At 45.3% G+C, this 71037-nt stretch overlaps 4 protein-coding genes and 1 pseudogene across 5 annotated transcripts; 2 read left to right on the top strand and 3 right to left on the bottom strand.

The window, feature by feature from the left end:
- Positions 1 to 309: 309 nt before the first annotated feature.
- Positions 310 to 905, bottom strand: LOC311011578 (mitochondrial import receptor subunit TOM20 homolog pseudogene; annotated as a pseudogene). The gene is made up of 3 exons (XR_014599439.1): positions 812 to 905; positions 550 to 692; positions 310 to 425 (listed from the first exon to the last, which is right to left on the bottom strand). The product of XR_014599439.1 is annotated as a mitochondrial import receptor subunit TOM20 homolog pseudogene (transcript).
- Positions 906 to 5833: 4928 nt separating this feature from the next.
- Positions 5834 to 9108, top strand: LOC311011348 (E3 ubiquitin-protein ligase TRIM21-like). The gene is made up of 2 exons (XM_084006254.1): positions 5834 to 5868; positions 6769 to 9108. The coding sequence occupies exon 2, from the start codon at positions 6779 to 6781 to the stop codon at positions 8453 to 8455; it is 1677 nt and encodes a 558-aa protein (XP_083862380.1). The 5' UTR covers positions 5834 to 5868; positions 6769 to 6778; the 3' UTR covers positions 8456 to 9108.
- A 659-nt stretch (positions 9109 to 9767) lies between these two features.
- Positions 9768 to 14595, bottom strand: LOC311011377 (mitochondrial import receptor subunit TOM20 homolog). The gene is made up of 4 exons (XM_084006284.1): positions 13936 to 14595; positions 11118 to 11199; positions 10856 to 10998; positions 9768 to 10731 (listed from the first exon to the last, which is right to left on the bottom strand). The coding sequence occupies exons 1-4, from the start codon at positions 13963 to 13965 to the stop codon at positions 10687 to 10689; spliced, it is 300 nt and encodes a 99-aa protein (XP_083862410.1). The 5' UTR covers positions 13966 to 14595; the 3' UTR covers positions 9768 to 10686.
- A 21645-nt stretch (positions 14596 to 36240) lies between these two features.
- LOC311011364 (E3 ubiquitin-protein ligase TRIM21-like) lies at positions 36241 to 38569 on the top strand. The gene has a single exon (XM_084006270.1). The coding sequence runs from the start codon at positions 36246 to 36248 to the stop codon at positions 37884 to 37886; it is 1641 nt and encodes a 546-aa protein (XP_083862396.1). The 5' UTR covers positions 36241 to 36245; the 3' UTR covers positions 37887 to 38569.
- Positions 38570 to 39493: 924 nt separating this feature from the next.
- Positions 39494 to 43941, bottom strand: LOC311010575 (mitochondrial import receptor subunit TOM20 homolog). Its single transcript, XM_084005121.1, has 5 exons — positions 43688 to 43941; positions 42068 to 42114; positions 40424 to 40505; positions 40162 to 40304; positions 39494 to 40037 (listed from the first exon to the last, which is right to left on the bottom strand). Exons 1-5 carry the CDS (start codon positions 43809 to 43811, stop codon positions 39993 to 39995), a joined length of 441 nt encoding a protein of 146 aa, XP_083861247.1. The 5' UTR covers positions 43812 to 43941; the 3' UTR covers positions 39494 to 39992.
- Between the last annotated feature and the right edge of the window lie 27096 nt (positions 43942 to 71037).

Raw genomic sequence — 71037 nt, forward strand, 5'->3', positions numbered from 1 at the left:
TCCTGGTTCCTATTAACTTACTGTCTCGTCTTGATACATATTTCTATTGCACTATTTTGATATGTGGATATGAGCACTAATGTTCTAAAGACTGATACTATCCATGTTATTGTTTGGTATTGTGTTATACTAAAGGAAGGGAGATGTTGTAGGGTAGCCGACAGCTCCCTCTAGTGGGCTTGTGTGTGTATGGACTCGGGCAGTCGTCACGCGTCAGTCCTGTTCCCGCTAACTCGTTCAATACATATTACTATGAGACACAGCCCGACTCCGTGTATTCTTCTATGCACCTTCACTTGCAACAGTTGTCGTGGAAGGAGGGGTCCGCGTGAGGAAGAGGAGGGCGAGGAAGAGGACGGGGTTGCTTCCTCCCGGTCCTCTCATTCTATATCGTCCTCGCTCAGACTCTGTGCGCTCACGATACGCTGCAGGACAGAAGCAGAGAACAAACGTTCCACTCATGAACTTTTAAACCGTGGCTTGTTTGTTTGTTTTCTATGAGGAGCAACAGGAGGAGATCCATAGTAAAGGAGGAGGTGTTGGGCCTACCTGGCTGATGCTGGGCAGTTTGGTGAGCAGCATCTGGAAGACGGGCGGAGGCAGAGTCTGCTGCAGCACCTGCAGCAGCTGCTGAGGCTGACCACACACCGCGATGGCGTTGGTCAGGTGGTCCACGCCTTTCTCGTAGTCTCCTGTGGAGCGAAGGGCAAGGCGTGAGGACACGCCCACGGACTACACAAACTACAGGGAGGATCGGACGGGAGAAACAAAGAGTGAATGTGAAGGAGGTGCTGGTGTGAGGAGGTGTTACCCTGAGCCAGCAGCTCCTCCCCCAGCTGGATCTCCTCCAGGAAGAACTTCTGCACCGCCTCGGCGTCCTTCAGGTCTGGGAGCTGCAGGACAAACAAGCGTCAGACGCAGGAAGGAACCGGTGTCTTTGTTTGACCGGGTTCCCACATGAAGGGGAATAAAAACAGGCCGCCTCGGCGTTGAGCGGACAGAAAAACAGACACAGTATTTTAAACCCGTTCATGTGTGAGCTGAAAAACTAAGTAACCATAGCAACCACTCACCAAATAGGGAGACACTCTTAAAAAAAAAAAAAACGATTAAGAAAAATACAGCGTGGGAAATATTATTGCAACTAAAATGTATAACATGATCAAAACAAAACTCCCTCATATTTAATGACGCGGCCCTAAAAAATGATCAAATCCTCCGACTTTCTACGTCTTGAAAATACTTTTTAAATTCCCCCGATATTCCAGAAACGCCCCCGAACCCTGTTTAGAGGTCAGATGTCACAGGAAGTCGTCGTCCCGTGAAAGGTAATAAGCTCTGATCTGTGAGTCAGTCAAACTGTCAGAATAAAACAGGAAGTGAAGCTGTTCTGCCTCTAAAATAAAAGCCTACATATAAAGTGGTTATTGCTTCCACTAGTGCAGTTTATTAATGCTTAAACATGATGACATATGTATCAACGATAATCAGTGTTACTTCAAAAGCGTAATGCATTATTTATTACTTGTTACTGTCATTTCAAAGTAATTAGTTACATTACAATATTACTGTCTTTGAATTGTAAGGCATTACACTACTTTTACATTACTTTTGCATTACTTTTCGCCAAAATAAAAGGAAATATGGATTCTGTGTTCTCAATAGATCTTCTTGTGTTAAATGAAGCTCATTACACAGCAGGATGTGATGTGGTTTGGCATAATGACTGAGCTAGGCTTAAGGCTGACAAAAGTACAATATAATGTATAATATAAGACATTATAGAAATACTGTAACTTTAGGTATTCATATTGAAATCAATAGAGCTAGAGCCTACTGTAGATTGTAAAAAAAAAAAAAAGTCATGACAAGATACACAACCCTTTTTACATTTCTATCCATGGACGTCGGAACTATTTTCTGAGAGGGGGGGCGGGATTTCTGTTGGGAGGGTCGGGGGAGAGACCACAATGATTAACGAACTAGACTGGATAAACGGTCCGCGTACGTTGCGGCCATCCGACTTTCGTTTTGTAGTCGACAGTAAAACGGACAACGAGTCGTTTCCCGTTTTTCGCTTCAAAATAAAAGAACGAAACACGGAAAATGACTCGCATCCCGTTATTCGTTTTAAAAACGGAAAAGTTAAAGTTAACTGATATTAGATATTTTGTTCATGAATGGGATTCGGGGATGAAATAACAGGGCCGTTTTTCATTCCAGATTTGCCGTACGTCTTTTTTAATGACCCGGAAGGCGCTGTGTTATGCTGCGAAATGACCTGAAAGCCTACCCGAGACATTTAGAGGGACATTTAGAGGGAGCTCTAAAACACTGTTCACTGTCAGCGGTTGACTTAATGACAGCTGACACGTCTCTGTCTCTGTATTCAGCGTGCAGAGAGGTGAAAACCAGGTTTACACCAAACAGCTGTTTCCTGTGACCTCTTACGTCCTCGGCAGGCTTTGGGATGTTTACGGTGGAAACAACTGGAACAACTGGGAGGAGGAAACAACCTCACCAGCAGAGCTGCAGGAAGAGGCGGAGCGACGTCACACTCCAGAAACGAAAGGAAAGCTGGTCAGAGCGGCAGCAACGCAGCAGTCGAGACTAACCTCCGTTTGTTTCTCAGAAAACAAGATTCAAAGTGACGTCATCACGTCTTTCTTAAACACGGGTGAGTACAGCTGCTAATATTGACTCTTCCAACAACCAGCATGAACACAAACTAAAGCTTGACTCGGCAGGAAGTTCTGGTCGAGTCAGCCGACACACACAAATCGGGAGCGATACAGATACAGCACATCCTAAACTCAACCTGTCTGATGATGGGAAGCAAGTTATTCATTGGGATGTGAAAAAGAATCTCCCCGACAACCCAGAGAGATTATCTCTTTACATTTTTGTCTTGGCAAAGCAGAGTTTCTCTTCAGGCAGATTCTACTTTGAGGTTCAAGTTGAGGGAAAGACTAAATTGAATTTAGGAGTGGCCAGAGAGTCGATCAACAGGAAGGGGGAAATCCTGCTGAGACCTCAGGAAGGTTACTGGACTATATGTTTGAGAAATGGAAATGAGTACAACGCTCTTGCTGGCCCTCCGGTCCGTCTCTCTCTGAAGTCTCAGCCTCAGAAGGTGGGGGTGTTTGTGGATTATGAGGAGGGTCTGGTCTCCTTCTATGACGTAGATGCTGCAGCTCTTATCTACTCCTTTACTGGCTGCTCCTTCACTGACAAACTCCTCCCACTCTTCAGTCCTGGTAGGAATGACGATGAAAACTCTGCACCTCTGATCATCTGCCCTGTCAGAATAAACTAATCATTTATCTTATTTCATTTATAGAAATGAATCATTTAAAGGAACAAATATACAGTCTCATTTGATAGTGTGGTATTAGTACTTTTTCTTGAGTAAAGCGTCTGAATACTTCCTCCACGTCTGTGGGAGCGTATGTGACGCAATTCATCCAATAATTTTGCTGTTATTTTATTGTAATAAATGGTTAAAAAAGATGCCGAAATAACTACATGATGATGACAATATGTAAAAACCCCAAAGTCATGTTTTTTTAGGTCTGACTGCAAGACGACAAGCAAATAACTTAAAATGCTTGTTTTCTGAATGTAGTCTGGTTGATGGGAGCTAGGCTACGCTAACATTGTAGCTGCTCCATCAACAGTTAAAATAAGATCATCTACACATAAATACAGCAGAGACCTCGTTGTTTGTACCAAAACTTTGATGAATGTCGACTGTCATTCATCAATTTTTCTGGCTCTATGTCCAAACCCTGTTCTCTGGACACGGGTATCCCTCAAGGCTGAGTACTAGGACCGCTTCTGTTCTCATTATACACATTATACACCGGATCATTAGGCCCTGTAATCACATCGCATGGATTCTCCTACCATTGTTACGCAGATGACACCCAGCTGTTCCTCTCTTTTCCCCCGTCCTCTGACACTCACATTGCAACTAGCATCTCGGACTGTCTGGCTGACATCTCTGTCTGGACAACTGCACATCACCTCAAGCTTAACCTGAATAAAACCGAACTCCTCTTCATACCAGGGAAAGACTGCCCTTGCATGGACCTGTCGGTCACTGTCGAGGGCATCACAGTTTTGCCTTCGTCAACTGTGAGCAACCTGGGTGTAATCCTCGATGACCAACTATCCTGCACCCCCAACATCACTGCTGTGGCCCGATCCTGCAGATTTGCCGTCTACAATATCCGCAGGATTCGGACCTTCCTCACAAAGGATGCAACGCAACTCCTGGTCCAAGCACTGGTCATCTCCCGCCTTGACTACTGCAACTCTCTCCTGGCCGGACTCCCGGCCTCTGCGACTAAACCATTGCAGCGTATCCAGAACGCTGCAGCATGCCTTATCTTCAATCTACCCAAATTCTCCCATGTGACCCCCCTCCTCCGTGACCTCCACTGGCTCCCTGTTGCAGCACGCATCCAATTCAAGACGATGGCACTGGCCTTCAGGGCCATCAATGGAACAGCACCCATCTACCTTCAAACACTGGTCAAACCTCATGCCCCGAAGCGAGCACTCCGCTCCTCTACTTCAGCTGGCCGGCTGGTACCACCATCGCTGAAATCAAACAAATGTCGCTCAGCAAAGTCCAGACTCTTCTCTGTTCTGGTCCTCAGTGGTGGAACGAACTCCCGACCAATGTCAGGACAGCAGAGTCACTGCCATCTTCCGAAAAAGGCTCAAGACTCACCTGTTCAGACTTCCTGAACACCTCGACTCTACATAGCATGACCCACTAACCCCCCCCCCCCCCCCCCCCCTGCTGAACAGCTACTACTTTACTCAGACTAGGATCTAACACTTGTTTCTATTTTTTAGCTCTTACTTTATCGGCAATGATATGTTGTGGTTTCCTTCTTTTGACAAATGTACTTATTGTAAGTCGCTTTGGACAAAAGCGTCTGCTAAATGCCCTAAATGTAAATGACTGTCATTATTAATGAATGTAAATAAAGTAAGAATGTTTTCAAAGTGGCCTTTGTTTGTTGGCTTTTGTTTGTACACCAGATTCATGTGAGACTTCATGCTCATGTACTTGCTTGTCTTCGTGTCGCAGAGCGCCGACTCGGTCCAGCTGGCGTTGGAACTGGACGGCACCAAACTGGAGGGCAGGTCCATCCGGGTGAAGAGGGCAGTGAATCAGAAGCACAAAACCAACAGCAAGGGCCCCACAGGGAGGACCGGCAAGGGCCCCGCGAAGGGCTGGGGGCCGGAGAGAGGAGGCTTCAAGTCTCAGAAGAAGTTCTCTGGAAAGCAGCAGGAGTCGACCAATAGCTCCGCCTTCTTCAAGGGAGAGATGGTGGATCCCAAGAGAAAGAGTAAAAAGAAAGGACTGAAGAAGAAACCGAAACCAAAGAAGACGGTTCATATCTGACATCACGGCGGCATCTTACAGAAATAAAAGTGTGAGGACTCTTTGTGAATCCGAGGTCGTGGCATTTTTTGTAGTAGAACCTGGATAAAATACTGAATAAAAAGCCGTAAAGTAGCCGGAGAATAAGATGAACCGAAGGTCTGTCCAGCACAGAGATACTACAAGAGGTAGTGCAATACCAGCACAGAGATACTACAAGAGGTAGTGCAATACCAGCACAGAGATACTACAAGAGGTATACAATACCAGCACAGAGATACTACAAGAGGTACTACTATAGTGAAAACAACCAGGACAACTATGAGGAGGAGCAGAGCTGTGACATCACACTCCAGAAACAAAAGTAAAGTTGGTCAGAGTGGCAGCAACGCAGCAGTCAAGACAAACCTGTTTCTTCTAAGAAAACAAGATTCAACACGACTTCATCACGTCTTTCTCAAACACGGGTGAGTTCAGCTGCTAATATCTTTTTGATTTGTTTCAATCATTAATTTAGTTTCTTTTTTGTCAAATTTGTAACATGATAAAAAAAAATTGAATTCAATTATTTTTACTGTCCACACACATTTATCAACACAATTCCAATGACTATATGTCTGTATTAAAGTAATTGTTAAACATGTAAATGCACATATCGTTTATTTTCATGAACGGCCGAGGTGTGCTGCACTTTAAACGTTGCTCTCGCAAAGCATTGTTGGGTGCGGTCGAATAGTCTATTTTGCTTCGGAAGGTTCCTAACTGAAGAAGTGGCCCGGAAGTAAACAAGTGGCCGCCATGATAAGAGCCGTTTAATTCTCTAAATGCAAAGGAAAGGAGCTCCAATGCTTCCTTTCAGAGCTCCTTTAGGATGCAACGGACCTTCCTATACGAAAGGAAAGGAGATTACGCCGACCCACTATTCTTTGCGAGAGCAACATTTAAAGTGACGCACACCTCGGCCGTTCATGAAAACAAACGATATGCTTATTTGCATATTTAAGTTAGTTTCATGCAGCAACCGGTCAAACAGGAGCTGCTGGAAGTGAAGCCGATCACTGAACAAGCTACTGATAGAACAAACAACATGGTTTCACATTAAAGGTTTTTACACCAGAGGACCAGTGGGAGGCTTTTATTGTGAAACAGCTAGAGGAAATGTTTGTCAGTAAGCAGAGCTTTGATAGCAGGGCTATTCTCCAATTAAACTTCTACACAAAATGATGTGTCATTGCTTTGTTTCTCAGCAAGTCAAGACACAGTATCACAGGACAGAAGAACAGTCATCACACGTGTTTCTTAATAATATATGATAAACAACTAAAGTGGTATTTTAAATGAACCGTTTTTCTTTTCTTTCACACTAGGTGTGTAGATATGGCTGCTGCAAACTATCCACATTCTGAAGATCAGTTTCTGTGCTCCATCTGTCTGGATGTGTTCACTGATCCAGTCACCACATCATGTGGACACAACTTCTGCAAAACCTGCATCGATACACACTGGAATACTAACGACCTGTACCGATGTCCCATGTGTAAGAAGGGTTTTAACCCGAGACCTGAGCTGCACGTCAACACGTTCATCTCTGAGATGGTTGCTCAGTTCAGACAGTCAGCTCCACAGAAAGCCAGCAGCAGCAGATCAGAGCAGCAGGAGGCCAAACCAGGAGAAGTTCCCTGTGACGTCTGCACTGGATCCAGACTGAAGGCCCTGAAGTCCTGCCTGGTGTGTCTGGTCTCCTACTGTGAGACTCACCTGGAGCCTCATCTGACCACGTCAGGCCTGAAAAGACACCAGCTGATCGACCCTGTGGAGAACCTGGAAGGCAGGATGTGTAGGAAGCACGATAAACCTCTGGAGCTGTTCTGTAAGACCGACCAGACATGTGTCTGCATGCTCTGCAGCGTTTTAGACCACAAGACACACAAGTTTGTTCCTCTGAAAGAAGAATATGAAGACAAGAAGGCAGAGCTGGGGAAGACAGAGGCTGAAGCTCAGCAGATGATCCAGAAGAGAGGACTGAAGATTCAGGAGATCAAACGCTCAGTCGACCTCAGTGAGCAAGATGCAGACAGAGTGATAGCAGAAGGTGTTCAGGTCTTCACTGGTCTGATGGAGTCTGTTCAGAGAGTCCAGAATGAGTTCATCAAAACTATAGAAGAGAAGCAGAGAACGACACAGAAACAGGCTGAAGGCTTCATCAAAGAGCTGGAACAGGAAATCTCTGAGCTGAAGAAGAGAAGCACTGAGGTGGAGAAGCTCTCACTCTCTGAAGACCACGTCCTCCTCCTCCAAAGCTTCCCGTCCCTGAAAGCTGCTCCACCCACCAAGGACAGGACAGAGGTCAGAGTTCATCCACCATCATATGAGAGGACTGTGGTGAAAGCTGTGGCCCAGCTGGAGGAGACGCTCAGTACAGAGATGAAGAAGCTGGTTGAGTCTGAGCTGAAGAGGGTCCAGGTCTATGCAGTAGATGTGACTATTGATCCTGATACAGCACATCCTAAACTCAACCTGTCTGATGATGGGAAGCAAGTAATTCATTGGGATGTGAAGAAGAATCTCCCCGACAACCCAGAGAGATTCTCTCTTTACATTTGTGTCTTAGCAAAGCAGAGTTTCTCTTCAGGCAGATTCTACTTTGAGGTTCAAGTTAAAGGAAAGAATAATTGGGATCTTGGAGTGGCCAGAGAGTCCATCAACAGGAAGGAGGGAATCCTGCCGAGCCCTCAGGAAGGTTACTGGACTATATGTTTGAGAAATGGAAATGAGTACAACGCTCTTGCTGACCCTCCGGTCCGTCTCTCTCTGAAGTCTCAGCCTCAGAAGGTGGGGGTGTTTGTGGATTATGAGGAGGGTCTGGTCTCCTTCTATGACGTAGATGCTGCAGCTCTTATCTACTCCTTTACTGGCTGCTCCTTCACTGACAAACTCCTCCCACTCTTCAGTCCTGGTCTTAATGAAGGTGGTAAAAACTCTGCACCTCTGATCATCTGCCCTGTCAGAATAAACTACCGTAATCATTTATCTTATTTAATTTATAGAAATTAATCATTGAAAGGAACAAATATACAGTCTCATTTGATAGTGTGGTATTAGTACTTTTACCTGAGTAAAGGATCTGAATACTTCCTCCACGTCTGTGGGAGCGTATGTGACGCAATTCATCCAACAATTTTGCTGTTATTTTATTGTAATAAACAGATAAAAAGATGCAGAAATAACGACATGATGATGACAATATGTAAAAAACCCAAAGTCATGTTTTTTTTTTAGGTCTGACTGCAAGACGACAAGCAAATAACTTAAAATGCTTGTTTTCTGAATGGAGTCTGGTTGATGGGAGCTAGGCTATGCTAACATTGTAGCTGCTCCGTCAACACTTAAAATAACATCAATTAGACATAAATACGGCAGAGACCTCGTTGTTTGTACCGTTGACAGTCTCTGGTTTCATCATAGTCTGGTCTCTGGACTCATGTGGACTACTATCTAGACCTCTGGGAGACCACAGACCGCTACGATATGTTTAAGTCTCCATTTCTGATTCAGTGATGACAGGAGGAGAATCTCAATGAAACCATTGAGGAGAATCCACTCTGGGGGATGAAGCAATAAGACATGGAAGAAATGTCCAACAGAAACTTTGATGAATGTCGACTGTCGTTATTAATGAATGTAAATAAAGGAAGAATGATTTCAAACTGGCCTTTGTTTGTTGGCTTTTGTTTGTACACCAGATTCATGTGAGACTTCATGCTGTTGTACTTTGTGTCGCAGAGCGCCGTCTCGGTCCGGCTGGTGTTGGAACTGGACGGCACTAATGTGGAGGGCAGGTCCATCCGGGTGAAGAAGAATTATAATAACAACAATAATAATAAACTTAATTTGTATAGCACCTTTAAAAATAAGAGTTTACAAAGTGTAAACGCATAGTGACCTGTCAATCAGCAGGTAAGCCCTGCCCCCTAAAGCATCCCCTGCTTCCTGGTCTGGTGGACTCTAAATGGACCATAATGTACTAAATGAACATCATGCTGGATTGAAGAAGACTTGAAACTAGAGATTGAGACCATAAACTCATGTTTACAATGTTTACTGAGATAATACATCAAGAGAGAAGTAGGACCATTTTCTCATAGACTTCTATACGACCAGAGAGGAGTCGCCCCCTGGTGGCCAGCAGAGAGAAGTAGGACCATTTTCTCATAGACTTCTATACAACCAGAGAGGAGTCGCCCCCTGGTGGCCAGCAGAGAGAAGTAGGACCATTTTCTCATAGACTTCTATACAACCAGAGAGGAGTCGCCCCCTGGTGGCCAGCAGAGAGAAGTAGGACCATTTTCTCATAGACTTCTATACAAGCAGAGAGGAGTCGCCCCCTGGTGGCCAGCAGAGAGAATGCAGGTTTAAGGCATATTCCAGTCCAACAGTTATTTAAGATGAGAAATGAGAAAGAAGAAGTGATGTTTTGGTGTTTACCCGCGGTGGATGAATCTCTCTGGAGGAGAAGATCTTTGGGACGTCTCTTTTGTTTGTCCCCTTTCCTCAGAGATTATAGCAACAAAAAAAATAAAAGAAATTAAGACGTCTAGATTAAGATGAGACGTCTAAGAAACTGTTCAACCCTGAATAACCTGAATGTAAACTCATCTTTTAAACTTCAGCCGGCTCTTTCAACATAAAAGCATCTCCACAACTTCAGTTTGTTCATGTTTTATTATTTTTTTCCTGAAGAGGGGTCGTCCTCTTTAAAATGAACAGAACATTCCATCACTTAAAAAAAAAAAAAAAAAAAAAAACTGTTTCCAAATCGAGACCAGAAACCGAGAGACGACTGATGACAGAAAGAGAAACAATAAATACTCTGAAGCGTCCGAGCAGAGAGAAGATTCCCGCTCGTGTAACTTTCCACGCCGTGAATCTGGTGCATGACGCTGCCAGGATGTGTGCTACACCAGCCTGGAGGAAGGAGCGGATTCATGTTAACACCCAGTCCACTTAATGAGCACACACACGGTGTAATGATGGGGGGATACGATCCGGAGACTCTTAATACCCCAAAGAACGGCTCATTTAAGTTCAAAAACAGACAAACACTAGTATCGGGGACAAACCAGGGATGGAAAACTAATTCCCTTTAGGACGCCTTGATGGGGGAAGTGTTGGACGTCGGCCGGAGTGATGGAGGCCGAGGCGTTGGCAGGTTGTTGTGGAAGGAGGGGTCCGCGTGAGGAAGAGGAGGGCGAGGAAGAGGACGGGGTTGCTTCCTCCCGGTCCTCTCATTCTATATCGTCCTCGCTCAGACTCTGTGCGCTCACGATACGCTGCAGGACAGAAGCAGAGAACAAACGTTCCACTCATGAACTTTTAAACCGTGGCTTGTTTGTTTGTTTTCTATGAGGAGCAACAGGAGGAGATCCATAGTAAAGGAGGAGGTGTTGGGCCTACCTGGCTGATGCTGGGCAGTTTGGTGAGCAGCATCTGGAAGACGGGCGGAGGCAGAGTCTGCTGCAGCACCTGCAGCAGCTGCTGAGGCTGACCACACACCGCAATGGCGTTGGTCAGGTGGTCCACGCCTTTCTCGTAGTCTCCTGTGGAGCGAAGGGCAAGGCGTGAGGACACGCCCACGGACTACACAAACTACAGGGAGGATCGGACGGGAGAAACAAAGAGTGAATGTGAAGGAGGTGTTGGTGTGAGGAGGTGTTACCCTGAGCCAGCAGCTCCTCCCCCAGCTGGATCTCCTCCAGGAAGAACTTCTGCACCGCCTCGGCGTCCTTCAGGTCTGGGAGCTGCAGGACAAACAAGCGTCAGACGCAGGAAGGAACTGGTGTCTTTGTTTGACCGGGTTCCCACATGAAGGGGAATAAAAACAGGCCGCCTCGGCGTTGAGCGGACAGAAAAACAGACACAGTATTTTAAACCCGTTCATGTGTGAGCTGAAAAACCAAGTAACCATAGTAGAGTTCTCAACGGGTCGGCCCAGCCCGACAAACCCGACGGGACCCGAAGTTTCGGGCCGGGTCCGGGCCGAAAAATACGCAAATGAGCCGGGTCGGGTCGGGCCTCGGGCTTCTTTTTTTTATAAAACACATTTCATTAAAAAAAAAAAAAAAAAAAAAATTGTAGGTTGTAAATTATATATTGTTTGCTGTGAATCATCGCTGTTCACGTTTGGTCAATCTGGCTGCCTGCTTCATGGGGCAGACGCACACCTGACGACGCTGCGTGACGCACTCACGCCTATAGCTATTGTGTGAAGACTTAATTTAATATTTATTTACGGCATATTTATTTATATAGGCTATTTAAAGTTTCGGTTGTTTGTGTTAAATCTTTTAATTTTAAATAAAGTTTCATTTGAATTCACTTCTGCTGTCTGTCTGATCGTGATAACAAGTGTATGAGGAAAACAATGCAGGCGCGCGGGGGGTCGGGTTCGGGTCGGGTTCGGGCCGACAATTCATGCTGGTGTGTCGGGCTGCGTCGGGTTCGGGTTTAAAAACCCGCGGGCACTTGTAAAAAAAAAAAAAAGATAAAGAAAAATACAGCGTGGGAAATATTATTGCAACTAAAATGTATAACATGATCAAAACAAAACTCCCTCATATTTAATGACGCGGCCCCAAAAAATGATCAAATCCTCCGACTTTCTACGTCTTCAAAATACTTTTTAAATTCCCCCGATATTCCAGAAACTCCCCGACCCCTGGGAAACCCTGTTTAGAGGTCAGACGTCACAGGAAGTCATCGTCCTGTAAAAGGTAATAAGCTCTGATCTGTGAGTCAGTCAAACTGTCAGAATAAAACAGGAAGTGAAGCTGTTCTGCCTCTAAAATAAAAGCCTACATATAAAGTGGTTACTGCTTCCAGTAGTGCAGTTTATTAATGCTTATACATGATGACATATGTATCAACGATAATTACATATTAATAAGATACAGAGAGGGTTGTATGGTACGTGTTATTTATATGAAAGTTCATTACATGTTTTGTAATAGGAGGAGTCGCCCCCTGATGGCCGACAGAGAGAATGCAAGTTGTAAGACACAATAACCAGTGATGTTACGAGATGTGCCGAGGCTTCAAAGCGTGTGTCGAGTAATGAAGGGGGCGTTTCCGCGAAGCGCCTATCGAGGCTTGCTTCATTTAGGGGAGGAGCCAAAAATGATGACGTCCGAAGCCTCGCTGCCCGGCTGTACCACGTGATTGCTTCTGGAAGTGGTTCAGATTTTGCTGCGAGGTTTTACAGCTATATAGAACCCTCAGGCTCCATTCAAAATGTGGGTTTTTGAAGGCGAGTTGCGGTCAGTTGAGAGTTTGGATAGTTTGGATACTAGAGTTTGGATACTAGAGTTTGGATAGTTTGGATACTAGAGTTTGGATAGTTTGGATACTAGAGTTTGGATAGTTTGGATACTAGAGTTTGGATAGTTTGGATACTAGAGTTTGGATAGTTTGGATAGTTTGGATACTAGAGTTTGGATACTAGAGTTTGGATAGTTTGGATACTAGAGTTTGGATAGTTTGGATACTAGAGTTTGGATAGTTTGGATAGTTTGGATACTAGAGTTTGGATACTAGAGTTTGGATAGTTTGGATACTAGAGTTTGGATAGTTTGGATACTAGAGTTTGGATAGTTTGGATACTAGAGTTTGGATAGTTTGGATACTAGAGTTTGGATACTAGAGTTTGGATACTAGAGTTTGGATAGTTTGGATACTAGAGTTTGGATAGTTTGGATACTAGAGTTTGGATACTAGAGTTTGGATACTAGAGTTTGGATAGTTTGGATACTAGAGTTTGGATACTAGAGTTTGGATACTAGAGTTTGGATAGTTTGGATACTAGAGTTTGGATACTAGAGTTTGGATAGTTTGGATACTAGAGTTTGGATACTACAGTTTGGATACTAGAGTTTGGATAGAGTTTGGATAGCGTTTATATAGTTTGGAGAGTTTAGGGAGAGAGAGAGATTTAGGAGAGTGATGATATTACCATTTGGGGAAAATTTACACACACAGAATACATACATAAAAATGTATTATACACATGTAGCACCCGTCTCATGTACCTATGGGGCGGGCCTGGGTTAAACTTATGATATTCCCCTTTTTGTTATGCTTAATAAATAAAATATGAATTGAGTAAATGAAAACCACACACAATAGCACTTTAAATGTAAATACTTTTTTAGTTCAAAATGGAAAAATAAAAAATGTGAAATAACCACTTGGGTTCAGTGACAATAAAATTAATATTCAACAGAAATGATACCTGTTTCAAATCACTTTAAATGCTGGCAATCACTGGTTCTTCACACCAAATATCATGAAACATAAAGCGAGCGAATAATGCAATGAACCCACACACACACACCACTGTCCACAACAGTCTGGGAAAAGCTACCCCAAAACCCCGTTGCAGGCCTGTTTCGTTGCTCGTGTGCGTTGAGGCCCAAAACACACTGGCCGGTTCGCTCTCGGAAAGCAAAATAAAAGGCACGTGCAAATCAACAGTTACTCACGGCTCCCGACAACAGCCGACAACAGTCCATGCGCTCCCGACAGTCCGTGGGGAAACGGGGGATGAGGGGGAAATGGCGGCTCGCCGGCAGGCGCAGCCGAAACTCACAGTCCGCTCGTAACGATTCCGTCCGACAGTTCTCGTCCACACCGGAGGGCGCAGATCCTCTTGACAGGGCACAAAAGTCTGTGTTATCCGGTAACAGTCCGTTCACCTTAAAACAAGAACTTTCAGCCTCTAAAAAAAAAGTCTCAAAACTTTGACGCGGTTGGGCTAACTCGTGTCTCTCCCTGCTTTCTTCCCGGAATCACAACACAGTCTCAGTCCCTCCCCCTCACGTCAGACTGCTCCCGCCATTGGCCGGAGTCTCCGAGCTCTGCACAAGCCAATCACAGCAAAGACTTTTGTGATCGACACCTCTTAAAACAAATAATATTGTGTAAATAACGTACTTACACTTAAACACTGTCTCAGATGAACTTACTCTTTTTTCTTTTAGGACACGACATGAGATGACATGAACTTATACTTTTAACACATACTTCTTGTAGATTTTTAACTTTTTTAACCTTTGTATTTTAACCATATTTATGCATTTTTAAACACATCAATAAACAATGAACTTCACATGAATTATGAATCTTTACATTATATTGTTATCAAAATGCAAATACACCCATTACTTTAGCAAGGGCTACATCCTCCCCCATCTAAGTGTCTGGATGTCCTCATCAGACCCCAAATCAATAGTTCAATACTCTGCCTAATGTATCTGTATGGCGTCTGGGTCATAGCTAATCTGGATTATCATACCTCGAAAACTAATAGTCACAGGTCTGTCAGTCGGTTGTCCAGGTTCATCATAACTGAGGCGTAGGACAGGTTTCACTTTCCTTTTTGCAGTAGGTTCACGGCGAGAGTCAGCATCCACAACCGAGGTGCTAGGGATAGGGACGTCTCCCTCGTCTAGCTCTGTGTCCACCACAGAGTCTCGGCGTGTCTGTGGACTTTCTTCCATTTGCTCCTCTGCTGCTGGAAGTTCATCCGCTGGTTCCTCCGCGTCAGGTAAGTCATTGACAACAAGATGATCTCTCACGGGTCTGTCGTGCAGGACCGGAGCATCCCTTTTTCCAGCCTCATTGCTCTGAGAGTCTACACGGGCATGAAGTGTCAGTGGAGGTAAGAAGTAGACATGTTCCTCTTCAGACTCTGAGTCATAATCATCTTGGCTTACATGTCTTGTGTTTTGTGTCTGATCTTCGTTTTCACACCTAGCTTGCTGTGCCCTGGTCACCGGTCTCTTGGGCTGTACTGTCCGATCTGATGGAGCAGACATTCTCACCAGGTAACCAATGGGTAGCAGGTGGTCTCTGTGTAATGTTTTCACTACACCAGTTCCTCTCTCCGGTTTTACACGATACACAGGAAGATTGGGTAACTTGGCGACCACTACATAGGGTAGGGAGTTCCAGCGATCTTGTAGTTTGTGTTTTCCTGTGATGCCAAGATTGCGAACCAATACCCGGTCTCCTTCCTCCAAGGTCTGATTCCGAACTCTTGTATCATACCGTTTTTTGTTCCGCTCATGGTTCTTGGAAGCTGCATCAGCGGCTAGCTGGTAAGCGTTCCGTAGCTCCTTTCTCATGTTGGCCACATACTGATGATGTTTCAAATCATTCTCTTCCTCGGATCCAATGCCAAAACACAAATCAACTGGTAGCCGCGCCTCTCTTCCAAACATAAGGAAGTAGGGCGAGTACCCAGTGGCATCATTTCTTGTGCTGTTGTAAGCATGCACTAGCTGACTGATATGTTGGCTCCATTTTGGCTTCTGAGCTGGATCAAGCGTGCCAAGCATTGCCAGAAGAGTGCGGTTAAACCGCTCAGGCTGAGGATCACCCTGAGGATGGTAAGGTGATGTTCTGGACTTGCGTACGCCAAGTAGGGTCAAAAGCTCTTTTATGAGTCTGCTCTCAAAATCTCGGCCCTGGTCACTGTGGATGCGGGCAGGCAACCCATAATGCACGAAGAACTTTTCAAAGAGGACTTTGGCTACAGTAAGTGCTTTCTGATCTTTTGTGGGAAATGCTTGAGCATATCTGGTGTAATGATCAGTGACAACTAGCACGTTAGCTATGCCTTTTGAGTCTGGCTCAATGGAAAGAAAATCTATGCAGACCAGATCTAGAGGGCCACTACTTGTGATCTGCTGTAAAGGGGCAGCTTTCTGTGGGATAGTTTTCCTAGCTACGCACCTTCCACAGTTCTGGATGTATGTCGCAATTTCAGAGGCCATTTTGGGCCAGTAAAACCGGTCCTTAATGAGCTCTGTGGTTCGGTCTGTACCGAGATGACCAGCATCATCGTGCACTGATTTCAACACCATCAGCCGATATTTATCAGGTAAGACAAGCTGACTCACTTCTCTCCCAGAGGGTCGTTTGGTGACTCTGAACAGAAGGCCACGCTTTACTTTAAGTTTGGAACTTTCTCTCTGCAGCAAGGTCACGTCTGGGTTAGGATGCTTAGGAGCTAGAGCACCTTGTCCCCGCTCAACTTGAAGCTTCACTACACCTATGACCGGATCAGAGTCTTGAGCTTCTGAGAGCTCCTTTAAGCTCAACTGCTCCAGTGGGCTCATTTCAATCTGAGTAAGACCAGCATACACAGCAGGAATGGCGTCAGGCGAAACACCTAGCTGGTCAACCAATCTGGTGGTGTCTTGGTAGGAACCAGCTGTAGTGATCCTACGACACAGGGCTTTGATGCCAGAGGGAGGTATATCCACCCACCCATCTCCTATCTCCTGCAGACTCCTGGACAATAAGTCAGCATCAATATTTTCCCGGCCGGGCTTGTAGCGGATGCTGAAGTCGTAGGTGGAGAGCGCCGCTAACCACCGGTGGCCTGTCGCATTCAACCTGGCCGTCGTCAAGACGTAGGTAAGGGGATTATTGTCTGTTCTTACCGTAAACTTCGCACCATACAAATAGTCATGGAACTTATCAACGACTGCCCATTTTAGAGCTAGAAATTCTAGCTGATGGACTGGATAGTTCCGTTCGGCTTGACTCAACTTGCGACTGGCAAAAGCGACTGGGCGGATCCCCTCTGGATACTCTTGATTAAGCACAGCTCCCAGCCCGTTTAGACTTGCGTCCACATGCAAGATGTAATGTTTAGCCGGGTCGGCAAAGGCCAAGACCGGTGCATGTGTGAGTTTGTAGACAGTGTTCTGAAAGGCTTCATCGCAAGCTGGAGTCCAACGACTACCAAAAGGCTCAGAGACTTGGAAGTAAGTCTCTTTCTTTCCTTTGACGACATCCTTCCTGCTCCTCTGTGCAGGAGGATAACCTTTAGTCAGTTCGGTGAGTGGGCGGACGATGGAGGAATAGCTCTCAATGAACCGCCGATAGTACCCACAAAATCCTAGAAAGGATCTCAGGGACTTCAAGTCGGTGGGTTTCTTCCAGTGGGTCACAGCCCTCACTTTCTCGGGGTCAGTGGCGACTCCAGAGGCCGATACAATGTGCCCTAGAAACTTCACCTGGGGCTGGCAAAATTGACACTTGTCAATGGAAAGTTTGAGGCCACATTCCTCTAGCCTATCCAGAACCTTTAATAGTCGCTCCTCATGCTCCTCTAGGGTCCTACCAAAAACAATGAGATCATCAAGGTACACGAGAACTTGTAGCAGGTTCATGTCTCCGACGGCTTTCTCCATTAACCTTTGGAAGGTTGCAGGAGCGCCAGTGATACCTTGAGGCATTCTCTCAAACTGAAAGAAGCCAAGAGGACAGATAAACGCTGTTCTTTCTTTATCTGCCTCTGACATCTCCACTTGGTAATATCCACTTCTCAAATCCAATACAGAGAACCATTTGCTCCCTGTCAAACAATCCAGTACATCATCTATGCGCGGCATAGTATACTGATCGGGAACAGTTCTGGAGTTCAGCAGCCGATAATCAATGCACATTCGCACTTTGCCACTCTTTTTTCTTACTATGACAATCGGAGATGCATACGGACTCCGCGACTCTTTGATTATTCCCGCCGCCAAAAGTTCCTGAAGATGGCGGCGAACATCTTCAATGTCAGCTGGGGCGATCCTGCGGGATCTCTCCCTGAACGGCCTAGTGTCTCGCAGCCTTATGTGGTGAGTCACACCTTTTGCTAGACCGACGTCCCACTCCTCCAATGAGAAGACATTGGCTCTCTCGGCTAGCTTTGTGGCTAACCTGGCTTTCCACGCCTCAGGTATGGGAGAATCCCCAAAGTCAAACAGCTCAGGGTCAATAGACTTCTCTTGGACTGAGGTCTTCTTTAACTCAGTGACCGTGTCTACCAGGTACACTTGGGCCAGCACTGTGCCAGTAGGGACAGCGGTCTCCTTTTGGGACTCATTTCTTAGCAGAAGTTTGAAACCATTGGTATCCATCGCAGACGCTGGCAGTACAACAGGTGGAACCAGTACACCAGCTGGGAGGTTTGCTGTTTCATCTACCTCGACCATCAGGATACTTTTACCCAAGGGCTGCTGCTGCTCCACTTTACAGACAGCATAACGCTCTCCCCCTGGGGGAATGGTGAGAGACCCGGGGCCTTGCCACTTCACCTGACCAACCACGCCCAGTGGTAAGACGCTAGGTGATGAGAGGGGTTCTGGTGTGAGAGTATCTATCCTCAGTGAATGAACCTCACCGTTACCTTCAAACTCTCCACAGTGGGTGAGCAAAGAATGCAGTTTCTTTGAGTTGGTGCCAATAATGGCGGGAACTGGGTCTGGACTCTTTGGGTCGGGGCATACTAGAGCCAAGATAGAGACTGCTCCCTCGGAGTTAGGGGGAAACCCCAACTCAACGGCCACATACCCCTTGTATGGGTAAGTAGAGTCACTCAGGCCCCATATGGCGAGGTCTGTAAGCGGAAGGATGGGCACATCGGGGAGGTGACGGGAGTACCAGCTCTCAAAAATGATGGTGACTCGAGAACCACTGTCTAAAAGAGCTCTACATGGCTGCCCTTCAATGGTCACATTGGCCATCATGGATGGACCGACCAGCCCTTCTGGCAAACCACTGAGTGAAGGTGTGTGCACTGAGCTTTTCCTGACTGAACCAACCCCTTTAGACTCAGCAGAGCCTTTGGAAGCCCCCTTCTCCTCCTTACTCTTGCGCAGCGCTCCGAGCAGTTTCTGGATTACTTTGGCTGTGTTCTCTGGGGCTATGCAGTGCGTGGCGATATGGCCGTTCTCGCCACACCGGTAACAGAAAAAACTTTCAGGATCTTTTACAGTGTATGGTTTCGAAGCTTTGCCGTATCTAGCTCCCCCATCTTTCCTTTTTGTATCTGCTGAGGTTGCACCATGTGATACAGACATGACAGTTAACTGGTGTTGTAACTGTTGCACTTGCTGCGTTAACTGCTGGACTTCACTTTCTGTTGCAGTATCTGTTCTTTTCTTGGGTGGTTTTTGTGTTAGCTCAGCTTGTGCGTCTTGTCGCTGGTGTGTTAGCTCTTTAAGCTGAGAGCGTAGCTCTTTAATCTCTGTCTTTAACTCTTGAACTTCTGTTGATTTGGTGTTTGTCTCCTCACCAACTTTAACTTGTCTCACTGTTGTGTTTAACTTACGTCGTGCAGTCTCATATTCTTCCTCCTCCCGGATCTCATTCAGGAGCTTCAGAAAGGTAGGGGGTTTCTCCTTCCTTTCTCTTAGTCTCAGCTGTAAAAGCATGATGTCAGACTCAGCAGCGCCCCTTATGAGTTGGTCGATGCGTGCACGATCAGCTCTGTGACTCGGGAGACCTCCTCTTTGCACCACTTTGGTCAGTGAGCGTTCCAACCTTCTCAGGAAGTCTGACAGCTTTTCTCCTCGCTGTTGGTGGAGACTCCTGAACGCAAAATACAAATCTTCACCAGACTCAGGAGTTCCGAATGCACTTTCCATAGCTTCTACATAACACTCAGGGCTAGCATCAGGATTATTTAGCCGCACAGCCTGGATAATTTCCAGAGCAGGCCCCTTTAAACTCTCTACTATTCTCTTTCGCTTCTCTCTGGCAGAACAGTCACACTCTTCAATCATCAGGCGAGCCTGCTCGAGCCAGTGTTCAACACTCTCCTCACCTGCTGGTGTGGGGAGATGACCAGAGAACGTCCGAAGACGTCTAAATGCATTGTTCTCACTGGTAGGTCGCATAGTTTTTTCTAACAGATCTCCAACTGCACGTATGATCGATTCAGGTGAGTTACCCTGTGGAACATCTGTAGACAGCATGGCATGAACATCATTAACTGATTTTCCCTCCTCTTTCATTAGCTTGTTAAGCTTGGCTAAGAAGTCATCAGCCGGACTCTCAGATTCAACAAAGAGGGATATTTTCCAGGCAGGACCCCCATCCAATGTCTGAAGTTGAGATGGTATGCGGTCTGGGTGAACATCTTGACGACATTCACAAAGTACTAGGTTTTTACTCGTCTGAGAGTTAAGTCTTGCGTCCAGGGCCGTAGCCAGCTATGAGGTCACCGAGGTCCGGACCTCGGTAAAAAATTGGGCCCGAACAGCATATTAACACACCGCCACCGGACAGCTTTTATTTTGAAACCACAGGAAGTTATCTATCGGCGGAAGTCACGGGAAATTTACAGAAGAGATGACCACAGACAACACTGCGAGTTGACAGGTGAGTGACAGCTTTTAAATATTATGCTACAAGCAGAACAAGTTAAACCAATGATCGACGCGATCCAACAGTGTAAACTTGCAGTATTGATCCACTATTTTCGGTCTTAAGGCGGGTCCACACCGCACCGACTGCCCGACTCGCGTCGGTAAATGAAGTCGGGCTACTTAATATGGCGTATAAGACGCGTCGTGGCTTATACGACGTGGGCCGATTCGAGCGACCACACCAAGGAGACTCATGTCACGGACGCCGACTCTCTCAAAGACGCCGATTTTCGGTCCGGTGTGGACTCGCCTTTAGTCGACACAGTAGGCTAAGTAGCCGAACGTATGAGGAGCGTTCGGATGGAGTCCGGCAGACAGCAGTCAGACCGGGTGACATTCAAGTAGACGAGAGAGCGACGGTAAAACTTGGGGGAGGTCGCCAAAATATATTGTGGACGGTCCCGGGAACGCTAAACGTCCGACTCCCGAGATAAAACATTTTGCCGGCTGCCCTGGCGGTATCTCACCGCGAGTTGGTAACCTTTAAGGCTCATAGCGTAGCAAGTGTGTGTATGTGTGTGTGTGTATAAACAATAAGATAATAAGTGATCATGATGAGAACAGTCTCTCTCTCATAGGCCATAGGCTTATAATGTTAGGGCTATGTATATAATCAATAAGGTCTAATCAACCTCTTTTGATTTCCCCCTACAGAGGAAAAAAAAACAAATCAGTGACTGTCTGAAGAGTGAAAAATGTCAAAAAGAAAAAAAATTCAACAGAGTACGTTGGATTCATTTGTTTAAAAGAAAAACAGGTTGTGTGAAAATGAGGACAGAGAAGGGGAGAATGAGCAGAGGAAACAGGAGGATAGAAAGAAGTGTGGAGCTTCTGCAAAGAGTGGAGAAGAGACAGGACAGAGCAAAGAACTATGTGGAAAGACAGGAGAGACGAGAGAAGAGAGGAGAAGAGATAGGGCAGAGTGGAAAACCAAGTGGAATGGATGAACAGAGAGAATGGAGTGGAGAATCAGGAGGACCAGTTCAGTCAGAACAACAGAGGGGACCAGAAACACAGACAGGAGAACACAAACAACCAGCAGCACAGACAGGAGAGAGAGCTCAGACAGAAAAACAGAGAGAGGGTGGGAAAATCCAGAGAGGACCAGGTCATAGAGAAAATAGTCAGAATGAAACAGTTGTCTTCGATGCTCTGGATCCTGTGAACTACAAAAATAAAATGTAATCGGGGTGATCATTTTAACTTATGTTTGTGTATTTTATGTCATTTCAGAGGGCCAATGCAGAGAGAGGAGCATGTGGAGGATGACTGACTGAAACACACACACACACACACACACACACACACACACACACACACACACACACACACACACACACTGCTAGCACAATAAAAACATTTTCTTTTTACCAACAAGTGTATCAGTGTACTTATTTTTGTAAGTGACATTTTGGTATGGTTTGTGCAAAAACTGGTAAAAGGGGTGTCTTTCCTGGGACGGACCTCACTAATTTTGAAATCCTGGCTACGGCCCTGCTTGCGTCTCTTACTTTTACTCTTCCAAAAGCTTTTACTGTCTCAGCAGTCGCTTCAATGGCTGTATGGTCAGTGTCAGCAGAAACGTCATGCAGTACAAAGGCCCGGTTTGGGTCTATGCCTGCCTCACTGCACCAGCTACTAAGCTCAGGAGCTGTCTGACTAGTTGTCCGAGTAGTCGTCTGAGTAGTCATTACTCTAACCTACTATGTGTAACTGTGAAAGACTGAAACGAAATGCACCTTTAACGGGCAAAAACTAAAAAGATTAAGCATGGGAATATCCCAGCGGTGCCTCCATTTTGTGTAGCACCCGTCTCATGTACCTATGGGGCGGGCCTGGGTTAAACTTATGATATTCCCCTTTTTGTTATGCTTAATAAATAAAATATGAATTGAGTAAATGAAAACCACACACAATAGCACTTTAAATGTAAATACTTTTTTAGTTCAAAATGGAAAAATAAAAAATGTGAAATAACCACTTGGGTTCAGTGACAATAAAATTAATATTCAACAGAAATGATACCTGTTTCAAATCACTTTAAATGCTGGCAATCACAAGTTCTTCACACCAAATATCATGAAACATAAAGCGAGCGAATAATGCAATGAACCCACACACACACACCACTGTCCACAACAGTCTGGGAAAAGCTACCCCAAAACCCCGTTGCAGGCCTGTTTCGTTGCTCGTGTGCGTTGAGGCCCAAAACACACTGGCCGGTTCGCTCTCGGAAAGCAAAATAAAAGGCACGTGCAAATCAACAGTTACTCACGGCTCCCGACAACAGCCGACAACAGTCCATGCGCTCCCGACAGTCCGTGGGGAAACGGGGGATGAGGGGGAAATGGCGGCTCGCCGGCAGGCGCAGCCGAAACTCACAGTCCGCTCGTAACGATTCCGTCCGACAGTTCTCGTCCACACCGGAGGGCGCAGATCCTCTTGACAGGGCACAAAAGTCTGTGTTATCCGGTAACAGTCCGTTCACCTTAAAACAAGAACTTTCAGCCTCTAAAAAAAAAGTCTCAAAACTTTGACGCGGTTGGGCTAACTCGTGTCTCTCCCTGCTTTCTTCCCGGAATCACAACACAGTCTCAGTCCCTCCCCCTCACGTCAGACTGCTCCCGCCATTGGCCGGAGTCTCCGAGCTCTGCACAAGCCAATCACAGCAAAGACTTTTGTGATCGACACCTCTTAAAACAAATAATATTGTGTAAATAACGTACTTACACTTAAACACTGTCTCAGATGAACTTACTCTTTTTTCTTTTAGGACACGACATGAGATGACATGAACTTATACTTTTAACACATACTTCTTGTAGATTTTTAACTTTTTTAACCTTTGTATTTTAACCATATTTATGCATTTTTAAACACATCAATAAACAATGAACTTCACATGAATTATGAATCTTTACATTATATTGTTATCAAAATGCAAATACACCCATTACTTTAGCAAGGGCTACACACATATGCAGTGTTTCCCCTACCATTGTACCGGGGCCGCCAGTCCAAGGAGACCTACCGCCAGGCCAAAAAAAAAAAATCAATACGCCAAAAATAAGCCACCTATCAATTCATTCATAAATCAATAATCATTTACACTAGGAGCGCCTCCGCGCAACACAGTAGACTTGCTCCGCAAGACGCGCGGCCGCAACAATCCACGCTGCGCGCTCCAGCTACGTTCTTCTTTGTGTACTTTATGCGCTTGATGTTGTTCTGATGCCGCTCTGCCTCGTTAAACCACCACGATGTCGCTTTCTACTTTGAAAACACGGAAAGTTGACACTGTATTTTGATAAGCTGTTGCACTCTTCAGACTCGTGGTGTGAGCGGAACCGGACCGGTGCCGGAACCGGACCGGTGCCGGTCCAAAATCCGCTTTCCTCGCGCTGCCTGCTCTCACAGATCCGCTCGTGCGCACATTCGAGCGTTGTCGAGAAATATATGCAGAGACGGCGCTCCTTAAAAACAACATCAAGCCATGCGTGTGTAGTATGAGGACGTGGTGACGTATGTACAACCGGCTAACGGGCCAAAGCCCGTTTGGGCTGGAGCAGTGTGAATGCAAAGCTGCGGGGGACCCCCCGGGGGCAACCGTGCCGAGGCACGCTACTGATCGTGTGGCGCAACAAGAGTTGCTGACAATTTAAGAAAAAGTGTTTTTGAACATATGCGATGTTTCTATATGTTACTGGGGGAAAAAATTGTTATTTTTGGGTGTTTAATTCATTAGTATTAGTATAGTGTAAAAAGGGAAACAGTACTAGTATACCACCAGTAGATGGCAGAGTACCACCAAGGACAGTGCTGTCTGTGCCGAAATCTCACGTGATCGTGCGGGATTCTGTGAGATTTGCTCACTCCTGAACCACAGACGGCCATTGTCAAGTGTGTTGTTACTGAGCCGATCTTTTCTATTTTGCAGGTGAGTTGGGTATATGGGGAGTGTACACACTGTAAGAATGTTGTTATGGGCAGATATGTTTCGGATTACGTTTTGACGATGTTTAACTGTGTTTATGACATTTGTTGAGTGTGTTTGTAGTAAGAGTGGGTGGGTTAGCAGCTATTAGCATTAGCAACAAAACGCATGAAGTCCGAGAGTAGCTGCAGCGGAGTAGGAGTCATGTTAGGGCCTTAATGAGGTACGCTATGCTCAGCTAAGCTGCGTCAGATAGTCTGCTGAATGTTCTGTGGTGAAGAAATAAGTGATGTTGTAATATTATGACGGTTATGTGAATGTTGGGTTTATACTATGCTGGGAAGTGGGTTATTTTGGAAGAAGAAAACAGATTTGAATGTGAATATACTAATACTGTTATTATTGAATATTATTGAGTATTGGTTTATGGATATTATATTTTGGGTTTTTGACATTATTGCAGATTTTGGGGATTCGGTGAGATTTGCTCACTCCTGAACCACAGACGGCCATTGTCAAGTGTGTTGTTACTGAGCCGATCTTTTCTATTTTGCAGAAAACGCAACTCCAATAAAACAAATATGTGACACCAGTTGGAAATTGCATCATATCCTCTTTGGTCCTGTTACATATTTTGGCGAGCTAGCCAGGAGGAGTGATTCAGCCTGTGATTCACCCGAAAGGGAGACGAACCTGGGTCGGTATCATCGTCAGAGAAAGAAGAATGGAGCAACTACGGGATGAAGTAAGCGGAGAACTGCTGGAGTTGGACAAGGCAGAGCTCATCTCCACATGTCGACAGCTAAAGTGCTCAGAGCCAACAAGAGGGTTCGAGAAGGAAGCTCGTCGTGCCCTCATCAGACTGGCTGAGCAGGTGCTGGATGAAGTGGAGGATGGAGAGGAGAGTTCAGTGTTTCAGCAGTACTTACAGAATATCCTGTCATGGATGAAGAACCTGAAAAAGAAAGAGCCCGGTGAGTTAAAGACTGTACCTGATAAACCAAGTGAATTAGAGGTCTTGAAAGAGAGATATCTCAAGCTGCAGGAGGAACAGAAAGAAGCCTGTCGACTGCTTGAAGAGGAGATCGTCATCTTGGAGGAGATAGCCGTCCTGGAAGGAGGACAACAGACAAAAGAACCAGTGGTAGATACAAAGACAGTCATGATGTCACCACCTTCAGTGAAACTGCCTGAAGTGACGCTTAGGAGGGAATTTCGGATCTGTGGCCAGGTCGGAGAACCAGGCCAAAGAGAGAAAATCTCCTATGCCAGCTTAATCAACCAAATAGAGGCTGGACAACGTAAGGGCCACTCAGAGGTGGAGATCATTGAAGCTGTCACACGTGCAGTGACCCCAGGCCTACATCTGAGAGACCTGCTGGAGATCAAAAGAGGCCTGACCTTGCCCAATCTAAAAACTATTCTCAGAGGTCACTACAAAGTCGACTCATCTTCCGATCTGCTACACCGACTGATGAACATTACACAAGATCCCAAGGAATCAGCCCAAACATTCCTGTTCAGAGCAATTGAACTGAAGGAGAAGTTAATGTGGAGCTCGGATAATGAACATGAGGGTGGGCAGTATAGCCCCGAACTAATTCAGAGAAAGTTCCTCCGCTCTCTTGAAACAGGACTGTATAGTGACGCTGTGAAATTCCAGATTAAGCCTTACCTTAACAGCCCCAGTGTGACAGATGAAGAGTTAATTGAGCGAATAAATGATGCTGCAAATCTGGAACAGGAACGGCAGCAAAAACTAAAGAAGACAGTCATGAGCAAGCCCCCTAAACTCAGTGAAATTCAGACAGAGGTGTCCACCCATGCCCCTCAACCCCCACCAGAAGATCACAGAGACCCTGCAAACACTGCTGAGTTCAAAACCAAAAGTAAGAAAAGTCAGGGGCGCAGCACAGAGCAGGATTCCAACACTAGTCACCTCATAGAAGGACTCCGGGCAGAGCTGCGGGAAATGAAGAAGCTAGTTCTTGAGAGCGTGGAGGCTAACAGAAAGACTCAAACAGACAGAACTGACAGATCTTCAGGCTATGCCAGGGACAGACCAAGAGGATGCAGCACCTGTCAGGAGGCTCAGATTGGAGAGTCGTGCAGGCACTGCTTCAAGTGCGGCCAAGACGGGCACCTCTCCAGAGGATGTCGGCAGAGCAGAGAACAGCAGGGAAACTCCAGAGGGCTGCCGAGTCGGGACTCTCGGTAGCCCATGGACATGAAACCCCACTTTGTCCCACTGAGCAGACAGTTGTCACCCAAATAACGTCTCCGCTCCAGAGTCCCACCAACTATCTCTCACCCCGACGCCGAGCCAAACTTCTAGACCTCATCGGTAAGAGATGTACTGTCCATTGTCAATTAAACGGAGTCCCTGTAGAAGCATTATGGGACACGGGGGCTCAGAGTAGTATTGTAAATGAAGAGTGGAGGAAAGTGAATCTACCCAACTGTGAGGTGAGACCTATTGATCAGCTGCTGGAAGCAGACAGACTAATTGGACTGGCAGCAAACCAAACAGAGATACCTTTCCTGGGTTGGGTAGAGGTCGAGTTCAGACTAGGCAAAGATGTAGACCGCACCGAAGAACCACTCTTAGTGCCCACTCTAGTGGCAAGTGACCCAAATGTGGCAGAGCAGCCCATAATTGGCTTCAATGTAATAGAGGCGGTGCTAAATGGGGAGGGGATGTCAGAGGCGAAGTCAGCAACCATTCTCCAAGTGAGCAAGGCATTCTCTGTGACCTTCAAATCTGCAAAGTCAATGCTCAGACTTGTGCAGTCCCCAGAGTTTAATGAAGAAGTTGGAATTGTGCATACAGGGAAGAAGATCCGACTAGCAGCTGGACAGGTCAGTGTTGTCTATGTCAAAGCTAGTAGTGGAGCACAATTTCAAGGTCAAAGCCTCCTACTTGTCCCTTGTGATGAACCCACCCTACCTGAGGGAGTAATTATGGAAGAGGGGTTAGTCAGCATCCCCACCGACAGGTCAATGTATGTACCGATCCCCATTGCTAATGTCAGTAAGCAGGCCGTGACCTTAAATAAACGCACAGTCCTGGGTCACCTCCAAACAGTCAAGACTGCCTATCCAGTAAGAGTGGAACAGATAAAGAGTGATGTCACCAAAGAAGTTGGAGAGAGAGAGAACTGGGAACAGAGTGACACTAAACAGACAGGTGAACTGAAAAAGTACACCACTATCAATCAACGGAAAACGCCAAAACCAGATCAGTGGGATCCCCCTGTCGATCATTCCCACCTGACTGATGACCAGAGAGACATTGTGAAACAATTACTGAGAGAGGAGTGTCATGCGTTTGCCTATGATGAAGATGACATAGGGTGTATCGACTCCCTGAAACTTCACATTAGTCTTCAGGACCCCACTCCAGTAAAAAGAACGTACGTGTCAGTCCCCAAACCACTACATAATGAAGTCAAAGAATATCTACAAGACTTACTGAATCGTGGTTGGATAGTCCAGTCAAGATCCCCATACGCATCACCAGTGGTGTGTGTGAGGAAGAAAGATGGAACATTGAGGCTTTGCTGTGATTACAGGGAGCTGAACAGGAAATCCATTCCGGATTGCCATCCAATCCCCCGAATCCAAGATATGCTAGACTCTCTCACAGGCAGCTCTTGGTTCTCAGTATTGGATCAGGGTAAGGCCTACCACCAGGGGTTTCTGAGTGAGGAAAGCCAACCCCTCACAGCCTTCATAACACCCTGGGGCCTTTACCAGTGGACCAGAATCCCCTTTGGTTTGAGTTCAGCCCCCGCTGAGTTCCAGCGTAACATGGAAGAGTGCCTAGTGGGTCTGAGGGATAATATCTGTCAACCATACCTTGATGATAATCTCGTTCACAGCTCAAGCTTTGAGGACCATGTCAACCACGTGAGATCTGTGCTCAAGAGATATCAAAACCAGGGAGTTAAGCTCAGTCCACACAAGTGTGAGGTGTTCACGCGAAAGGTCAGATTCCTGGGGCGAATGGTTTCTGGTGAAGGCTACACGATGGACCCCGCTGAAGTGGCCCCTGTGCAGGCTTTAAAGGAGAGAGTACATGCCACTGTTTCAGACTTAAGACGGACAATGGGATTCTTATCATACTACAGGCCATATATTCCAAACTTCTCCAGACTCGCAAACCTCTGTACCAGCTTCTCTCTTCACCACCTGAAAAGACAGCACCAATAGAGCCAAAGGCAAGTAGAGGGTGTGGGACCAAAATAAATAGAGGTAACCCCCCACCTAACACTCCCATACACTGGACACCAAGCCACCAAGAGACACTGAACTTCCTCATAGATAAGCTGACTGAGCCCCCCATTCTTGGCTACCCGGATTTCACCCAACCATTTACTTTGCATTGTGATGCATCTCAGGAGGGGCTGGGTGCAGTGCTTTATCAGAGACAGAACAGTAAGATGGTTGTTATTGGATACGGCTCCAGAACTCTAACCCCACCTGAAAAAAACTATCACATGCACTCAGGGAAGTTAGAGTTCTTAGCACTGAAATGGGCGATTTGTGAGCGTTTCAGAGACTATTTGTATCATGCTCCCCACTTCACAGTATATACAGATAACAATCCCCTGACTTACGTCCTCTCAACAGCGAAGCTTAATGCTACAGGTCACCGGTGGGTTGGTGAGTTGTCGGATTTCAACTTTTCTATAAAGTATCGCCCTGGCAAACACAATGCTGACGCAGATGGCCTATCTCGTATGCCTGTAGACATAAACAAGCTCATGGAGCAGTGTACAGAGGAGGTTCACCAGGAAGTTATTAGTGCATCTGTGCAGGGAGTGACTGTGCAAAGAGATACACCCCTCATGTGGGCCATGCCAGTGTCTATTGAGGCCGTGGCAGAAGTGCGAGACTCACCCACCCTGAGCAAACCTCTAACACCAGAGCAAATCAGAGAAAGTCAGCTGGGAGACCCTGTCATTGGTCGAGTCCTCCATTTCAAAGGTAACAACCAGCAGCCTCTCAACAAGATACTCAAAAATGAGTCAGCTGATGTAAGAGCTCTATTGAGGCAGTGGCATAAACTGTATATTGATGAGAAAGGCGTCCTCTACAGAAAGGCCGGTGACAAACGTCAGCTTGTCCTGCCAAGGGAACATCACCCCACTGTGTTTCAGGAGCTTCATCGTGAAATGGGACATCCTGGAGTCGACCGAACACACAACCTGATCCGAGACCGGTTTTATTGGGCCCGGATGCAGAGTGACATAGACCACTTCGTCACCAAGGTCTGTGAGTGCCTGAAGACTAAACGACCCCAAAAGGCAACCAGAGCCCCTCTCATGCCCATCGTGTCAACATGGCCCTTTGAAATAGTGTCTGTTGATTTCCTCCACTTGGAGACCTGCAAACAAGGGTACCAGTATATCCTAGTAGTAATGGATCACTACACCCGCTTCGCACAGGCCTATGCCACCAAAAACAAAAGTGCAAAGACTGTGGTTGACAAGTTGTTTAATGATTTCGCCCTCCATTGGGGTTTTGCTGAACGCGTCCACCATGACATGGGTGGCGAGTTCCAGAACAGACTGATGGATGAGCTGCAGAGGTGCAGTGGAGTGAGAGCCTCTCATACTACCTGTTATCATCCACAAGGAAACGGACAGGTAGAGCGGTTTAACAGGACACTATTGTCAATGCTTCGGACACTCACAGCTACAGAAAAAGCAGACTGGAAAAGTTCATTGGCCAAGATGATTCATGCATACAACTGCACACGCAGCGAGGCCACTGGATTCTCACCTTATTACCTGCTTTATGGCCGTTCTCCCCGCTTGCCAATAGACTTGCTTTTCAACATACCACCTACAGAGGGACAAGAGAGCTATGTGGCATATGTTGAAAACTGGCGAAACAGAATGAGACAGGCATACGAGATTGCCTCTAAGACAGCTGCCAAGGAATCTGCTCGGGGTAAAACGGGTTATGACAAAAGAGTTCATGGAGCTGACCTCGAACCAGGTGGACGAGTGCTTGTCCGTAATCTATCAGAAAGAGGGGGTCCGGGCAAGCTGCGATCCTATTGGGAAGATAGAGTCCATGTGGTGGTGAAAAGAAGGAGCAGTGACAGCCCTGTGTATGAGGTGGTACCGGAAGGGGGTGGTAAATGTCGAGTGCTGCACAGAAACCTCTTACTCCCATGTGACAGCTTACCCCTAAGCCACCCTGAAACAGACCCACCACCGAAAAGAGCCAGCCCCACACTGAGGAGGAAAAGAGGACAGAAGACTGATAAACAAATTGGAAGCTCTGACAGCGACAGCAGTGAGGAAGGTGAGCTTGTGTGCCATTTCCCCAATCACCAGCAACAGAGCCAAAGAACTCTGAACCTAAACCCTGAGGCAGAGCCCTTCGTGCCAGACATGGAAGATCAACAAGGAGAACCTGCACCACAGGACGTAGGACAAGACATCGATGACTACACGCCAGCAGGTGACAGAGTTGACAACACTTCAGAGCCTGGAGATCGTCTGCTAGACTCATCAGAGCATCCGACGTCGGAGGAGGATGAGCCTGCAGCACCACCCGTGAGTGCCTACCCACAGAGGGAGAGGCGTCGCACACGAATGCTGACCTACGGGACCCTGGGTGAGCCATCAGAGGTCGAGGTGGGTGTTGCTGATCTGTGTGTGAGTATACCTTCAACCCACGAGAGACTGTGGAGACCTTGGGTCATGCCAGACATTGAGGTGAGATAGACACTCATCGACATTAAAAGTGACATTTGATATTGCCTGATTCGAGACTCTTGAAGATGGAAAAAATGATATCAGAGACTGTGACAGAGACACTGAGTGCTGAGAACCAAAAGATAAACATGTTGCCGGATACACATGATGGACTGATCCTGTAAACTGAAAATAATGGTAACAGACTACAGGAACTGAGTGGCCGGAGTTCTGTTACACTGGGATATTTGTTTGGAAGGATAAAAGGTTTACTGAAACTGAAACTGTATGATGTATAAATGTGGTCTGGTTACAAAGGTAGGAAGTGATTCATGAACATTACTGTTGGTACAGAATGTTAATCTCCATGTCATCTACCAGGTCCAGACCAATACCATATGGGATTTCAGAGGGAAAAGTCAATGTGTGAAATAGAGATGCCTTCTTTTATTAAATGTCTGGAGACATTTAAGTTTGAGGGGGAGAGTGTGGCGCAACAAGAGTTGCTGACAATTTAAGAAAAAGTGTTTTTGAACATATGCGATGTTTCTATATGTTACTGGGGGAAAAAATTGTTATTTTTGGGTGTTTAATTCATTAGTATTAGTATAGTGTAAAAAGGGAAACAGTACCAGTATACCACCAGTAGATGGCAGAGTACCACCAAGGACAGTGCTGTCTGTGCCGAAATCTCACGTGATCGTGCGGGATTCTGTGAGATTTGCTCACTCCTGAACCACAGACGGCCATTGTCAAGTGTGTTGTTACTGAGCCGATCTTTTCTATTTTGCAGGTGAGTTGGGTATATGGGGAGTGTACACACTGTAAGAATGTTGTTATGGGCAGATATGTTTCGGATTACGTTTTGACGATGTTTAACTGTGTTTATGACATTTGTTGAGTGTGTTTGTAGTAAGAGTGGGTGGGTTAGCAGCTATTAGCATTAGCAACAAAACGCATGAAGTCCGAGAGTAGCTGCAGCGGAGTAGGAGTCATGTTAGGGCCTTAATGAGGTACGCTATGCTCAGCTAAGCTGCGTCAGATAGTCTGCTGAATGTTCTGTGGTGAAGAAATAAGTGATGTTGTAATATTATGACGGTTATGTGAATGTTGGGTTTATACTATGCTGGGAAGTGGGTTATTTTGGAAGAAGAAAACAGATTTGAATGTGAATATACTAATACTGTTATTATTGAATATTATTGAGTATTGGTTTATGGATATTATATTTTGGGTTTTTGACATTATTGCAGATTTTGGGGATTCGGTGAGATTTGCTCACTCCTGAACCACAGACGGCCATTGTCAAGTGTGTTGTTACTGAGCCGATCTTTTCTATTTTGCAGAAAACGCAACTCCAATAAAACAAATATGTGACACCAGTTGGAAATTGCATCATATCCTCTTTGGTCCTGTTACAATCGCGCCCTTAGGCAGCCTATGTTAATAAAATAAGGATTGTTTTTTGATAAGCTGTGGAACTCTGAGTTAATCTATTTCTACCTGAATTTCTATGAACTATTAGGCTGTTGAGTAAACCTATAACTTATATTTTACTTGATAAAATGAGACAATATATGCACTCATATGTCGTTATAGTGTTTTACAGTATCTGTAGCTATTAATGTGATGCTCATCATTTTCAAGCCATATTTTTTTGGCCCCTAATTTTGGATAATTTCCATCAACCGGCACCTTAATAAGTCACTCTCTCCTTGAATCCTTGAAAACCTTGAATACACTCTGGTTGAACAAAAATGTTGAATGCAAATATAATAATTGCAGAATTGCAGACTGCTTGCTGTGCCACCTGACTTAATCCAACTGCACCAATACACCATCCCACGCGTCTCGTCTGTTTAGGGTTTTTTCGGTGGGTACCACCGGGCCTGAAAAAAATTCTAGTGGAAACACTGCATGTGTGATCATTTATGTACAGAAATGATTTGGTCATACATTTTTTTGTAATTCAAAGTCATTCCCAACAGACATAACAGACACAAAAATTCAATGCATCACACATTATGTGGTTCAGATACAGCTGCCTGTGATTATACACTTGGCCAGTAGGTGGTTTCATGTGCACATGAAGTTTCAAGAAATGAACCCTTTCTCGAACCAATTGGCTCAAGTGGTTCGATGGCTCATGAGGCTTCATCTCACCATCACTAATGTGTTGCTGTTGTTCTCACCAGGGGCGGATCTAGGATTATGGGAGATCCGAGGCTTAGCCCAGAGGGACGAAAGATGTATGCGCAAAGTTCTGGCATATATTCTGCGTATGCTAACTGTTATTACAACCGACGGTAATGAAAACCATCTAGCAAAAACTCTATTTTTAAATCTTTTTTTTTAAAGATTTTTTTCTGGCATAGATGCCTTTTATTAGCAGTGGACAGATAGGAAACACAGCAGAGAGGGGGGGGTGTGACATGCAGCAAAAGACCACCAGCCTGGATTTGAACCGGGGTCGGTTGCGTATACGGGTATTCATGGCATGTGCTCTAACCACTCGGCCACCTGCGCACTTGAAAGATACTACTTTGTCAGTCAATAACTTCTCACACAGCGAGTATTAATCTTAACATTCACAGACCTAAAACATCTGTTCCGACGTTGGTCGTTAATTGTTGGTCGTTGCGCCACCGCTGAGAAAAACGTTCTTCTGTCCATCATGTAGCTACGTCCATCTGACATGTCGATTTGAACCCGCGGGCGGAATCAACACAGGAAAGAGAGAGAGGACACACTTCTTCTTGGCAGGACAGGCTATGAACGCAGGTTTCTTTCCCGCTGCTGCTGCCTCTCTGTTGGACTCCGGTACTGCAGGAAGGCTACACCAGACTCCGGTGCGGTCAGGGGAGGGAGACTGACATAAACCGCGTTGAGCTTTCCCCCCGATTCAAATGTGTAATCCGCCATTCGAGTCGGTCATTCTTTTACCATTCTGATTGGTGGAGGCTAGCAGCTTGACTAGCGAATCAGTGAAGCCCGGAAGTGACGATGGTAAACATACCAGATAACCAGTGGAATCGAAGAAGGCGGTCTAGAGAGGACCGCCTACTTCCGGTTTTCGTGTTTTTTGGCCCACAATACAGATTAGCGCCGCCTGTTGTTTTGGAGACATTACATCTCGCGCAAGCGCGGAACGTATGGCGTCGGCTGTAATTCCGTAGGTGTGAACCGCCCATGTCGTTGTTCGAGTCGGCCATATTAAGTAGCCGACGCCGAATTTACCGACGCAAGTCGGGCAGTTCTTCCGGTGTGTGCACAGCTTAAAAGTTGATCTCGGTGTCAGCGGTTGACTTAATGACAGCTGACACGTCTCTGTCTCTCTGTATTCAGCGTGCAGAGAGGTGAAAACCAGGTTTACACCAAACAGCTGTTTCCTGTGACCTCTTACGTCCTCGGCAGGCTTTGGGATGTTTACGGTGGAAACAACTGGAACAACTGGGAGGAGGAAACAACCTCACCAGCAGAGCTGCAGGAAGAGGCGGAGCGACGTCACACTCCAGAAACGAAAGGAAAGTTGGTCAGAGCGGCAGCAACGCAGCAGTCGAGACTAACCTCCGTTTGTTTCTCAGAAAACAAGATTCAAAGTGACGTCATCACGTCTTTCTTAAACACGGGTGAGTACAGCTGCTAATCTTTACTGTTCCAACAACCAGCATGAACACAAACTAAAGCTTGACTCGGCAGGAAGTTCTGGTCGTGTCAGCCGACACACTGGTAGCAGTCAAATAGTCAAAAAAATAAGGTCCTAACTCCTATTCCTAACTCCTATTCCTTGACCTCTGGGGAAAACGTCACGGGGTTAAGGAAAGGCGATAGGAGAACTCAAAAGGATTTAGGAAAAGACGACCGCGGTGCTCAGAGAATCCGACCGGACTTTCACCCAGCTACGTCATCATAATGACCACTAATGATTAACAGCTGATGATCGGCACCGGTGATTAGGCTCGTTGGAGATGAACTGCGCCTCACCTGGAAAGTAGACGAGAGCAGGCGGAGCAGCAGGAGGCGGAGCCTAAAAGCTGCGCTCCAGTTTCCATCGGCCAAGAAGATTTGACAGGAAGTCATAGAAAAAGTTACATCCTGTTAGACGCTAGGCTATCTGTAGTTTGTGACCACATTCGCATTTATTTATATCTGTTCATACATTTCTGTGGAAATGTAAATGTAAAGCTGCAGTTGCTCCTTAAGAGTCAGGAAAGAAAGTCAAATAAGTATAAAAAAGTGCCAATAAATATCACTAAAATTTATTTTTTTGACAGTTATACTGTATTAAATGTGTATGTTTTTTATTTTTTATGTCTGCCTCTTAAAGCACACCGTAGGGTAATTGCTCGTTTTGATAAGGGCTATATAAATGACCTCTTTTATTGTCGTTTTTATGATTATAATTAATATATAAACCACATGAGATGTTTAACGGACTGAACTTTGATTGCACAACATGAGACTAACAGCCCACGATCTAGTGTTAAATATTAGACTCACATAGGAAATTTGCATTTTCTACATAACGTGCCATTTGTTGTCAAAACTAAGAGCCAATCAGCTATTAGATGAGACGAGAGCCGGGCTTTTCCCATCATGCCCCGGGGCTTGCAGTCAGTTTAGAGCAACTGTGGCACATTTTTTTTTAAATACAAGATTGTATTTATTTTATTTTAACTATAAATCATAGTGTATGTCTCTTATAAATTAAAATGTTTGTCAGTAAGCAGAGCTTTGATAGCAGGGCTGTTCTCCAATTAAACTTCTACACAAAATGATGTGTCATCGCTTTGTTTCTCAGCAAGTCAAGACACAGTATCACAGGACAGAAGAACAGTCATCACAAGTGTTTCTTAATAATATATGATAAACAACTAAAGTGGTATTTTAAATGAACCGTTTTTCTTTTCTTTCACACTAGGTGTGTAGATATGGCTGCTGCAAACTATCCACATTCTGAAGATCAGTTTCTGTGCTCCATCTGTCTGGATGTGTTCACTGATCCAGTCACCACATCATGTGGACACAACTTCTGCAAAACCTGCATCGATACACACTGGAATACTAACGACCTGTACCTGTGTCCCATGTGTAAGAAGGTTTTTAACCTGAGACCTGAGCTGCACGTCAACACGTTCATCTCTGAGATGGTTGCTCAGTTCAGACAGTCAGCTCCACAGAAAGCCAGCAGCAGCAGATCAGAACAGCAGGAGGCCAAACCAGGAGAAGTTCCCTGTGACGTCTGCACTGGATCCAGACTGAAGGCCCTGAAGTCCTGCCTGGTGTGTCTGGTCTCCTACTGTGAGACTCACCTGGAGCCTCATCTGACCACGTCAGGCCTGAAAAGACACCAGCTGATCGACCCTGTGGAGAAGCTGGAAGGCAGGATGTGTAGGAAGCACGATAAACCTCTGGAGCTGTTCTGTAAGACCGACCAGACATGTGTCTGCATGCTCTGCAGCGTTTTAGACCACAAGACACACGAGTTTGTTCCTCTGAAAGAAGAATATGAAGACAAGAAGGCAGAGCTGGGGAAGACAGAGGCTGAAGCTCAGCAGATGATCCAGAAGAGACGACTGAAGATTCAGGAGATCAAACGCTCAGTCGACCTCAGTGAGCAAGATGCAGACAGAGTGATAGCAGAAGGTGTTCAGGTCTTCACTGGTCTGATGGAGTCTGTTCAGAGAGTCCAGAATGAGTTCATCAAAACTATAGAAGAGAAGCAGAGAACGACACAGAAACAGGCAGAAGGCTTCATCAAAGAGCTGGAACAGGAAATCTCTGAGCTGAAGAAGAGAAGCACTGAGGTGGAGAAGCTCTCACTCTCTGAAGACCACGTCCTCCTCCTCCAAAGCTTCCCGTCCCTGAAAGCTGCTCCACCCACCAAGGACAGGACAGAGGTCAGAGTTCATCCACCATCATATGAGGGGACTGTGGTGAAAGCTGTGGCCCAGCTGGAGGAGAAGCTCAGTACAGAGATGAAGAAGCTGGTTGAGTCTGAGCTGAAGAGGGTCCAGGTCTATGCAGTAGATGTGACTCTTGATCCTGATACAGCACATCCTCAACTCAACCTGTCTGATGATGGGAAGCAAGTAATTCATTTAGATGTGAAGAAGAATCTCCCCGACAACCCAGAGAGATTCTCTCATTACATTTGTGTCTTAGCAAAGCAGAGTTTCTCTTCAGGCAGATTCTACTTTGAGGTTCAAGTTGAAGGAAAGAATAAATGGGATCTTGGAGTGGCCAGAGAGTCCATCAACAGGAAGGAGGGAATCAAGCTGAGCCCTCAGGAAGGTTATTGGACTATATGTTTGAGAAATGGAAATGAGTACTACGCTTTTGCTGGCCCTCCGGTCCGTCTCTCTCTGAAGTCTCAGCCTCAGAAGGTGGGGGTGTTTGTGGATTATGAGGAGGGTCTGGTCTCCTTCTATGACGTAGATGCTGCAGCTCTTATCTACTCCTTTACTGGCTGCTCCTTCACTGACAAACTCCTCCCACTCTTCAATCCTTGTATGAATGATTCTGGTAAAAACTCTGCACCTCTGATCATCTGCCCTGTCAGAATAAACTAATCATTTATCTTATTTAATTTATAGAAATTAGTCATTGAAAGGAACAAATATACAGTCTCATTTGATAGTGTGGTATTAGTACTTTTACTTGAGTAAAGGATCTGAATACTTCCTCCACGTCTGTGGGAGCGTATGTGACGCAATTCATCCAACAATTTTGCTGTTATTTTATTGTAATAAACATAAAAAAAGATGCAGAAATAACGACATGATGATGACAATATGTAAAAACCCCAAAGTCATGTTTTTTTTAGGTCTGACTGCAAGACGACAAGCAAATAACTTAAAATGCTTGTTTTCTGAATGGAGTCTGGTTGATGGGAGCTAGGCTATGCTAACATTGTAGCTGCTCCGTCAACACTTAAAATAACATCTAGACATAAATACGGCAGAGACCTCGTTGTTTGTACCGTTGACAGTCTCTGGTTTCATCATAGTCTGGTCTCTGGACTCATGTGGACTACTATCTACACCTCTGGGAGACCACAGACCGCTACGATATGTTTAAGTCTCCATTTCTGATTCAGTGACGACAGGAGGAGAATCTCAATGAAACCATTGAGGAGAATCCACTCTGGGGGATGAAGCAATAAGACATGGAAGAAATGTCCAACAGAAACTTTGATGAATGTCGACTGTCGTTATTAATGAATGTAAATAAAGGAAGAATGATTTCAAACTGGCCTTTGTTTGTTGGCTTTTGTTTGTACACCAGATTCATGTGAGACTTCATGCTGTTGTACTTCGTGTCGCAGAGCATCGTCTCGGTCCGGCTGGTGTTGGAACTGGACGGCACTAATCTGGAGGGCAGGTCCATCCGGGTGAAGAAGAATTATAATAATAACAATAATAAACTTAATTTGTATAGCACCTTTAAAAATAAGAGTTTACAAAGTGTAAACACATAGTGACCTGTCAGTCAGCAGGTAAGCCCCGCCCCTTAAAGCATCCCCTGCTTTCTGGTCTGGTGGACTCTAAATGGACCATAATGTACTAAATGAACATCATGCTGGATTGAAGAAGACTTGAAACTAGAGATTGAGACCATAAACTCATGTTTACAATGTTTACTGAGATAATACATCAAGAGAGAAGTAGGACCATTTTCTCATAGACTTCTATACAACCAGAGAGGAGTCGCCCCCTGGTGGCCAGCAGAGAGAAGTAGGACCATTTTCTCATAGACTTCTATACAACCAGAGAGGAGTCGCCCCCTGGTGGGCAGCAGAGAGAATGCAGGTTTAAGGCATATTCCAGTCCAACAGTTATTTAAGATGAGAAATGAGAAAGAAGAAGAGATTTGTTTTGGTGTTTACCCGCGGTGGATGAATCTCTCTGGAGGAGAAGATCTTTGGGACGTCTCTTTTGTTTGTCCCCTTTCCTCCAAGATTATAGCAACAAAAAAAAAAAAAGAAATGAAGACGTCTAGATTAAGATGAGACGTCTAAGAAAGTGTTCAACCCTGAATAACCTGAATGTCAACTCATCTTTTAAACTTCAGCCGGCTCTTTCAACATAAAAGCATCTCCACAACTTCAGTTTGTTCATGTTTTTTATTTTTTTCCTGAAGAGGGGTCGTCCTCTTTAAAATGAACAGAACATTCCATCACTTAAAAAAAAAAAAAACTGTTTCCAAATCGAGACCAGAAACCGAGAGACGACTGATGACAGAAAGAGAAACAATAAATACTCTGAAGCGTCCGAGCAGAGAGAAGATTCCCGCTCGTGTAACTTTCCACGCCGTGAATCTGGTGCATGACGCTGCCAGGATGTGTGCTACACCAGCCTGGAGGAAGGAGCGGATTCATGTTAACACCCAGTCCACTTAATGAGCACACACACGGTGTAATGATGGGGGGATACGATCCGGAGACTCTTAATAACCCAAAGAACGGCTCATTTAAGTTCAAAAACAGACAAACACTAGTATCGGGGACAAACCAGGGATGGAAAACTAATTCCCTTTAGGACGCCTTGATGGGGGAAGTGTTGGACGTCGGCCGGAGTGATGGAGGCCGAGGCGTTGGCAGGTTGTCGTGGAAGGAGGGGTCCGCGTGAGGAAGAGGAGGGCGAGGAAGAGGACGGGGTTGCTTCCTCCCGGTCCTCTCATTCTATATCGTCCTCGCTCAGACTCTGTGCGCTCACGATACGCTGCAGGACAGAAGCAGAGAACAAACGTTCCACTCATGAACTTTTAAACCGTGGCTTGTTTGTTTGTTTTCTATGAGGAGCAACAGGAGGAGATCCATAGTAAAGGAGGAGGTGTTGGGCCTACCTGGCTGATGCTGGGCAGTTTGGTGAGCAGCATCTGGAAGACGGGCGGAGGCAGAGTCTGCTGCAGCACCTGCAGCAGCTGCTGAGGCTGACCACACACCGCGATGGCGTTGGTCAGGTGGTCCACGCCTTTCTCGTAGTCTCCTGTGGAGCGAAGGGCAAGGCGTGAGGACACGCCCACGGACTCCACAAACTACAGGGAGGATCGGACGGGAGAAACAAAGAGTGAATGTGAAGGAGGTGTTGGTGTGAGGAGGTGTTACCCTGAGCCAGCAGCTCCTCCCCCAGCTGGATCTCCTCCAGGAAGAACTTCTGCACCGCCTCGGCGTCCTTCAGGTCTGGGAGCTGCAGGACAAACAAGCGTCAGACGCAGGAAGGAACCGGTGTCTTTGTTTGACCGGGTTCCCACATGAAGGGGAATAAAAACAGGCCGCCTCGGCGTTGAGCGGACCGAAAAACAGACACAGTATTTTAAACCCGTTCATGTGTGAGCTGAAAAACTAAGTAACCATAGCAACCACTCACCAAATAGTGAGACACTCTTAAAAAAAAAAAAAACGATAAAGAAAAATACAGCGTGGGAAATATTATTGCAACTAAAATGTATAACATGATCAAAACAAAACTCCCTCATATTTAATGAAACGGCCCTAAAAAATGATCAAATCCTCCGACTTTCTACGTCTTGAAAATACTTTTTAAATTCTCCCGATATTCCAGAAACGCCCCCGAACCCTGTTTAGAGGTCAGACGTCACAGGAAGTCGTCGTCCCATGAAAGGTAATAAGCTCTGATCTGTGAGTCAGTGGGTGCAGTCGAATAGTCTTTTTTGCTTAGGAAGGTTCCTAACTGAAGAAGTGACCCGGAAGTTAACAAGTGACCGCCATGATAAGAGCCGTTTAATTCTCTAAATGCAAAGGAAAGGAGCTCCAATGCTTCCTTTCAGAGCGCCTTTAGCATAGGATGCAACGGACCTTCCTATGCGAAAGGAAAGGAGATTACGCCGACCCACAATTCTTTGCGAGAGCAACATTTAAAGTGCCGCACACCTCGGCCGTTCATGAAAACAAACGATAGGTGCATTTACATATTTAACAATGACTTTCATGCAGACATATAGTAATTGGAATAGTGATGATAAATGTGTGTGGGCAGTGATAATAATCAAATGTTTTTTTTTTTTTTCATTTATTTCAATCATGTTACAAATGTTTGACAAAAACGAAACTAAAACCACAAATGAAACGTAAATAAAGCAACCGGTCAAACAGGAGCTGCTGGACCTGAAGCCGGTCAGTGAACCAGCTGTTTATAAAACCAACATGTGGAGAAGTGGACGATGCGCTTTTTGTAGTCCAATATTGTAGTTTATCCAGCGCAGACGCACGTCAATCTCCGGTGCCGATCATCAGCTGTCAATCATCAGCGGCCGCGTTATAATGACGTAGCTTAGTGAAAGTCCGGTCGGATTCTCTGAACACCGCGGTCGTCTTTTCCTAAATCCTTTTGAGTTCTCCTATCGCCTTTCCTTAACCCTGTGACGTTTTCCCCAGAGGTCAAGGAATAGGAGATAGGAATAGGAGTTAGGACCTTATTTTTTGACTATTCGACTGCACCCAGTGAAACTGTCAGAATAAAACAGGAAGTGAAGTTGTTCTGCCTCTAAAATAAAAGCCTACATATATAGTGGTTACTGCTTCCACTAGTGCAGTTTATTAATGCTAATACATGATGACATATGTATCAACGATAATACAATATTAATAAGATACAGAGAGGGTTGTATGGTACCTGTTATTGATATGGAAGTTCATTACATGTTTTGTAACAGGAGGAGTCGCCCCCTGATGGCCGGCAGAGAGAATGCAAGTTGAAGACACAATAACCTGTGTTGTTGTTGTTCTCACCTTTGCCATGCCGGCCCTCTCTTTGGCTGCCTTCTGCTTTCTCCTCCCTGCAACAGAAACACAAAACAAACAAAGTCAGACTCCCAAAGTCAGCGTTTGAAGACATTAGAAACCAAAGAAATCGTTGCAGTTCAAAACTCCCCGTAAGACGACAGACTTTGGCGTTTGCTGAGTTTCTAACTATTGGTTTAAAAGTTGATCTCGTGTCAGCGGTTGACTTAATGACAGCTGACACGTCTCTGTGGTCTCTCTGTATTCAGCATCCCCTTTAAGAGTCACATACTTTGGCTGGAAAAGGTGTAATGATTTATCATCAACAGGTGGAAACTACTCAAAAAATAAATAAATGATTTACTCTTACTAACAAAATGTTAGGACTCATAAGGTGAGTTTGTCGGTCCTCTGGTCAGTGTTACTCCTCAGCCAACTAACACCATTTAATCTCTGTTGGGCAGGAAGTGCGTCTTCGTTGTTGTGTAACAGCTTGATGAATAAGTCGCCGGTGCGGTCTGCTGAAGCGCCCTTAAAAGGTTGAGTGGGTCATTTTATTCAGAAACACATACTGTTATATTACTTGAAATCCTCATAACATACCGATAGAAATGAATAAATAAAATGCCCTGACAAACATTTTTTTTAAATGTCATCTGCGGCAGGACTGTAAAAAACCCCATCCAAGGTCTGAACGAAGGGGGCGGGACTTTTTCGGTTCAGCGATGCGTTCAAAGTCAAAGTTTCTGTGGTTTTTTCAAATGACCTACTCTACCTTTAAACAATGCTAGTATTGTGACAGCAACAAACCCACCCTGGATAAATAGTTAAATGGTTTTTTAAACATTATAACATTATTTGCCAATAACAAAGTGACACCAAACTTCACTGAAACTTGACACGACCTTGCTGATGTCTACAAGGTGCAAACCGGATATACGTTTGGTATTACAAAAAGGAGCATCTCTATGGCAACACGCTGACAGCAGTTTTACGGTCGTCAAAGGGTCGTTTTGAGAGTACAATTCGTTAATTCGGTGACAATTTGCTGATTTACACCAGCTCGTTTCGAGAACATGTGGGATTGAAGCCACACAAAACTTGTATAATCCCCAACCGGAAGTACATGTTTTATTTATTTAATAATCATCTGCAAACATAAATCAAATCATACAAATGATCGCATGTGGCGCCACACATTCAACAGTCCATATCTGGAGATTTTAAAGTTTAAAAGACGGGAAAATAGCTGATCTTAAGTCTGCCGGAGCACAGTGTCAAAGCTATCATACATTTAAAAGAAGAATTCTCCTTTAACTGACACTGATCGGTTGGTCGACTATGCGCCGAATTAATCCGGAGACGTTGCGGATTTGTGAACGGTCATTATTGTGCACCGCAAGGTGTGCTAACTGCTTAGCTAACGAGCAGACGTTAGAAACGTCAGATGAGTGAACGGAGTTCGGCGTCAGAGCGTGAGACGACCGCGTCAAAACAGAAAACACGGGTCCTCGGCAGAAGCCGTTGACACGGGGGTTGATACAATGTGAGCCGAGCCGAACCCGAGGACCGGATCCGAGCTCCTGGGCCCTGATGAAGGAGGAGGAGGAAGAAGAGGTCAACACTCACGTTCCCGCAGCCTGTTCTTGAAGTTGGGGTCACTCCGTCGTTTCTTGTCGAAATAGATGCAGTAACCGACGAGCAGAGCGCCGCACACCCCCGCGGCTAGCGCACTGGTCCTACCGCCCATCATAGCTGCCGGTGCCCTGTCGGTTTGAGCAGGATTTCGGGTTAAATTATCGGGTATTTTCCTTCTCCGCTATTCGGTTAACGCGAAGAGACGACTGGCGGTGGCGGAGCGGCTCGGAGGAAGGACCCCGTAAGGACCCCACGGCTGTTTGACAGCTTGAAGCCGCCTTGTAGAGTGCCTGACTGGAAATAAAGAATACACGCATGTTCACGTTTAAAGAAGACGTGTCGGTGCTTTTGAAATTGAAAGAAATAAAAATAAAGGTGTTTAATATATTATATATATCTAGTTTTACATATTATAGTCTAGTCTATAGTTGTAGTCTTCCTCTGCAGCAGCGTCAGTGGTTGTCTATGTTGATTGTTGTCTGTGAGAAAATGTTTGCTTACAAATTGGGTGAACTGGCTCTTTTAAAGCACTAACATCTTATATCAGTCCAGTTCTTTGTTGCAGCAGCTGCTTCCCCTCGACAACGCTGAGGGGAAGCAGACTCAAACAAACTGGAACGAGCTTCGTGCCCTGTGGCATTATGGGTAGAGCAGGCCGAACACACCGGCGGTGACTCCTGTCTGTCAGCAGGGGTAGCTGTTGGTTCATCACAGCCTTCATGAAACACACAAACACACACACGCTCTGAAAGTACACTCAGTCTGTCAAACACACACACACACACACACACACACACACACACACACACACACACACACACACACACACACAGAGTCTGCATCCTGTCTGGCTGTGATATCTTGATATTTGGAAGCCTGATGGTGTTTAGGATTTAAACAGACAGTCAGCAGCTTGTACGGCAGCATGAATGAACAACACACAACACTGGAATGTGTGTGTGTGTGTGTGTGTGTGTGTGTGTGTGTGTGTGTGTGTGTGTGTGTGTGTGTGTGTGTGTATGAATGACCCGTCGGGTCCAGATGGTTACCCTGGATTTGTGAAAGCTCTCAATGCCTCACCTCAACCATCTCACTAGAGTTTTGTGTGTGTGTGTGTGCGTGTGTGTGTGCGTGTGTGTGTGTTGTCAATGTGATGAGCTCCAAGAGCGACGTCTTGAGGGATCCGGTAAATAAGATGCTGCAGACGTATAAATTGACCAATCACAACGTGACTGTTAAATTTTTTTTTTTACAAAAAGTTGTTGGACGCTGACGAGAAGCATCACGACGGAAATTCATTCTGAATGTAATTGGACATGAATTTTTGATTTTGCATCTGCATATCTGAATGTATGGCCAGTGTGTGTGTGTGTGTGTGTGTGGGTGTGTGTGTGTGTGTGTTTGCCTTGGCAGTGTCTTGCTCTCCACAGATGGCAGCTCTCTGTGTGAAGCCTCCACCGAGGACCGTTAGCATGGCGGAAGCTGCCGGAAACAAAGAGGAGCAGAGGTGTGCGATCCCACAGAAATGGGAGGGCATCAGTCGCCAACCGCCGTTTTCCTTTGCGGAAGTATCACTCATTGTTTTTCTCCGACGTTTTGAAGTGTAAGGTGCTCGACCCGCCACCAGGGGGGTGTAAAGAGCTCAGAACGTGGATCCGAAGAAGATAGAAAGACGGTAGTTTCTCATATTTTATGTTGTATATGATGCGAAAGTTCACCTTCCATTGTTGTGTTGGGGAGCTAAAGCTAATCGGACTTTCCAACAGCTATTTAATACGTTCACGTTTTTTTTTAGCCATTCCTGCAGTGGTCCGGTGGTTTTGTAGTCCAAATTCTTAGCTTTTGATTTCTTTTACTTATGCTAAAATAAACTTGTGTTTGTCACAAAAGAGGTTTACTGACATATTTTATAGTGTAGAACAAAATGTTTGAAATGTTGTAAGCTAGTGTTAACCACAGACCTTCTAACCAAAAAAAAACCCATTCGGAAAAACCCACTCTGAGACAAAGGAACTGGAAGCCCAAAAATGCAAATACAAATTTTAGGTTTCAGGATTCCCGCAGCACTTTATTAAATTTATTATTTTCCTAAAATTCTTCTACAAGATGTATAAACGAACAACGAGAACCCACGACACAAAGCATATGTTTCACAAACTTAGCACGAACTTCCATTGGAAAAAAATTGGGGGGAAAATGCCCCTTTGCCTTGTGGGAAACGTAGTCATGTGACTGGGTCAAGAGGACGGGGAGGTCTGGATGATGGAGAGGAGGGATTTCCTTCCCGAGGGGCGAGCGACAAGGGGAAAACATGAAAACATGGGTGGGCTGACGGCAGAGGGTGGGACCCTCACACACACACACACACACACACACACACACACACACACACACACACACACACACACACAGACTCTGGGGGATTAGTGAGGAGAGTTGGCTGAGCTCTGGTGGAGTTTCCCACAACATTTTCTCCTCGGCTTTAGTTTCCAGGACGGAGGGGTGATGGGGGGGGGGCTCAGTCGGAGAAGGAGCAGGGGGTCCGAGGGGGGATCTTTATCAGGAAGTGATGGGAGCTGTTGTTTAGATTTCCCTCGCCATGTTTGTGTGATCCTGTGTGGGTAAACAGAACCATGTGGAGCTGCAGGGTGAACGCGTTATCTCGTGTTGTTCTGCTCCGGTCGTAAAAAAAAAACAGATGAAGACTTTTCCTTTTCCCCCTCGACTCGGGAATGACCCTGACGCACCTGAACCGCACAATGCTGATGTGATACATTCAAATACACACATTGTTGACACAAAACCTTTTGATAAATTATGTATATTATAGACGTAATTAAAAATAAACATGAAAATGTACTGTAGAATATGTAAAAAAAGAACAACAGAATGTGTCTGCTATGAAAGCGTGGGGGTCCCGGGTCTTGTTGGTGAGACCGCCTGGAGGGGCGTGGGGGGGTTTTGGTCCTGATAGACCACCAGGGTATAGAGGACGCCTCACAGAGGTTCAAATGCAGAGTTCAGCACAAGAGCTCGCCAGTTCTCCCCACGTTAGCGCGGCTTTTCTCTGGGTTCTCCGGCTTCCTCACACAGACCGAAGACATGTTGGGTTCTAAAGGACCTGCAGGCGGAACGTGAGTGTAAAGGGTTGTCGGTTTGTCTCCATGTGTCAGCGATGAGGGCCTGTCCAGGGTGTACCCCACCTTTAAACCACACACTGCTGCTAAGCAATGCAGTTTGACCTCATGACCTCCCACCCAGATCCACCCAGAGGGAAGTGTGTGTTCTTGTGTAAATATCCAACAGTGGACCAGCGAAGCATCAGGTCCACTGTTTGTCAGGTTTTAAATCATGAATTTATTTGAATTTCAAGCCAAGAAGGGACTGTTTTTTTACATCTTAGATAGCATTAAGCGATATTCACATTTCAGATGCTTAAAGTCAGAAGATCAAGCCAGCGTTGTGAATAATCCTCATTAGATCAAATCATTTTTTGCATCTTTTATCTGACATGAATGAGTTTGACTTGAAAGATTATCAATAAACAACACAAACTCTGGTCAAACATGATTTAGAACAGCGCCTGCGATCAAGAATTTAAGTTACAAAGAGAAAATCCATTCACACTCCTAAATTAATAATGAGGTGATCCAATATTGTAATTTAAAGGAAATTCTTCAATTGATCAAAACCGAAGTACAGTGTATTTCCTGATTCTGGAGTTCTTGATAAGTGTATCACAGCGGCGCACTTATCTGATTAACTAATGATTTGCAGGTGAAATGTGTTCTGAATGAAAGTGGATGCGATTATTTTCAGAATCTTTAAGAGCATTTTTTCAAATATAGGATAAAACATTTTAAATTAATGATTTTAAGTACTTGAAACTACTACAATGAACTTTCATTTTGGACACAACAATGGAGTCTGAAGTGCTAAGTTGGATTTACCCTGCGGCGTGACTTTTGACCTTTCAACCAGCAAAAATGCTTCAGCTAAATCCCATCCAGAGTCTCACCCGGTCTCTGACTCGGTTTCTCCTTCGTACCCACAATCCTCTGGGATAAAAACAGACCTTTCTGTCTTCCCGCATGACTGAGCTGACCTCTCTGGCTAATGAGAACCTGCGAGCGTAGCTTTTACTAACATCTCCACGACCTTTGACCTCTGTGTAGCACATGGCAGTGATTTACGGGGTGCTAGGAGAAAATAAAGAGAGTTGATGAAACCACTAGTCTTCCCACCTGTATCATCAAATTCTCCTATTTCAGTTGTGTTGGGTGATCTGAAATCTGGGTCCCGATCCCCCTGGACATATCAGATGATTAGAAACAACCCAGGAAGGAAAACAAAATAGTATCAGAGTATTCAAGCACCCTGTTTAGCCATGTGGCTGATTAACCCCGGGATGGAGACGATCTTAACAATTTGATCGATTGCCAATAAAGCTTGTGCAGAGATTCATGGTCCCCAGAAGGATCCTAACAAGTTCCTCCTCCGACTTCCAATATGGTTAAAGTTAAAGATTCAACTTGTCTGCCGCTTGTCAGTTAATCCATCCATGTTATTCTGCTTATCCGGGGCCGGGGCCAGGTAATCTAAATGGACCTGTCAATCAGCAGGTAAGCCCCGCCCCCTAAAGCATCCCCTGCTTTCTGGTCTGGTGGACTCTAAATGGACCATAATGTGCTAAATGAACATCATGCTGGATTGAAGAAGACTTGAAACTAGAGATTGAGACCATAAACTCATGTTTACAATGTTTACTGAGATAATACATCAAGAGAGAAGTAGGACCATTTTCTCATAGACTTCTATACAACCAGAGAGGAGTCGCCCCCTGGTGGCCAGCAGAGAGAAGTAGGACCATTTTCTCATAGACTTCTATACAACCAGAGAGGAGTCGCCCCCTGGTGGCCAGCAGAGAGAAGTAGGACCATTTTCTCATAGACTTCTATACAACCAGAGAGGAGTCGCCCCCTGGTGGCCAGCAGAGAGAAGTAGGACCATTTTCTCATAGACTTCTATACAACCAGAGAGGAGTCGCCCCCTGGTGGCCAGCAGAGAGAAGTAGGACCATTTTCTCATAGACTTCTATACAACCAGAGAGGAGTCGCCCCCTGGTGGCCAGCAGACAGAATGCAACCTAAAGACACTTCATATCTGAGGAGAAGTACATTTGTGACTCATGTGACTTTTGTTTACAAACACACTGGTTGCCCTCTGATTGGTCACAGTCACAATGAAGCTACACAAACGAGCTACACAAATATACAGACTGCTAATACACTGGCTTCTGTAGGAAAACACACACACACACACACACACACACAGTGTTTCAGTTAAGTGCCCTTCAAGTCAAGGCTGAGTAAGATTACAAAGATTACATGGGATTAATTTGGATTTACACTACGAAGTATTTTAGCCCCACTGACCCCTCAGACACACACACACACACACACACACACACACACACACACACACACACACACACCTTTACTGGAACCTGGATGCGCTACCATCTGCTCCTTTTCACCTTCTTTCTCTTCTCACGTGATCCCTCACTGTCTTCCCACTTTGACGTGAAAGACGTGAAAAAGCTTAAAGCTTCCCTGAACTGGGATCTGTGGTGATGAGCAGTTGGTTTTAAGCATGTGCCATCTGGTCCTGCTCTGACCTGAAGTGCCTTAAACTTGCATTCTCTCTGCTGGCCATCAGGGGGCGACTCCTCTGGTTGCAAAAAAGAAGTCAGATTGCATGGAAGTCTATGAAGAACCTTAACTTTGTTAGCAGCTTCACACCCGAATCCAGATGGATCCAGATCCAGTAAGGGTGCCGCTCTGCCGCTTGTGTCCGTCGGATCCACCCGTCGCTCCTCCACAGTCCAAATATGGTCACTTCCTTTCACTGGTTGCACATATTCAGAGCTGGAAACTGGATCATTCGGGATGTAGAGCCTTGCTCATTGAGCGTAAATAAAATTTTACCAAACATTCAAAAGTAGTGAAACTGTTTGAAGCACGAAACCACAAGCAAGCAGCACGAGCCGAAAGGTAGAAAAGGAGAAAGCCTCCCCGTTTGTCTCCCCCTCTTCTTATTCGGAAAAGTGATCGGACTTCCCGAGGAGTCCGAGCCGTGTGGTTCACACGGGGTCACGGTCAGCGGGGAGCCCACAACATTCATCTTCGTCCCGCATGTAATCTTTCCCAGCAGGCCGCTGGCCAAACCCGCAGACTCATCATCATCATCATCATCATCATCATCATCATCATCATCATCACTGGGCACATTCTTTCATTTTCTAAGAGTTCCATCCTGAAAACCAGCAGAGATCAAGAGGACAGGAAGCGACAGGATTGTTCTGCGTCTCAGGTTTGGATGTCTGGACTTTGTCCGATGTTCACCGACGCCAACAGACAGCAACAAAATCTTCGGTATGCAGAGAACAATTTCAGCATGTTGCTGCCTTTAGAAGGGGAGGTCTGTCCTGGCGTTTATTGTCATAGTTCTGTCCATCCTTCTATAACAATACAATAGTTCTCACCAAGTCACTGGTCTGACTGAGGGGGGTAAGACACCCACAGAGGCTATCCTTACCGTAATGACACTAGTTTAGGAGCAACGGAAGTCGAATCGGGAAGCCATTCAGCGATGTCCTCCCTGTATCAGCATTGGTTATGTTTTGTTCTCCGGGTTCTATGGGTTCTCCGGGTTCCTCCCACAGTCCAAAGGCATGCAGGTGAATCGAGGACTCTAAATTGCTCTCTGGTTGTCGGCCGACCTGTCCGGCGTCACGATGACCTTCGTTGTCAGTTAACATCGACTCTTCTCTGAAACCGGAGTGGTTATGTACCCAAAACTCCCCGTGGAGACGGAAGGTTATTCTGAAAAGACACACGAACCAGAAAGGAACAATGGATCATTTAATTCCTCGTAGACGCCGAGAAGTTTTATGACCGAAACGGTTTCTATCACATGATCAGCGATTCTGTTTCATTGGGATCACCAGGTGTCCATCACCCGAATGAATGGCACGACCGGTGTGCGGTTTGTCGAGATGAGCGGTCGGTTCCATTCTACTTTGTTGCATTTTGCTTTAATGAAAAAAAAAACATCTTTTCCACCTCAGCAAAGTGGAAAACCTTTTTCTTTATATTTTGGCGATATTTAAAGATTTTCCTTCAGAATTCAGAAAACTCACCTCGTGACTTGCCAGTGAAGTCAGACGGCTAAGTGAATGGGTGAATGTGAGGCCTATGACCAGAACCAGGAGGAGCGTAAGCACCTTCCCATGTTTGTGTACCAGCCTGCTGGGATTCCTGTCTTTAAGGGTCAAAGTTTAGCGAGCACGGAGGACTGTAGGTCTGGGTCAGGTGATCTCAGGTGATGGAAAACACCACGACTCCTCCCCCTCCGTGGCTGTGATGCCGCCGCCAGAGTACGCATGAAGCGATGCGTTTGATTCATCCCCCCCACCCCCCACCAAAGGAGGGAAACAAGGCCAGAAAAAACAGTTGGATGAACTGTCGTCCCCTCGTGGCTCCGAGCACACTTCCTGTTCCTTCAAAGGTTTATTGTTTGCGTTTCCTGCACCAAAAAAAAACACCACAAGTACACATTTAGTCCTGAAATCCTACTGTATGTCTGAATCAGTCTCACGCCTCTCAATGACAGCATGAAACCGTGACCTCTAACCCTTTGAGATCCTCCAGACGGTACCTGAAAGCAGCTTTGGTCCTGAGTCTGCCGGCGTCGCGATAAGCCCTCTGATTGTCGGATCTGATCACAGCCTCTAAATCCGATACCAGTGCGCTTTTTTTTTACTCGGAAAAGGAAAATACATTTCTATAAATAATTGTTCATCATGTTTATGGTTACATTTGTTTAAATGTGCTTTGAGTACAGAAAATCGGACAAATTAGCTCGTTGCAATTTTTGTTATTTTGATAAAACGTCAAAAAGCCGTTGAGATCTCGATATTTTGGCTATTTTGTTCAAGAATTGTGGTCAGAAGAGTTTAAATGTAACGCACGGTGTGTTTTCAAAGCATACAAGTTCTTTCACCGCGTTCTTAAGGGTGAAAAAGCGACCGACAATTTATTTTCGTTTTAACGAAGGAGGGCCGATTCTTCTGAGCTTCCTCACTGCAGATTAAAACCGATCATGTCACGCAGAGGAGCGTCTTGTTTATGAAACAACAACGTAAACCGAGATGGCAAACTTTCCCCCTCTACTACGGCCTTGACCATGCTGGTGCTACATCGTTACCATAGCAACCCACACAGATGGATCAGTTGCAAATAAGAGCGGGGAAAGTCCATCTTAAACAAATCAGATGAAGTCTGAACAAAGCCTTATGAGAATGTGTGTGTGTGTGTGTGTGTGTGTGTTAAGGTGTCAGCTTTCGAAGAAACCTTCGGTCCACATCCTCTGCTCGTTATGAAACCCTGAAAACCCACTTATTCATCGGGGTCTGAATTGAATAACTGCAGCCGCACATCTGACTTCAATCCAGAGCGCCGCGGCGTCTTATCGAAGGAGAAGCCGGCGGCGGGGTTCAAAGCGATGCCCCTCCCCCCTCCCACCACACACCGCCATCCTCAACATGAGGTTCAAATGTAAACTACAGGCTTCTCTGCATGACGAGGACAGAGTCATGTGTAGCCCCTCCCTCCCTCCCTCCCTCGTTCTCCTTGGCTATTTTTACCCTCCGCTCTCTGATCCATTATGTATTCTCCAGGTGCAGCCGCCCCTTTTACCCCCCCCCCCCAACAGGGAGAGAGAATGAAATTATGGCTCTCCACTGGTAGTAATTGCATAAAAGGCTGCCTGGTCAATGCTGGAGGACACTGCAGAGAGGAGGAGGAAGTGAGGGGCAAGGAAAGACAAAAGAAGAAGGCACATGATAGTAAAGTGAGAGAGGGTCGAGTTATCAGTGACTAGAAAGGTTCAACCTGTTGACCAATCACAGAGAAGCACGCGGCCTCGCATGGAAGTGTGTTCACGCGAACAGTGACGGAAATAATCGTGACTAAATGAAAACGTAGGAAAGAGAGAGAAAAGTAATTATAAGAGACGAGACAAAAAAAGACGTTTCCTCCCCTCTGTCCCAAAAATATGTCTCAGAAGAATAATGAATATGGTGATGTCACCTGTCGGTTTCTGGGCGGCTCCACCAATCAGCATCCTGGCAGTGATGACGCTCACCCAATCAGCCGGGCGACGTGAGCAACTGTGTGATGTCATGTCTGTGAAGGTTATCATCACTAAATATGCAAATATGAGTGTAATTAGGAAATGTCAGACGGTGGCGCCCTCTAGTGGTCGCGTTGATAAAGACCTCGCAGCTCACTATATTAACTAAAGTCATGTTTTGTCACACAACCACACACACACACACACACAGTCCAGCTGCAGCTCTCCGCCAATCACGACGCAGGTGTCCCTTTCCCCATGACGACGGGTTACCGAGCAGAATCTCCTCACCTGCTGCCTCCGGAGACAGACCCCCCCCCATGGCTCTGCTGGGAGGAGACGATGACGTCTGGAAACAATCGACGGCGTTTTACAGCTTGTTTACGCGCTGCCAAGCCAGAAATACATCAACAATGTGCACTTTTTGTACGATATTTCTTTGTTCAACTCTTCATTATGTGGATAACTGTCGTCAGGTATGAATATGGACAGAAAGATAAAGAATAAATCTCTCAATGGAGCTGTAGAAGGAGCGTTTTCCTTCCAGCGTCCATTTAAATAAAAAAACTGAGCGTTGAGCAACTAGAGAGGAAACCTGGAGTTTAAAACGGAGAATAAAACCAACAATAGTAGTAGTGTAGTATAGTAGTGGCTACTGGTCTGAATCAGGAGGAGGAGGACCAGAAAGGGGACGAGGTTTTGAGGAGACCACAACATGTGGTAGATGTTAGGAACGCCTCGGTCTGGAAATGATGGAGAAATGTAGACGGTGTCTAAAAGTATACATTTTAAAGTGAAACTTTATTTAATTATTATTACGCTTCTTAAATCCACAATCTTTCTTATTGCAACGGGATAAATAAAGTCACTTCAGACTCGATTATGAAAGCAAATATGACAAAGAATGTATTATTTTTACATCAATTTGAACGTTTCACCAGCGAGGTACTTTAGGTTCGATATTCAGATTGCAAGGTTTGTCTTTACGAATATAAAAGTGTAAAGAAAAACTATTTCAGTCTCCAAAAAGATTCAGAAACACAACATGTACAAGAAGGAGTCCTGCTTTTCACTGCACCCAAACATAAAAGATCATCTAAAGCTGCTTGTGAACGTATATTCACATTTATCTCACAAAACCTGCATGTTGGATGTTTGCACAGCTGAACACATGTGTTATGAGTCAGGCGTCGCCGCGGTGACGACGTACATTAAACGTGGGTGGGTTTCTTTGATTCGGCCATTTTCAAACCATTCACAGTTAATTTGTATGTACATTACTGATCAACACGCTTTCAAAGACCGGCAGTCATTTTTCACCGAGGGTAAACAAACGGACCCCCAGATGTCTGCCGGGGGCCGAAGAAGAAGTAGAAGTAGTTAAACACAGACAGAGAACATTTTTTTGCACTACAAGTACTTTTAACTGAATTTATTTGCATTTCGCTGGCTTACCGGTCGTTTACTTGTAGTGGAGTATTTTTTAAAAGCATGATATTAGTATTTTTCCTGATGTTAAGGATCCAAATACTTGACAAAAACTTTTAGGATCGGAAGCCGATGGGGTTGTGGAGTTACAGGCTGCTGATCCGGACAATACAGTACAGCAGTACAACGCCTTTCAGGGTCGGATTGTTTGCACATCAGCCTCGTGGGGGGGACAAACCATAAAGAAGGGAAAGCAGCTTCCATAGAGAAGACGCCAACACCGCCGGGTCACCTGACAGGTCCCGCGTCAGACCCCTTTGGCTTGCTGCTACAACTGCCATGGGCGTGTCATGTGACCCACCGGTCTGCCGGAGACGCCGATGTTTTGATGAATAAGTCAGGAGCTGAGTTTTTTTCACTGTGAATGTTTCATCTGTGACGTCATGGACAGCAAAAACGACAAAATTACAGAATTCTCCACCTCTCCTCCTGGTTTTCTTCAAGTATTCGGTCACTTATTGTAGCGTTGAAGTCACAGTGAGCGCCGCTCAACTTGGAAAATACACTTATTGCCTCCAAAAGAGACACATCTGCTGGTTTACTACAGCATGATGAACACAAAATAAACGGATAAAAAAAAAGATGCCGATGTAACTACATGACGATGATGATTCGTAAAAAGTCCGAAGTCGTTGTTTGTCAGGTCTGTCTGCAAGATCCATCCATCCATCCATTTTCTACCGCTTATCCTGTATTCAGGGTCGCGGGGGGGCTGGAGCCAATCCCAGCTGTCATTGGGCGAAGGCAGGGTACCTGTCTGCAAGACGACGAGCTAACTACTTTTAAAATGCTGGTTTTCTGAATGGAGTTCGGCTAGGCTATGCTAACCCTGTAGCTGCTCCATCAACACTTCGCCGCATTCCCTTTTTGGTGTGAACACAGCGTTTCTCTTGCTTCTCATCCTTTTATCTTTTGCATTTGGTAGACGGATGAAAATGTCAGCAAAGGCAGCCGGCTTTGACGATGCGTTGTCATGGTTACACAGCACTTGTGTTACATATGAGCCCAGCAGGAAGCCGTCAGGGTCTCGGGGAGGCGGGACAGATCTTCCGATAACCTCACGCCGCATCAAGCGGAAGCTGTTTGAGCGGCGTGAAGGGTTTGAGAGAAGAGATCAGCATGCAGGACTTAAAACACAACCGTCTCCGACAGATCATCCGTTATTAAACCCGAGCAGCCGCGAGCTTTCACCGAGGCCGCCACCAGAACGCCATCCAGCAAGAGAGAGGCGTTTTTATCTCAGAGGACACTTTGGACAGGTAACATTAATTCATTATTAAAAGTTTGTATTTTAGAAGCTTTTCTATATTTTAGAGATAATACTTCTTCTGGTTTATTACTGCACAACTCACACGACAGTTTATTCCTTATATATATATTTTTGTCTCCTATATTTTAACTATTTTGTGTCTTAGATTCTCATTTATTTTTTTTACATGTGTGATTTAATTTTTGATTAAACGTTGCAGTTGGAGGAGGCCTCAGCAGCAGCAACACTGTGACCTGGGGATTATCTCATGTATTTCATCTACACACACACACACACACACACACACACACACACACACACACACACACACACACACACACACACACACACACACACACACACACACACACACACACACACACACACACCTGTGGCCCGCCGCCAAGGACACAGCTGGCTGTCTTCACCTGCTGACCCCCCCAACACCTCCTCTTTCCATCCTCTGTCCTTCAACAGTTTTCACATTTCAATTCCTCTGCTGCTGATGCAGGGTGCCCCCAGCAACTGTCGCCATGGTTACCTAGGGGATCAGATCACACCCAATCCCGAGACAGTGTCGCCTGTCTCTCATCTGCGTGATGCCTTCAAATGCTTCACACTGAAAGGAGGTCCGTGGTTTTTCCCTCGTTGGCGTCACTTTGCTTCTTGATGACTTTCCTTCTTCACTTCCATTAGTTTGTTTCTTTTTCTTGGACTGGAAGTTGAACGGTCTTCTTTCTCTGCCTGTTGATCCTCCATTGTGAGTCAGCAGGAATGAAATGTACCTGAGGGAGCCTGACTCTGCAGATGGAAGTTACCAATTTCCCATTACAAGTAAACGCAGCACACTTCCGTGAGTAACTCCAACTGGGAGACCAACCGCTGCTGACTACAAGTACATTCATTAGTGGGTCACATGATCAATCACCATTGTTTTAACTCACTCTTTGATTGATAGTCACTTAAAAGACAATCAAATAGATGAAAATGTTACGGACTGCCACTTTAAACGTTTTTTTTAGGGAGTTTTGGGTCCTGGGACGGAGGATGTCATATGTTTTTCTATCCTGGTTGGTGCCGTATGAATGCATTTACTGTCACGGTAATAAAATATGAGTATTATAAAGTATACTTCACGTCAGGTCTCCATCTTCCTGTTTTTCTTGCAGATTAGACACATTAAGGTGATGAGGTATAATCAGCGCGTGGTTTGTACATGACTCAGCGTCTGTGATGGATTCCTCTAATATCAGTCTTTACTGGGTTCAGTTCCCACCGCTGGCTTTGTTAGCTCTGCTGAGGAATGATTCTTGAAGGATACAAGAAGAACATTTTTTCCTGTTCAAACAGAGCGTCCAGTAATAACAGAATAATGACTAAAAACAACTCCCATTTTTTTAGTCATGCTGATGGAGTGCGGTCGGTTAAATATGCCGAGAAAATGAGAAATTAATCTACCCTCCGTCTCACGTTGGCGTTTGTGAGAAATATCGTTGACGGACGACCTCTGACCCCGTAGGCTGCTGGACGTTCTTCACTTTCTCGACACAAAACAAACAAAACAAAAAAAGTCAGCTGTGTCTCGTCTCTCTGAACCCGGCGACCCCCCCGCAGAGAAGAAAACAGCTCAAGGGTCCAAACATTCTGGGGTTTGGCTGGAGATCTCCCATGAGCCTTTGCTCTGCTGAAACAGTGGATGCATAGAAATGTGCTAAATGCATTTTCCTTCCTTACAAATCAATTATTTAAAACAAACAATTGCAAACAATTGTTTAACAGCTTCATACTTCAATTCTGGTTCCAAAAAATTAAGATGGCGACGGCCAAATAATAAAAATGTCAGCGCTTATGTTTGGCTGTCTTGATGTAATCTTTATATCGGCAGTTCCAACGAAAAAAGTTGCTACTCTGGTGGCGTTAAGAGCCACAAGCGCCATAGCAACAGCCTGACAACCATTGATTGATTGACAAATGGGAGTTGAATTGCATCGTTTAAGTTTTATATTGGGTTAGGTCATAATGAGCGGACATGATAAACTGAATTAATATACTTTTTACTTGTGGTGAAAACCGGTAAAAGCGACACAGGAAGTGACACTCAGTGTGCCGTCCTCTTTGTCGCGTCCCTGAAGGTGAACTGCAGCTCCGCCAGTTTACCATCAATCTCTCTGATGACCCCCCCAAGCTGGTCCAGACCCCCAACAGAAGGCTGCAGCAGGCGGGGGGTCGTAAACCTGCCAGCCGCTGAGCGCTCCCTCAGCACCGACCCGTCGCATAAATCCTCTACCGTTCAAACGCCATTTGTTCAGGCGTTGAACGCCGCGGAGCCGCTTCCTGTGGGCCGCGGTGCGTTATTCGGATTTATGAGCCGGTTTCATTTTGATGAACAGCAGAGACGACTAGAGGACGCCACGCGGCCCTCGGGTAGATCCAGCTTTTACTACACATTCATATCTGTACATAGCAGTTAAAGGTCTTGGTTTTCAGTTTTTCCTTAAAGCTGAGAAAATAACCCCCGATGATGTCACAGTGATGTCATCAGGGTTAACTTCATGCAGACTTGGAAAGTAGACGCTTGGCGGAGTTGCAAACTGGTGGCATGGAGTTTTGAAATGTAGGGTATTTACCATACAGGAAGAGTTGTATCATGATCAGATCTCTGACTACAGATCTCGGATTACAGATCTCAGACTACAGATCTTGGACTACAGATCTCAGACTACAGATCTCAGACTACAGATCCCAGACTACAGATCTCAGACTACAGATCTCAGACTACAGATCTCTGACTACAGATCTCACACTACAGATCTCGCCCTGCGTGGATTTGATTTCTATCGCTCTCCGGTGTGAAATCAGCGGCGTGGCCTTCAAACATTAATCTCCTGCATTTAGTTTATCTTGAACTTATCTGCAACTCCGCATTGTCGGCTGAAGCCTTTTAAACTCTCTCTCTAAAAAAAAAAGCCCTAATTGAACAGATTCACCCTGCAGCTGTTCACCTTCACCGACATCTCGTCCATTAACAATCTGCGCTGGCCTGCTGTTCCATCATCCTCCATCACTGTTACTGCTCCACATCATACCAATAATCACTCTGCCTTTCAGAAATCAACTTTGTCGTAATTATTATGACGCGACAACACAGTCACATGTTTGATTTGTCTTGGATTAGATCACATTTCTGATTTTTCAGAAAATGTTTTCTTCAAGGTCTCTTTAGGCTTGACGTCACATGTTGGTTTGTGGATTCTTGTTTTGAAGCTTCGACTTCGGCATCTTGCAATTTTTGCAACCAATTTAAGGAAGTGACCATATTTGGACTGCGGAAGAGCGACGGGTGGATCTGATGAACACAACCTTACTGGATCTGGATCCATGTGGATTCTGGTGTGAAGCTGCTAACAAAGTTAGCTTCTATAATTCAGGGTCAACTTTACAGCTAAGTGTTAAAGTCATCTTAGTAGCTAACTAGCATTGGTAGCATGGTAGCAACCTGTCAATCAGCAGGTAAGCCCCGCCCCCTAAAGCATCCCCTGCTTTCTGGTCTGGTGGACTCTAAATGGACCATAATGTACTAAATGAACATCATGCTCGATTGAAGAAGACTTGAAACTAGAGATTGAGACCATAAACTCATGTTTACAATGTTTACTGAGATAATACATCAAGAGAGAAGTAGGACCTCATAGACTTCTATACAACCAGAGAGGAGTCGCCCCCTGGTGGCCAGCAGAGAGAAGTAGGACCATTTTCTCATAGACTTCTAAACAACCAGAGAGGAGTCGCCCCCTGGTGGCCAGCAGAGAGAAGTAGGACCATTTTCTCATGGACTTCTATAACCAGAGAGGAGTCGCCCCCTGGTGGCCAGCAGAGGGAATGCATGTTTAAGACACTTAAGCCTTGGCTTCACTTCTCAGAACTGTTGCCCCCGCCTGGTTTGATCCCAGCGTCCTGCGGTGTGACCCTGAACGCACCATGTCGGGATTTTGAAAAAACACAGAAACCATCAACTTCACATGGAACTGTGAACAGAGACGTTTTGTTTTTTCTTTGGGAATGTGACCCACATACCACCTGCTGTTACACACACACACACACACACACACACACACACACACACACACACTGCTGGGTGTCAGAAGGTGATGCTCGCAGGTTGGTGTTGTGGGTTCATCGAGGCGTCCAGCCGGCCTTTCATGTCCTCTTTCACCCTTCATCTGAACAAACATACCGCTCCATTACACACACACACACACACACACACACACACACACACACACACACACACACACAGCCCTTTGAAGAAGTGAGGACTGGCTAAAATGTCCTCACTTGTCAAACACGAGTTGGTAGGACGGCTGGATCGGGGGAGGGAAGGGAAGCAGGACAAAGGGGGAACAAACGGGGAGAGGGAAGGTACAAAAGGATGGCAGAAAGAGGGAGTGACGGAGAAAAGGATGCAAGGAAGCAGGAAAGAGAGGAAGCAAGTAAAGGATGAAGAAAAAGGTGTGGATGGAAGAGAAGGGGCAGCGGAGGAGAAATTAAGTATTAAGAAGGACAGAAGGAAGAAGGGAAGTAATAAGCTGGTTGAGAACAGATGAGTACGTATTTGTTTTCCGTGGGGGAAGTAAACGTATTGTTGCTTCGCTGGAGAAAAAAAAAATCAAACAAATAGCGAAGTGGAAGAGGACAGCCACGACTTCCCGTGAATGTCTCTTCCAGGAAAGAAAAAAAGAAGACATTTTAACAGCTTCCTGCGGTGAAGCAGCTGTGAACCTGACTTCACTTCTTGGTCTCAATCTCTAGTTTCAAGTCTTCTTCAATCCAGCATGATGTTCATTTAGTACATTATGGTCCATTTAGAGTCCACCAGACCAGAAAGCAGGGGATGCTTTAGGGGGCGGGGCTACCTTGTGAGTGACAGGTCACTACCACGGCGTTGCTAAGCTTGTTAACAGCTTCACACCAGAATCCAGATGGATCCAGATCCTGTAAGGGTGTCGCTCAGATCCACCTGTCGCTCCTCCAAGATGGTGACAGTGAAAGGCTTCAAAACCGTAGTGCCCAAACCTACGGAAGACGTCACCATGACGACGCCCACTTATTATATGTAGTCTGGTTTCTCCTGCATCACGTTTACTGCCTTTCACCTGCAAAGTGTTTTTAACGTGTTGAATCCAGACAGAATGGTTGTCTGTCTCTACATGTCGGCCCTGAGATAGACTGGTGTCCTGTCCAGGTGTACCCCGCCTTCACCCAATGACAGCTGGGATCGGCTCCAGCCCCCCTGCGACCCTGAATACAGGATAAGCGGTAGAAAATGGATGGATGGATGGAATCCAGACAGAGAAACAGGACAGACACCGTCTCTACATTAAATGGAGACAACTTCTCTCGCACACTGAGTTTAGACTACAGGCTGAAAGTGAAACCAGTGCTAAATATAGTTTGTTTACATCCTCACGTTAATGCTATGATGCAACCTGGTTTCTCACACGACGGACCGCAGACCGAATTAGTCTCCAGTTTTGGGAGCCGACTGGAACCAAACGAGCCCCTGAGGTTTGACTAAACTGATTAAAATGATCCACAGTCAGAAGAAACATTAAAGCCGTGGGAAATATAAATCGAACACGGGGGGAAAAAAACACCCGAGTCACGGTGCATTTGTCCTGCGAAGCGTGTCTGCATCAAACGTTGGTTTTATTTGTCGGCTGTGTGGTTGTGCCAGAAGAGCCTCCGGCAGCAGCGAGTGGAACGTTTGCATCAGAGTTTCATCAGGTGTTTCCAATTCAATGCGGAGGGAAAACATACATATAGACACGGACTGAAACACGTGAAACCCGAGGAGCTCCGAGCCCTCGGGCTGATGTCATCATCGTGTCCTGGGAGGACCAATAAGCACTCTGCTCTGGAGTCACTTTCCTTTTTCACTTTCCCAAAAATAAACAGGACAATCTCATCAATCCTGAACCATCATCGGCTGCGTCTCGAAGTCCGATCGTGAAAAAACGTCCCGTAACGTTCTGCGGTGAAATTAGCAGGGGGAAACTTCTTTACGATTTATTTTCATGCAGTAAAATTATATTTTTTGTTTTCATTTTTTTCATGAAATCATTCTTGTTTAATTTATATCATGATTTAATTCATCTTAATTAAAAATGTACGCTTTATATGCCTGATCAAATACCGCCTTTTTGAAAATATACACTATAATTCAATATTCTAAATACAAATTTGAGTTGGATTATTATTAATATCAGCGGCTGACCCATCTGAACAATAAGTGAGATGATTGATTTTGGTGCATCATTACTTTTTGTATAATGTCAGATTGAACAAAAAAAAGTTACGTTGGTACTGTTAACTCCAAGATTTGTATTTTGAAATCTTAACTGCAATGAAATGATGAAAGATCAGTATTTTCCCAAAATGTTCATTTCATTTTTAAGGGTTCTTTTTTGAAATGTATATCATGATTAATTAACCATAATTCAAAATTAACTCTTTCGATGCCAGTGTTGATCTTATATCACTGACCGCCTTTTTCAAAAACAGACTAATTCAACATTTTAAAAAAATACAGGGAAGATTTATGCCTGAAACATATTTCACAGCGCTGAACTTTGCGAATCGAACCGTTTTTGTCAATGAGGCTCATTTGCATAGAAAGCTGTGTCGCCCTTTTGTGAATTCTTTAATCCGTCAGCAAAACGCGGCTGTTCTTTGTGGATCTCTTCCACTGAATCTTATTAAAATCTCTGAAGTACTTTCCAGATATTCTGCTGGAATAAGAACCTCCCTGGTGGATCTAACGCTCCTTCCAGATGTTCCTCACATCACATCCATTCAATAATCCGTTTCCCCTCCGCTTCCCTCGCTGATGTCATCCGACCACTCAGTGGTCGTCTGCGAGCTCATTTTTCGTCCGTCGGCCCCGAACAGGAAGTTGAGGGCAGCTGATTTATTTAAAGGTGAGAGCATCCAAGCGCTGAGATCCATCAACTCCCATTATGAGCTCAGCTTCATTAACTCGACGCCATGATGTCATCGCTGCTTTCAGACAGTATCAGCTTTCGTCCAACGCACAGGAGGAAAAAAAACCCATTCATTTTTAATTTAAACAAATCAAATAGTGATTTGATTAAAACTGTGACAGTTTATGTCTCAGCACTGATAACAGTTATCGCAGAATTTCATTTATCATTTTAAGTTTTGCCATCAAAAGGAAGCTACTGATGATAAATGTGATGAAAACACATTGGACTACATACAAACTCCGGAGGTGATTTGAGCAGATTCCAATCCATCTTGAGTGCTTCTTGGATGCATTTACACTTTTTTATTTTTTTGTTAGATTGGATTGGATCTGCCCAAACTCCAATTTTTAGTACATCAGTATCATTTTCATAAGGCAGGGGTTGCTACCAGGCAGCAACCTCCAGTTCTGAAAAGTGAAGCCGAAGCTGAAGTGCCTTCAACTTGCATTCTCTCTGCTGACCATCAGGGGGCGATTCCTCTTTGTGTAAAATCAAGTCCGATTGCATGGAAGTCTATGAGAAAATGTGAGACTCAAGTCCGCAACCGGCACTAAGGCCGAAATACCGTTTGGACCAGTTGTTTCGTAATCTCACCTGCGGTTCGGTTCAATTTGTTATAAATGCTAACACAGCATCGGACGTGCAGCAAAACAAGTGGCCTACAAACTCTGGAGTGTTTGGTTAGCAGTCAGAACGCACATTTACGCATCCGTTCAAAACACCCGGCCCCCGCATGGCCTAATATGGAAACTAGCCTACAATGAGGTTCGTACGGGCTCAAATTAATTATTAAACATATTCAATGTTTACTGCGAATTTGGTTCATGTAATGAAAACTGCTATATTAACCACATAAATATAATGAAAACAATAACCCTGAAGGAACAAAGAAAGAGGAGGGAGTGTTCAGAGGCAAATCTTCCAGGTAATATATCTGGCCGATGACAGAACAACTGTATTGAGTCCCTGAATCAGGTCAAAGCAGACGGACTCCATGTCTGAAAACCCGCTTCCACATGCAGCTCGGATTGGAGCACGTTTACTCCGCAGACGGTAAAGCAGGTTTTATAGGCTGTAAAAAGTTATTAACTTGGCAGATTTAACACAACACTACAATTACAGACGTGCACCGGTGGCGATAACGGTTCCCCCGCCTCCTTGAGTCGCTGCAACGCTAATCCCATCCGAAATCGTGCTCACCAGGAAGTCGAGGCATGTCCTCACAGGGATTAGTGAGGTAAAAGAAAAAAAAAGAAAACGCTTCAGAGTAAATGAAGCTATTAGGGAACAGGTATTAGTCACCGTGGGTGACGGCGTGCTGCTCCGCTGCTGTCATCGGGCCGTAACAACGTGGTGGCGGTGGGAATGTAGATGGGTTAGTCAGAGCCGCTGGCCTCCGGCTTTTGTTTTGGCGGGGAGGTTAAGATGGTTCGGATGTTAAGAAGGATCAGACCCTGAAGCAGCGGTGGAGTGAGGAGGGGGCAGAATACCGTACACGGGATTGCATCACTTCCATATGTTTTCAGTCGTTTCGTACCAAAACGATCAGGGTTTCGGAGGGTAAAAAGAGCAATGAAAATGGTTTATTTTAACAAAGGGGAAGCAACAAAGCACAGTCCAAAACTTAAATAGGCCACAAGGGCAACAAAAAAACGGCAATCAAAAGGAAACAGGGATAAACCAACAGAAGACAAACACTTACAATGGGGGAACGATGACAGGCGTAAAATCCAAAGACACAGGAAGGCAGGAACGAGAGGACCATGCAGGGCCGGGACCATGCAGGGCCTGGACTACGAGGACTACCAGGAATAAACCGACAGACAGACAGGGGAAACACAATGGCAGGTGATTGGGGAGAACGAGAGGGCTGACAAGGCAATCACCCACAGCTGAGACAGAAAAAAGGAGGGAAACTAACCAGGAAGTAAAGTAAGGAAAGACGAGACAGAAGGACTACAAAATAAAACAGGAACCCAAACACTTAACACGAGACAGAAACTACAAACCAGGTAGGAAAGCCATACATACAAAAACCAATACCGTGACCCCGCGTCACCCGATCCTGGATCCCAATGAGACCAGAACGGCAGAGAGGAAACGTAGCGTGCTGCGATGCTACCTTCATATTTATTAATGCAAATGCAGCGGGAAAGTGGCACACAGCTGTGACACAAGTAACCTCCTCAAACGTAAAAAAAAAAAACAACACGGCGTGGAAGTGTGAGCCGGACCAGGAGTGTTTTCGGGGTCCAGGTGACACCAAAACCTCGGCGAAGGAAGTGGCTGAAAGCAACCCAGCAGTTGATCTCTCCGGTTGGCTATAGGATTACCCACAACCCCACGCTCCACCACCCCCTCTCAGTGAAGCTCCGAAAGCCACAGGAGAGAGGGATCGGGTTGTTTTCTCCTCTCTCGGCTCTGGAGTGGGATCTGACCACAGACATCGTCATCATGAGCGAAGGTCGCGGCGGACAAACAGAGGGGGAGGAGCTCCCCGGCAGCATCGGTGGTGAGTTCTGGCCGGCTTCAGAAAGGCCAATGTGCGAACAGTAAAAGTGCTTTCGTGTCAGAAAACAAAAATGTTCTCGCTCTGTTGACGCCACTTCAAGGAACGTGGGATCAGAAGATGAATCCGAACCATCGACCTTTGACTAGTTACTCCTACTGGTGAGAATGCATAAATCATCAAAATCATAAATAACCCTTTTTAACTGTCAAACCTGACGGCTCACCTCAGAAACACTCTCACTTCTTTACTACGACTCTCACTTCCTCTGTGTGATGAGTCACAGGAGGATGAAAAAAAGGGACTGATGGTCCTGGCTGTCATATACAGAGATGTGAATTTGACCGACGTGTATAATCAAAGGAAGATTTTTTTTTCAGATATAAATCAACATTTTGTGTTTCTCAAAAAAAACAACAACAAAAAAAAACAGCAGGTAAGCCCCGCCCCCTAAAGCATCCCCTGCTTCCTGGTCTGGTGGACTCTAAATGGACCATAATGTACTAAATGAACATCATGCTGGATTGAAGAAGACTTGAAACTAGAGATTGAGACCATAAACTCATGTTTACAATGTTTACTGAGATAATACATCAAGAGAGAAGTAGGACCATTTTCTCATAGACTTCTATACAACCAGAGAGGAGTCGCCCCCTGGTGGCCAGCAGAGAGAAGTAGGACCATTTTCTCATAGACTTCTATACAACCAGAGAGGAGTCGCCCCCTGGTGGCCAGCAGAGAGAAGTAGGACCATTTTCTCATAGACTTCTATACAACCAGAGAGGAGTCGCCCCCTGGTGGCCAGCAGAGAGAATACAAGATTAAAGCACTTCAGCTCCAGCTTCACTTTTCAGAACTGGATGTTTATGCCAGGCCTGGCCCGAGGGCTTGGAGGCGGGGTAAAAGATGCAGAAGATCAATGGAAAATGTGGGATATTTTATATCCAGATGTGAAACTTTTTTTTAGTTTCCTTGTGTGTGCCATTGAGGAACTTTAATACGAATGAATGCTTTGTCTTCATACATCTGCCCCCCTGAAACGATGGAAAAACAAAAAAAAAACACCAACGGACACTTCCTCCCCATTGGAGGTGAACTTTTCTGTCACGCTGCGGTTTAAAAACGACACAAACCAACACTTGTCTCACTTCCTGCAGTAAAAAAACGGTCGCCTGCTCGGCCGAGCGACAGGCAACCAAAACAGGAAGAGAGAGCAGATTGAGCATGTGAGTGTGTCTGTGCTGCTTCACGGCGTTTCATTTCTTCAACGAAAACTGAGATGAAAAAATAAAAAAAGGGCGAGCTTCGACGTGGTGAATTATTTTTCATTCGGGGTTTTACAGACGTGGAATCGATGATCAGTTTAGTCTCCGACCATCTCGCTCTTCAACCGGTCAGCAGGTTTCGCCCGGCTTCGCCGTCTGATGGATTGACTGATCGGGTGAATTGATCGGGTGAATTGATCGGGTGAATTGATGGCAGTCGGTGGCCGCGTCAGCATGTTTGGATGTCGTGGCGTTGTTGGGAAACACGAACGGGGAGAGCTTGTTCTTCTCGTAGTCTGACAACATGAGGCTAATGAGGCAAGAGATTTACACATCTGCCTCCTCGCTCTGCTGAGCCAGCAGCCTAATGGACTCTAAGTGACCTTAGTGACCTCTAACACACACACACACACATGGGGGCAAGAAAGACTACATGTTTACATCACGTCCTCTGTACTGTAAACGCAGGTCACCAGCTGGCGAGTCTGCACCTGTCACAGCACTAATGCAGCTCATGTTGACCCTCCCTGATTTACGGTTTAATTTCCTCGTGTGCATGAACGCTAGATAGCACTTTATTTATTCAGAGGTGAATTATTCAGCAGCAGTTGTGGATCAAAGTGCCAAAGAGGGCACATATATATATATATTTATATATATATGCTGCAGATAAAAGGACATGTAAGCAAAAGAACTGGACATTTTGGGGGAAAGGAGAAATAAAATAGTAGTTTAAGTAAATACTAAATATTTAACGGATTAATATATGGAAAACTACATTTCGAGGGGGGAATGATGTTAGCAGCACCGATATCCTATGGAACTGAGAAAAATAAAATTTAAAGTGTAATATGACCTTGACTTTGAAGTGTATTTGAGGTAGTAATAGCATAGTATAATTTATTCCTTCTTTCGTCTAAAATGTCTGCAAATTGCTGCCTCAATTTCAGACAAAACAGCTTCTCACTTCAAACCATCACGTTTTTTTCAGGATTTCAAGTGACAGAGTTGCCGCTAGCAGATTTTTTATCAGCTTAGCTAACTACCTGGCGATAACACCATGTGCTTTGAAAACCCCAACTGACTCGTTTTAAAACCCTAATTTTCTTAAATATGCACATAATGGCATCATAAATGATTATTCTAACAGACAGAGGCTAATAGGCTAATAGGTAGCCCAGGGGAAAATACACATCATCAGTGCTACAACCCTTTTTGGATGTTTATAATAGAACCAACAAGCACATGAGTTAGCTTTAGGCTTTGTTGTTTGCTTTGTTAACAAAATGATTTTAGGACTGATGGGCTAATAGGCTTCCACGTTATACAAACTAAACAGCAGAAACCACTAGCTGAAGCTAGCTTAAGCCTGATAGCATAGCAACCAGGATCGGCTCCCACATAACAAGATGCCCTGAGTGTTTTTCTAACGTAATAATTAGCAGTAGTAGTAGTAGTTGGCTAATGATAAGCTAACTAATGAGATTCAAGGTACGACTGTAGTCAATAAGCTAGTTTAGCCTGGCATGCTAATGTTACAGGAGACAGGTTAGCCCATCATATTTGCTGAGTATCAATTTTACGCTTAAACTTCATTACGTTTACAATCAGCATTGGACAAACATGACAGCAAGTTTTGATGAGGTTGCCGTAAATTCCCCAAATGTGCTGACTTTAGTATACATTTTGATGCTTCCACAAACAAAATACACAGTGAATGTTGCAAAAAAAATAGCCTAACGTAACCTTAACGTGAGCCAAAAATGTAGCCTAGTTAAATACAGATTAAACTGCGCATTCGTCTCCTCGATAGTAAACGTCACACTTTTTTTTTTAAATATCTTCTTAGCCGTTGAAAATGTCATATTTGTGTGTCTGGAAATGCACCGCGAGATCTGAAATGGCATCAAAGAGGCTGCTTGTGTTTCATCACATTTTTCAGAGCAGTCTGTCACATTAAAAAAAAAAGTTTTGTTTTGTTCCTTTTTTCATACGAGATGCAAGAATGTTTGAGTCGATGAGTAATCTTGCATACATGAGAAGAGAGGAAGAGAGAGAAGCGAGGGAGTCAGACGTGATGGAGGTCTGGGCAGGAAGATAAAGGGGCAAGCCTTCACTCACTTCCTCTGCCCAGCCCCCCCCCAACCGACAACTTTCATCCAACCCTCGCCAAAGACAATTTTTCAAAGCGCTGAAAAAGTAGGCCACAAAGTTTGGAGAGAGAGAGAGTGTGTGTGTGTGAGAGAGAGAGAGAGAGAGAGAGAGAGAGAGAGAGAGAGAGAGAGAGAGAGAGATTTGAGGGGGGGGGATGAAGTGACTCAAACAAACCGATGCCTGGTTTCACGCCACATGAGGTGAAGAAAAGGAGAGTTTTTATCTCTCATCTTCACACTTAACCAGATTGCAGAGGCATCTCGTCCAAACCGACTCTGAGCTGTTGATCTTGTCAGGGAAAAAAATGCAGCTTATGAGTAAGAAGGTCCCTTTATAGATACGAGTGAGACACCCAGACTGAGAGAGAGACACGTAGGTTGTGTCTCGCTACGCCGGTTTTACTTCCATTTGTGGTCGTGTTTGCGTGTCTGTGGTTTTACATCTCTTTGTCTCTCTGTTTGTGGCTGTTTTGTGTCTCTGTTTGTGGCGGTTTTGTGTCTCTCTGTTTGTGGCTGTTTTGTGTCTCTTTGTGGCTGTTTTGTGTCTCTTTGTGGCTGTTTTGTGTCTCTTTGTGGCTGTTTTGTGTCTCTCTGTTTGTGGCTGTTTTGTGTCTCTCTGTTTGTGGCTGTTTTGTGTCTCTTTGTGGCTGTTTTGTGTCTCTTTGTGGCTGTTTTGTGTCTCTCTGTTTGTGGCTGTTTTGTCTCTCTTTGTGGCTGTTTTGTGTCTCTCTGTTTGTGGCGGTTTTGTGTCTCTCTGTTTGTGGCGGTTTTGTGTCTCTCTGTTTGTGGCTGTTTTGTGTCTCTCTGTTTGTGGCTGTTATGTGTCTCTTTGTGGCTGTTTTGTGTCTCTTTGTGGCTGTTTTGTGTCTCTTTGTGGCTGTTTTGTGTCTCTCTGTTTGTGGCTGTTTTGTGTCTCTTTGTGGCTGTTTTGTGTCTCTGTTTGTGGCTGTTTTGCGTCTCTCTGTTTGTGGCTGTTTTGTGTCTCTCTGTTTGTGGCTGTTTTGTGTCTCTTTGTGGCTGTTTTGTGTCTCTCTGTTTGTGGCTGTTTTGCGTCTCTCTGTTTGTGGCTGTTTTGTGTCTCTTTGTGGCTGTTTTGTGTCTCTCTGTTTGTGGCTGTTTTGCGTCTCTCTGTTTGTGGCTGTTTTGTGTCTCTTTGTGGCTGTTTTGTGTCTCTCTGTTTGTGGCTGTTTTGCGTCTCTCTGTTTGTGGCTGTTTTGTGTCTCTTTGTGGCTGTTTTGTGTCTCTCTGTTTGTGGCTGTTTTGCATCTCTTTGTGGTTGTTTTGTGCCCCTGATTGTGTTGCGTCTCCTGTATCGTTCTGTCTCTCTGCTGTGTTACATCCCATCCCTTGTTACAACGTTGCTTATCTTCGCGTGTCTTTGTGGTCGTGTTCAGCATCTCCGTGGCAGTTTTGCGTCTCTGTTGTGATATCATGTCTTTGTGGTATTTTGGAGGATTCGGTGGTTGTGTTATTTTTGCCTCTCTGTCGTGATACATCTCTTTTTGGCCGCCTGACCACTTGGGCCGCATGCAAATACCATCACCTCGCTCCTCAGATAGCAACGCAACTGGTTCCCTCCAATCACAATCAGCCCAACATGGCAGGGCCGCTCCGCTTTGGAAACAAGCACCTGTCAGCGGCGTGCGGCGAGGACCGAGCGATGCGAGAAGGAGGGGCATGAAAGACAAGGGAAGATGGCGGACGAGGAGATTAAAGAGGGTGTTGTTCAGGGGGAGGCGGGGCTGCTGGCAAACCGACTCTCTTATCTAACCAACCAGGAACACAGAGATTTGGCAGAACTGGATGTCTTCGATTGAGGGAGGAGATTACCGGTAAAAAAAAAAAAAGACAAAAAGACGATTGAGACAGATCAAGATGCCAGAGGATGGAGAAAATGAAAGGGGAGGAAGGAGGAAGGAAACAAGGGAAGGAAAGAAGAAAGTCAGAGTTGATGTAAGGAGGACAGAATATGGACGGAAGAAAAAGGGAAGGAGGTAAAGAAAGCTAAATAAGGAGGGAGCGACAGGATGGAAGGAGGGAGGGAGGGAGGGAGGGAGGGAGGGAGGGAAGTGAGGACAGAAGGGAGAAAAGGGAATGAAGCTGAGGGAGAGAAGGAAGTAAAAAAAAGAAGAAGAGCATGAACGAAGGTGAGGAAACTGGAGGAAAGAAGACAGGAGGAAATAATAATAATAGTAAAAAATAAAGAGAGGATGGAGGGAGGAACAGAAATCACAATGGAGGCAAGAATGAAAGGATGTCCGGAAGGAAAAGGAGGAGAAATGAAGAGAACAAGTGACAAGGAAGGAGAGGAAGTGGCTGGATGAACAGTAGGAAGAAAACAACACTCAAACCTTCTACTCTGCTGATGTCAACCCCTTGAGGAGACGCTGACCTCTGACCTCTGACCTCTCTGACCTCTCTGACCTTCTCCGGAGCGAT

The sequence above is a fragment of the Eutrigla gurnardus genome, assembly GCF_963514095.1.
Source record: "Eutrigla gurnardus genome assembly, chromosome: 3".
NCBI classification, from domain to species: Eukaryota; Metazoa; Chordata; class Actinopteri; order Perciformes; family Triglidae; genus Eutrigla; species Eutrigla gurnardus.

What these genes read in the sequence shown, in the direction of transcription:
- LOC311011377 (XM_084006284.1), bottom strand. Translation starts at nt 13,965, where the DNA reads ATGGACTGTTGTCGGCTGTTGTCGGGAGCC. An exon ending in GTCGGCTGTTGTCGGGAGCC is followed by an intron (nt 11,200 to 13,935) that starts GTGAGTAACTGT and finishes TTTGTCCTGCAG; the next exon opens with CTCCCAGACCTGAAGGACGC. An exon ending in AACTGCCCAGCATCAGCCAG is followed by an intron (nt 10,732 to 10,855) that starts GTAGGCCCAACA and finishes TCTGTCCTGCAG; the next exon opens with CGTATCGTGAGCGCACAGAG.
- LOC311011348 (XM_084006254.1), top strand. Translation starts at nt 6,779, where the DNA reads ATGGCTGCTGCAAACTATCCACATTCTGAAGATCAGTTTCTGTGCTCC.
- LOC311011364 (XM_084006270.1), top strand. Translation starts at nt 36,246, where the DNA reads ATGGCTGCTGCAAACTATCCACATTCTGAAGATCAGTTTCTGTGCTCC.
- LOC311010575 (XM_084005121.1), bottom strand. Translation starts at nt 43,811, where the DNA reads ATGATGGGCGGTAGGACCAGTGCGCTAGCCGCGGGGGTGTGCGGCGCT. An exon ending in AGAGGGCCGGCATGGCAAAG is followed by an intron (nt 40,506 to 42,067) that starts GTGAGAACAACA and finishes TTTGTCCTGCAG; the next exon opens with CTCCCAGACCTGAAGGACGC. An exon ending in GGAGGAGCTGCTGGCTCAGG is followed by an intron (nt 40,305 to 40,423) that starts GTAACACCTCCT and finishes TTCGCTCCACAG; the next exon opens with GAGACTACGAGAAAGGCGTG.